General features: G+C 46.4%; 4 protein-coding genes, 2 long non-coding RNA genes and 1 other non-coding gene across 13 annotated transcripts in view; 3 read left to right on the forward strand and 4 right to left on the reverse strand.

Moving 5' to 3' along the window:
* Positions 1-29173: 29173 nt before the first annotated feature.
* LOC136478638 (small nucleolar RNA R71) lies at positions 29174-29282 on the reverse strand. Its single transcript, XR_010764358.1, has one exon. It is a non-coding gene; the product is annotated as a small nucleolar RNA R71 (small nucleolar RNA).
* Positions 29283-35728: 6446 nt separating this feature from the next.
* Positions 35729-37745, forward strand: LOC136476513 (uncharacterized). Its single transcript, XR_010763629.1, has 3 exons — positions 35729-35814; positions 37265-37366; positions 37526-37745. It is a non-coding gene; the product is annotated as an uncharacterized lncRNA (long non-coding RNA).
* Positions 37746-37860: 115 nt separating this feature from the next.
* LOC136476510 (uncharacterized) lies at positions 37861-43530 on the reverse strand. 2 transcript variants are annotated; one of them, XM_066474379.1, is made up of 7 exons: positions 43392-43530; positions 42935-43281; positions 41544-41756; positions 41182-41330; positions 41034-41102; positions 38104-40849; positions 37861-37988 (listed from the first exon to the last, which is right to left on the reverse strand). In XM_066474379.1, the coding sequence occupies exons 2-6, from the start codon at positions 43226-43228 to the stop codon at positions 39520-39522; spliced, it is 2055 nt and encodes a 684-aa protein (XP_066330476.1). In that variant the 5' UTR covers positions 43229-43281; positions 43392-43530; the 3' UTR covers positions 37861-37988; positions 38104-39519. The 2 variants fall into 2 exon arrangements, with proteins under 2 accessions (XP_066330476.1, XP_066330475.1); XM_066474378.1 differs by having other exon boundaries at positions 37929-38298; positions 38373-40849.
* Positions 43531-50074: 6544 nt separating this feature from the next.
* LOC136476512 (dihydroxy-acid dehydratase, chloroplastic-like) lies at positions 50075-53507 on the reverse strand. 6 transcript variants are annotated; one of them, XM_066474381.1, is made up of 9 exons: positions 52710-53506; positions 52436-52625; positions 52218-52337; positions 51663-52070; positions 51164-51201; positions 50952-51088; positions 50714-50855; positions 50569-50631; positions 50075-50480 (listed from the first exon to the last, which is right to left on the reverse strand). In XM_066474381.1, exons 4-6 carry the CDS (start codon positions 51948-51950, stop codon positions 50977-50979), a joined length of 438 nt encoding a protein of 145 aa, XP_066330478.1. In that variant the 5' UTR covers positions 51951-52070; positions 52218-52337; positions 52436-52625; positions 52710-53506; the 3' UTR covers positions 50075-50480; positions 50569-50631; positions 50714-50855; positions 50952-50976. The 6 variants fall into 6 exon arrangements, with proteins under 6 accessions (XP_066330478.1, XP_066330477.1, XP_066330482.1 ...); XM_066474380.1 differs by having other exon boundaries at positions 51663-52106; positions 52218-52625; positions 52710-53505; XM_066474385.1 differs by lacking the exon at positions 51164-51201 and having other exon boundaries at positions 50952-51042; positions 51663-52106; positions 52218-52625; positions 52710-53505.
* Positions 53508-57417: 3910 nt separating this feature from the next.
* Positions 57418-58306, forward strand: LOC136472298 (uncharacterized). Its single transcript, XR_010762312.1, has 2 exons — positions 57418-57525; positions 57604-58306. It is a non-coding gene; the product is annotated as an uncharacterized lncRNA (long non-coding RNA).
* A 232-nt stretch (positions 58307-58538) lies between these two features.
* Positions 58539-59823, reverse strand: LOC136469208 (uncharacterized). The gene is made up of 2 exons (XM_066467497.1): positions 59691-59823; positions 58539-58999 (listed from the first exon to the last, which is right to left on the reverse strand). The coding sequence occupies exons 1-2, from the start codon at positions 59821-59823 to the stop codon at positions 58539-58541; spliced, it is 594 nt and encodes a 197-aa protein (XP_066323594.1).
* Positions 59824-68910: 9087 nt separating this feature from the next.
* The window catches only part of LOC136472299 (uncharacterized), a 4900-nt gene continuing 3619 nt past the window's right edge, over positions 68911-70191 (forward strand). The window contains exons 1-2 of the mRNA XM_066470023.1: positions 68911-69231; positions 70182-70191. The exon at positions 70182-70191 is cut by the window's right edge and continues 138 nt beyond it. Of these exons, the coding sequence (XP_066326120.1) occupies positions 69033-69231; positions 70182-70191 (209 nt within the window). The 5' untranslated portion in view covers positions 68911-69032. The remainder of the gene's footprint in view (positions 69232-70181) is intronic.

Consider the following 70191-nt stretch of genomic DNA (forward strand, 5'->3'; position numbering starts at 1 on the left):
GGGCTACTACCGCCGCTTTATCAAGGATTACGGCACAATGGCTGCTCCCCTGACCACGCTGCTCAAGAAAGAAGGGTTCCTCTAGACGCCAGCAGCCACTGAAGCATTTGATGCCCTCAAGAAGGTGCTCTCGGTGGCGCCTGTGCTTCATCTCCCGGACTTTGACAAGACTTTCGTCGTCGACTGCGATGCATCCGGGACAGGTTTTGGTGCAGTTCTTCATCAAGGTGCCGGGGCCCTAGCATTTTTCAGCCATCCTTTTGCAGCTAGGCACCTCAAATTAGCGGCTTATGAGCGGGAGCTTATTGGTCTCGTCCAAGCCGTCTGACACTGGCGACCATATGTATGGGGACGGTAGTTTGTTGTGCGCATAGATCATTATGCCCTCAAATTCCTGCGTGATCAACGCCTCTCTACTGTGCCCCAACACCAATGGGTGAGCAAGTTGTTCGGATATGATTTTGCGGTGGAGTATCGACCAGGCAGTCTCAATGTGGTCGCAGATGCATTATCGCGACGTACTGATGGTGACCTGCAGCTTCAACTCGTGTCCAAGCCAACTTTTTAGCTGTTCAAGGACCTTCGTCACGAGCTTCAAGTCAATGATGAGCTCCGCGCCCTCCGGGACTCTGTGGTAGCCGCACGCGGCGAGCCCTGGCACGTCACTGGTGGCCTGATCAAGCATGGCGCCCGTGTCTTCATTGCAGCAGGGTCTGCACTCCTGCCCGAGGTCCTCCAGTTAGCCCACGGCGTGGGTCATGAAGGCTCAGAAAAGACCCTCCATCGTCTCCGCCGGGAGTTTGTGGTCGACCATGACCGCCGCCTTGTCAAAGAATTTGTCCGTTCTTGTTTCACTTGCTAGCGCAACAAAATGGAGCATCTGCACCCCATCGGCCTCCTTCAACCTTTGGAAGTTCCCTCCCAGGTCTGGTCCGATATCTCCATGGATTTTGTGGAGGGCCTTCCCCATGTTCATGGGAAGAGTGTCATCTTGACAGTGGTCGACTGGTTCTCGAAGCAGGCGCACTTCCTCCCTTTAAGTCACCCCTACACAGCAGCAATGGTGGCCAGGGTGTTCTTTGAAGGCATAGTCAGGCTGCATGGGTTCTCGGCCTCCATTGTGAGTGACCGTGACCCGGTTTTCATAGGCCACGTCTGGCGCGACCTGTTCAAGCTCGCCGGTGTCAAGTTGCGGATGAGTACTGCCTTCCACCCTCAAACCGATGGGCAGTCCGAGGTCGTCAATAGGACCATTGCAATGTACTTGAGGTGTCTCACTGGTGATCGCCCGAGGACTTGGTTGGAGTGGTTGCCGTGGGCTGAATATTGTTACAACACGAGTTACCACTCCGCGCTTCGAACGACTCCATTCGAAGTAGTTTATGGCCGTGCCCCACCGGTACTTCTTCCCTACACGACTGGTACAGCGCGGACTGACACCGTGGACAAGCTCCTGACCGACCGTGACACGTTCCTCGCAGAAGTTCGCGACCGGATACTCCAGGCACAGGAATACGCCAAGCGGCACTATGATGCCCGCCACCGGGCTCTGCAGTTCAAGGTCGACGATTGGGTTCTCCTGCGCCTTCTCAACCGACCAGCTCAGTCACTTCTGCCGAGTGTGCGTGGGAAGCTGAGTCCCCGCTATGCAGGTCCGTTTCAGATTGTGGAACGCGTGGGCGAGGTCGCCTATCGCCTGCGCCTGCCAGAAGGAGCCCGGATCCATGACGTTTTTCATGTCGGAGTTCTCAAGCCCTTCAAGGGCACCCCTCCTATGTCTACACCGGCGCTGCCCCCTCTCCATAATGGTCGTCTGCTTCATCGCCCAGAACGTGCTCTGCGTTCTCAGCTTCGCCGTGGCGTCTGGCACGTGTTGATCAAGTGGGACTCCTTACCTGAAGACGACGCCACGTGGGAGCCTGTGGACGAGTTCCGTGCTCGTTTCCCCTCGTTCCAGCTCGAGGACGAGCTGTTTCCCAAGGAGGGGAGAGATGTTATGATCGGTAAGACGTACGAGCGCAGGAACCGTGTCTAGAGTCCGAAGTTGCTACGATACTGCTGGTTCGCGATCACCAAACGAGCTGCACGTCAGGGGTCAGCCAAGTCTGTTAGCAAGTCCTAGAATCTAGGACTATTATCTTTAGTTTGTTATTTGTTTAAGTCAGTTTGTTATTTGCGTAAGTTAGAGTCTAGTCGGTTGAGGATTGCTTGTATAAGTACTACATAATTACGATTGAATGAATCAGCCTGGGATTGAGATTAATATCTTCCCTGGGCGCCCAGGCGCCTACTGTCCTTGTCGTGCTATTGCCGCCTAGCTCTGTTCGATCACGGCGCCTCCAACTCGACGCCGTGATTCAGGACCTCGCGCCGTAGCCTCGCCTCCCTACTACCTCCGTAGCAAAGCACGCCGTATCAGCAAAGAAGAGCACATGCGGCGCACCTACCCACAAAACTTTCAAAGAAAAATTTGAGTAGTGGTGCTTGCACGCAAGGGAGCGATTGAGAAGCAGAGAATATGAATTGTATACTGCTGCATCCCAAGTCCAACAGCAATATCTGATAAAAATATGATATAGATCCAAAGCGGCTGAAAGCGGCCGAAAGGCTAAACATCGAGGGCCATTCCTTCTCCATTGCCAAAACAATTCCTTCCTTCCTTTCCCTCTTAGGAATCCAATCAACTCGATCAATCAAGCTCAAAGTTTTATCATCATCACAATCTCCTTGCTTTTTATTTCATGTTCTACGGTCTATAGGTAGCGTAGCTACTCAATATTGCTAGGTACTTTGCTGAGTGTCAGATCAGGGCACTCGGCAAATTTATCTTTGCCGAGTGTCTAGGGTTTGGGGCTCTCAACAAATATATTAGTTATTTTTTTATTTTCTTATTTTTCATAACGTGTTTTTCCTTTTTTGTTCGATGTACTTTTAAAATACCTTGTCAAATTGACTCAACAATATATATATGATTTTTCTACGAATATGATTTCATTATTTTATGCAGTTACAGCTCAAATTTAATTTATATCAGTTAAAATTCTATAATTGCACTTAATAAATTAAAATTATCAAACGGATTCAAAAAATTACCAAAATTTCACATGAAACAATCTATGTTCTCTATTGCCTATACAAAAAGTTTTGAAGTCAAACCCCAATTCGACTTTCACTTTGACTCCAAATCTTACCGATTACTTCTCAACGCTATGATTCTTCTTCTGAGATGCTTCGGTTTGTAAACATCGTATGTGACAAATTATGCGAAACCTTCTCAATTTTTTTATCATAGCCTCCACGTATGATATCATCACATCATGACAAATCTCATGATTTTCAAACTTCGTTTGCTTTTTTTAGAATTTAAAAATCATTCGGCCACACATTCGTTGTCGTGTTTCCTGAACAAGATGTTCGAAATTTCTTTTCATTTTCCGGATAAGGCCTCACACTAGACTCAATAACATGAATATCATTTTTCTAGTCATTTTATTCTATTATTTGAATCACTTACGGTTCAAATTTGACTTATACTAAAAAATTCCTATAAATACAATAAATTAATTAAATATAGCAAACAGATCCACAAATATACCAAATTTTAACATGGAATACCACATGTTGCATGTTGAGAGTAGAAAAAGTTTCAAGGTCAGAAGAGAAAAAAAATGAAATTATTTGTCGAATGCCAAATAGTTACACTCGGCAAACATATTTCTTTGCCGAGTGCCAGACAATTACACTCGACAAACATATTTCTTTGCCGAGTGTTTTTTTTCTAGTTTATCGAGTGTCGAACTTTGCTGAGTGTTGAACTTTGCCGAGTGTTTTTTTCACAGCATTCGACAAAGGACTTGTTTGCCGAGTGCCCGAGAAAATGCACTCGACAAACATAAAAACACTCGGCAAAGAGTCGGTTTGCGGCAGTGAGGCCTTACCTTGAAACATCGATGCCTTACTTTGACAAATGAGTAGATAGACAAGCTATAGGTGCGCATCGAACAAGACTACAAGAGTATACAATACCTTGGGCGATGGAAGTTTCGGCTTTCAAGCATGTGAGACACGATCCCAACTGTAGAAATTGCGACTTGTTTCATGACATAAATGGGTATCTGTCTAGGAGAAAGCTACATTTTGATTAACGCGAGTGCTTTAAAATTACAGTTTAATTTGAAACAGAATCTAATTGTAGCTAGGCTCCTAAGTCTAGGTTGATGCATGCATGTGTTTCACATTTTTGAGAAAAAAAAAAGAGTGCGCGTGTGAGGACCTAAGTAGCTACGTACGGCTGATCTATCCAAATCTACCATATAATAATATATATACCCTTAATAAAGCTGTATACCAGCTCCCCTGACTCATTTTCCTGTACATTAACAGTTCTTTCACCACCACCGTCCGATCATTAGGCCCCTCCACGCCTTCCCATCCACTACCGTACAAGCGTCCACACTTCTAGAAACAACGCCGCCGCAGCCCATCGTAGCCCCTCGGCAGCCTCGCCTTCAGATAAAAAAAAAAAACCCAAAATCCCCCTCCGCACGGCCATCCTCACCTCGCCACTGCGCCGCCCCCTCCACGCGCGTTAATATGAAGGACGGTGAAGACGCAGAAGAACATTGCCACCGCCGCCCTTTTTTCCTCGCCGTTGCCACCGTCTAGGGCCTCTCTTCTTCTTCCTCGTTAACCAGGTTTGTTTGGATTAGATAGGGTTAGTTTTTAGATGAGGATAGCTAACAACCAGTTAATTTTTTTTTAAAAAAAATTAGCCTACCTATTAACTCTCTATTTGGATGAGCTAAGACTAAAAATTAGTTGGCTAGCACTTAGCACTATGTATATCCAACAGACCCGTAGAGTTAGTTCTATTAAAGGAAGAAAATCCCCCGACTTCATCAATCAAGAGATAGACTCTCCATGATAAATATGAAACCCGACTTGTAAAGGTATTGCCCGACTATAAACAGGTAAGTAGTTCTTAGGTGTAATCATTGAAACCTTAGATTGCAAACACCTGTAAACCTAATCCCTCATTTTATTAACCAAGATAATACAAGATCATCCAAACCGGCCAACCTTAATTAGCCGCCTGAACACTGGCGGAGCCTCGTGAAGGCGAAGCTGGGCTGCTGGCCCTTGCTGTGAAGAGATTTTTGAAGACCATGTATATACTCAGCTTATTTAGCACCAAGCATCAGTCTTAAACCAGAGAGCTCATCCATAATTCATCCCATTCCTGCCTCGACCTTCAGCCATTATCGATCTTCATGAGAAAAAAAATATATAATAGTACCCGTACGTGTTCAAAGCGCATCACACGATGGCATTTGGTGCCATGTGTAAAAAAAAATAAAAATCTACGTAAAGTAATGCAACTTTTTCTTGTGTGGCATCGAATAATCACTTTTTTTTTTGAAACTAATCATCACAATTCGACACAACTTATCCGCCGGAGAGCTTGTGTATTATATTTGGTTGATGGACTCATATTTTTTTATGAGGAAACTTCTAATTATATATGCTTGATTTTTTTCTGTGGATATATGTTGGATTTGATTCTCATATGAAAAAACAAAACTCAATTAGTGAAGTTCAGAATCAATTTTGGCATGAACTAGAATACCTTTTCATAGTTAGGTTCTCCAAGAGAAGCAAGATCAGCTGTAAACAATGGCAAAAAAGAGGAAAGGATGAGACCTGTTACGTGGCAAAGGTCACTTTACATTCAATCAAATATTCCCCCAGATCAGATCATCTTGTAGAAGATAAGTATATATATGTAAAAAAATGAAGAAAAAGAAGATCTTTTGCGTGGAAAAATAGCACAAAATAACATTATTTCTAGGAAGGATGAAAGATCTGTTACAAGTTGGAGAATATTTTCTCGGTACAACAAGATATGGAGAGACTTGATTAGAAGTTTGAAATTAGTGTTACACAACTGTAAAATGTTAGCAAACTAAAACTAGTGTCAATATAAGTTATAAGTCCTTCATAGCAAGTAGGTTCTACTACACAGATTATTTTTACAAATGCCTTTCATTTTCTTAGGGGTGGTTAATATAGTAAACCACCTCGATCTATAAATGTTATGATGCACAGCAGCATACAAACTGTCCCACATGGTCAATTAGCTTAATAAAATTAAACTACTCCTGAAAATCTACCTATTTTTAGGGGCAGCTGACATAATAAGAAGCCACCCCTAAAAATATAGTTTTTTTTGTGAGGAGGGGCAGAGGTTGTTTTATGTCGATCTACTGCCCCTAAAAATAAAACAGGTGTATAGGAACAAATAAATTCATAACTTTTTCAAATGACAGATGAAGACAAACTTTATATCAAAATTGTAGAGTTTAATGAGACCAAAAAACTTTGTAATTGATGACTTTTGTATTTGGGGTCATTTATGGGACCAACTTTACATTTTAAGTTCTCAGATTTTAAAATTCAAAATTTTGAATTTTTTCAACGACCTCGAGTGCTCGATGAGATTAGTTGAGACTTTGTTTTTTCATTTGAGATTGATTAGGTGCCAGAATATTTAATATACAATATATAGAAGTTTATATAAAAAGATATCATCATATACTTGACCATAAGTGACACACAGGGGTTCCCACGAGGCAAAAGATCATATATTTGAATCCTCGTGGATGCACTTGTGCAAAATCTATGGAAGATTGAGGCTCGTGACTATGCGATAGCCCCTTGGGCAACTGAAAATATTTTTTTTCTAATTTTTTTTATATATTTTAATATATATTTTTATGATCTTTTAAAAAATATTTCTAGGAGTGGTTGACTCAACCATCTCTAAAACTATTCCTAAAAATCTATGTTTACAACCAAATTCTGTTCAAAACAGGAAATCAAACCAGAACTACTTACCTCTGCTTCTTTTTTGTAAAAAATATTGTACAAAAGCAATGCTTACATGCATGCAGTCATACCGGCCACCCTTATTGATGTGTATATGTCACTACCGAAAACGTCAAATTTGCGGAGCGTTTTTATGTTTGCCGAGTGTATTCTATCGAGCACTCGGCAAACAAGTTCTTTGCCGAGTGCTTCCCTAAAAACACTCAGCAAAAAATAACACTCGGTAAAGAGGAGGTTTATCGAGTGTAAAAAAAACACTCGGTAAGGAGGGGGTTTGCCGAGTGTTTTTTTTTACACTCGGCAAAGAAATAAAATCTTTTTTTTTTGGGAAAGAAGAAGAAAAAAATGAAAAAAACTTTGCCGAGTGTCCAGATATAGGACACTCGGCAAAGGGAAAAAATCTTTTTTTTGGGAAAGAAGAAGAAGAAAAAAAATGAAAAAAAAACTTTGTCGAGTGCCTAGATCTAGGACACTCGGCAAAGGAATAAAATATCTTTTCTGGGAAAGAAGGAGAAGAAAAAAAACTTTGCCGAGTGCCCAGATCTAGGACACTCGACAAAGGAATAAAATATATTTTCTGGAAATAAAACACCGCCTCCCACCTCTCTCCCGCACTGCCTCCCTCCTCTTTCCCGCACACCGCGCGCCGCGCTGCCCCCTCCCCTTCTCCTTTCTCCCCGCACGTGCCGCGCCTCCCCTTCTCCCTTCTCCCCGCACGCGCCGCGCCTCCCCTTCTCCCCGCAGGCGCTGCGCCGCCCCCTCCCCTTCTCCCTTCTCCCTTCTCCCCGCAGGCACTGCGCCGCCCCCTCCCCTTCTCCCTTCTCCCCGCACGCGCCGCGCCGCCCCCTCCCCTTCTCCCTTCTCCCTGCACGCGCCACGCGGCCCCTCCCCTCCAGGCCGAATCCAGTGGCGGCCCCTCCCCTCCCGGCCACCCCTCCTTCCCCCGGCCGCCGCCCCCTCCCTAGATCAGGCATTGTCCCGTCCCCTCCCCAGATCTGGCGGTGTCCCCTCCCCTCCCCAGATCCGGCGGCGTCCCGGCGGCCGCCTCTCCCCTCTTCCGGATCCAGCGGGTGGCGTGCGGCGTGGCGGGCGGGTAGCGTGGGGCAGCAGCGGGCGTGGCGGCGTGGTGGCCGTGGTGGGTGGCGGCCGGTGGCAGCGTGGTGGCCGTGGCGGGTGGCGTCCGGCGTGGGGCAATTTGTTTTTTTTATTTCTTGCGAAAAATGTTTGCCGAGTGTTTTTTGGGCACTCGGCGACGTCTTTGCCGAGTGCTCAACGAAAAACACTCGGCAAACTGAGTTTGCCGATAAATTTTTGCCGTGTGCCCTTTGCCGAGTGTTACACTTGGCGAAGGGTTTGCCGAGTGTTTTAGTTTATTTGCCGTGTGCCGTAGGCACACGGCAAAGCTCCCGTTCCCCGTAGTGTGTGCACGTTGCCCAAATCATCATCTTGGCAGATCTTAAGGTTGACTCACTCAGCAATGCAAAAAGCACCCTTACGAATTCCCCTTTAAAAAAGCACTCTTACGAAGTCTAAATTAAACTGTAGTGGCTACCGGATTGACCATGATGCAAACTGAACATATATACTACTCACTCGTCCAAAATTATAAGTAATTCCAACTTTCATGGAGAACCAAAGCATCTTAAATTTAACTAAACTTATGTAATAAAATAATAATACTTATGATATCAAATAAGTATTATAGGATTCTTCATTAACTATATTTTCATAGTATACCTGTTTGATGTCATAAATGTTTGTAATTCTCTTTATAATTTTGGTCAAAGTTGAGATACTTTGACTCTCTAAGAAAATTAGAATGACTTATAATTTGGAATATAGATGCAGTGCGTGATTGTACGTTTGTTCAAATATCATCCGGTCAAAAAATGCAGGTGCTATATACCTATACGTAGGTACATCTGTTGGCCCAGTTGCAACATTATCGACGTGCTTAGCGACTCACATATGACTCATCGTCCTCGGCCACGAAACAGATGGAATATAATCTGTGTTCATGTGTACCAGAATACGTGTGCCGGCCGGACACTTGTGCGCATCAGATTCAGGTTCGTCATCGTACATGCGTGCGTGGATGCATGCATTGGTTAGTACTACAATTCCTCGCGGCCGGAGACGAATCAGGAGACAGTCAAAACTCATCCCTCTAGTAGTCTTGTGTGAATGCAGATAGATAATATTATATATACATATTCTTCAGTGTGACAGATATGATCGATCTCGACGGGTAGAAAGATGCATGTGTGGATCATATACATATACCGGCTACTGGTCATGGACTTCAGTTTATGTGCGTGTGAACCGAACATTCCGTCCCACATGCTAACATATAAGCCCTTCACTACTGGAGGTGCATGCTTTGCCGAGGGCCTCTAGCCCTCGGCAAAGGCCCAGAAACCCTCGGCAAAGGCTTTGCCGAGGACTGCCCTCGGCAAAGACCCCTCGGGGAATTTTTAGACGGCGAAGGGGTCTTTGCCGATGGCCCTTTATCGGGCACTCGGCAAAGCCTTTGCCGAGGGCCAGGACGGCCCTCGGCAAAGAAAAGAAGCCGTCAGGCGCCGGCGCCATTGGCGGTTTCTTTGCCGAGGGCCGACCCTCGGCAAAGAAATGGTTTTTTTTTTAATTTGTTTGCCGAGAGCCGACCCTCGGCAAATAAATTTTTTTATTTTTTTAAAAAAACCTTTGCCGAGGGCCTCCTCCCTGGCCCTCGGCAAAGAAATTTTCAGGATTTTTTAAAAATCCTTTGCCGAGGGCCGGCCCTCGGCAAAGAAATGGTTTTTTTGAATTTTTTTAACCCTTTGCCGAGGGCCTGCTCCCTGGCCCTCAGCAAAGAAATTGTCAGGATTTTTTTCCAAAAAAATCTTTGCCGAGGGCTATTGCTTGGGCCCTCGGCAAACGACCCTTCTTTGCCGAGGGCCTTGGTCATTGCCCTCGGCAAAGAGGCAGAAATTTAAATTTTTTTTTTGTTTTTTGCATTCCATCGACACAAGCATTTCATATATATACACATATATATATCACACAGAACCCATTTTCTCACAATATATCACAACCATAATTGTGAACCACAAATCACAATATATTACAACGACAAGTCACATGTTCATCATCATTCACATGTTTATTACGACAAGTTAATGAAATCAAGCACAAGTCACAACCATAAATCACAAATCACGCTAAAGTCCAACCACATCACCTAGCACGAGTCCTCATCAAGCTAGCCTATGAGACGATGGTGAAGGAAAAACAGGATCACCCGGTGACGCACTAGCGGGTTGATTGGAACCCGCGGACGGAAGCTGCACAAAGGAGCAGAGATTGCATGTGTGAGTAATCCGGGAAAACAGTTTTGGAACTTAGAGATTGCATCTAGTATTGTAGGAATACAAAAAGATTAGACTCAATTGAAAATTTTGGCAGCACCTCTCCTGCATGGGGAGGTTTCCAAAACCTGCAAGAAACGACGGCACGAACGCTGACATCCACAACGGCACGAACACCGACATCCACAACGGCACGAAGGCCGACATACATGCAAAGCACAAGCGAAAAGTGAACTTTCATACTTACAGGAGTAGCTGCAGGAGTAGGAGGTGGAGGAGCTGAAAACTGCACAGGTACACCCGATGCTTGCCCAAGACTTTGCATGATCACCATCATCTCCACCATCTGCTTCTGCGCGGCCTCGAACGCGACCTTCTGGGCCTGCAGCTGTGCGGTCAGCTCCGCGTTCTGCTCTTGACTTTGCCTTTTTGTTTCTTGCAGCTCGGCCTGCAATATTTCACTCCAATGTATCAGTAATGCAAATCTAATTTAGGTGTGTAAATATCTACGTACGATGAGTAAAACAGGAATTACCTGGAGTGCTTAGACCTGCTGCAGTGCTGGAGAAGGCCGTGGAAGTATGGGCTGGCTGGAGCTCGTGCTCCATGCTCGGATAGCGTCGAGGGAGAGAACAGTGGTGGAGTCGATGGCACCGTCTGCAATCCACAGCCGCCCGTGCTTCTTGCCTCCTCCGAGCCTCATGATCGCCTCTGCATCAATGGGCTCAGTGCGCACATTATAATCTTCCCCATAGATCTCCCTTACCGTTGACGTGTACTCTTGGACTTTAGTGTACACGTTCGGGTCGGAGTACACCTGGGGCGGGGCAGCCGGGTCGAAGGAGACAGAGGACGACGCCCTGCCCATGTGGGACATAGCCCACGCAGAGAACTCCGAGACCTCCTCGCCCGGGTGCGCAGCCTCCTGCGAGAAAGATGGGAAGATGGTGAGAAATCAAGCAGAATTGAGCGTCAAAATAAATGAAAGAAATCACTTACGTATGCTTGTTTGTATCCGGGGAGGCTACAGCTGCCTTGATGGTGAGTTGGACCTTGCCTCATCAGACGCTGTTCCCGCTGTCTCTCGTGCGTGTCAACAAAGTCCTGTGATAACCACTTGTCCACGATCATGGCCCAGCACTCGGGATACGATCGGCACCACCAGGGAATCACCTACAAGTCATCGAGTATTTGACATATAAGAAGATGAAATTGAACCTACTTAATATCAAAACGAATTATTATGAATGTTATTCGCCTACCTCAAGGTACTGGTCTCGGGTCAGCGTAATCCGTCTTGCTTAAGGCTTGGGGAGGGACTGCCTAAGTACCGACCTGTAGTAGTCTATGTGGGCCTGGACGCGCCCATGGTGGTGCATCTCGGTGACGTACTTCCTACAAGCTGCGGCAGCCGCCCGATCCGCCTGGGCCTCAAGTCCTTCTTCGGCTTTGAAATATTTCTGCATACAAAACCGATGTATCCATTCATTATTTCAATAAAAGATTTAACAAATGAATGCGATGTATTAAGCAATGTTGTGCGAGAGAGACTTACCCAAAACTCCGCCAATACTCGCTCCTGCTTGTTGCGGTAAGTGTCATCCGTGACCAGCACGTACCTGTCCCAGTTGGAGGCCGGCTCCCGCACCACCGGCTCTTCGGACAGTTACACAATGCCGGGGTACCATTTCCTGCACAAAACACCAAGGATGCTTGCGGGGGTGCGTGCTGGAGTACCCGACAAAACCAACCAGGCCCTGCACAAGTGATTAAGAAAATTTATCAGTTTCTCTTAAGATTTTCAACATATCTTATGAAGTAGTTGTGATAACATTCATAGTTACTTACCTCTTTGCCATAGGCCGAATCACTGAGCGGTTGTGAGGAAGCGGAACCGGAGGGAGGCTCGCGGGACCTCGCTCGTAGAGAGTCCGGGTAGCGGTACCCTCTCCCTCGCCCTCGAGCGCCTCGCCTCCCTTGCCCTCGAGCGCCTCGCCTCCCTCGCCCTCGAGCGCCTCGTCTCCCTCGCCCGTCTGCTGACCCCTCTCGTCCTCCGACGAGGACGAGGCCGTGGCCGTCACGTGCTCCTCCTCCAGCACCTCGTCACGTGTCGAGGGAGGAGACCGCTGCCTCCTGCGGCGGTTGCCCCTGGTCCTCCTCTCGTCACCTCCTGCGGATGCTACCCCGGACGACGACCCCTCACCTCGAAGGAGAGGGCGGTCTCTCCCATAAACCGAGGGCGTGATCACATGTGGAGATGTCTGGGTTTCAGGCATCCGACGTCGCAACTCGCTCGAAGCCTTCTCAATTTTTTACCATAGCCTACACATGCGATAACATGACATCTCGCCAAGTTTCATGATTTTCGGACTTCGTATGGATTTTATATAATTTTAAAACACTTTTCCGGCAAGTCGGTCGTCATGTTACGCGAACAAGATGCGTGAAAATTTGATGCGAGTTCATGGATAGGGACTCAACATGCACCAATTAACATAAATAACATTTTTCGAAACACTACATTGCAATATTCCATGCACCTGCAGTTCAAATTTGACATATTCGAAAAAAATCAAAGAATCGAAATAAATTAAGGAAATATACAAAACAAAATCAAAATTGGCCTAAATTTTAAAATTGAGTTCAAAACAATGTATTGTAGCACAACAAAAAAACTGGGCTAAAAAACCAAAAAAAATTGCCGAGGGCCTGGCCCGTGGCCCTCGGCAAAGAATTTAAAAAATAAAAATAAAAAATCTTTGCCGAGGGCCTATCCTAGCCCTCGGCAAAGGGCTTCTTTGCCGAGGGCCTAGCCTTGGGCCCTCGGCAAAGGCGATTTATAAAAAAAAATTTGGTCGAAAAACTGGTTTTAAAAAAATCTTTGCCGAGGGCCTGGTCTAGGGCCCTCGGCAAAGACTTAAAAAAATGCCGAATAACCTGGTTTCACAGAAAAAAAAAAAAAACCTTTGCCGAGGGCCTAACGGGTGGCCCTCGGCAAAGCTTGACGGGAAATGGCCGCTATGACCCAACGGGCCTAATTTGCCGAGGGCATCTTTGCCGAGGGCCGCGGCCCTCGGCAAAGATTTGATTTGCCGTGGGCCTGTCTTTGCCGAGGGTCGTACCCTCGGCAAAGGCCTCTTTGCCGAGGGCCGTTCTTTGCCGAGGGCTCCTGTGGCTGGCCCTCGGCAAAGAGTGTCTTTGCCGAGTGCCCGAGATTTGGCCCTCGGCAAAGCACGCGTTTCCAGTAGTGCTTCCTTGCTGGTAGCCACCAATCTAACAATATGTTAGTTGGAGTTGGCTATAGATATCAATCAAATTTGAACCTAAGTTTCTAAAATGTTGAGATGCAGTGATTATAAATACCAGCAAACATGCCCTAGCATTGCAACAAATCATACATCTTGTTACGCGTCATTGGACGGTTGTCTAGATAATGAGCTAGATATCTTTGTTAGACTTATTAGGCTTGGCCAAATTTTATTTCATATAAATCATATTCCAAGATATATAATACACGCTAGGTGGAATAGAGAATTATCCCTGCACATGGAAAATTGGCTTAACTTAAATGTGCGGCTCTTCTATGTACCTCTTATGCGGTTAAAGAAAGGTGGAAGGCGAGCCATACATCCACACAGGCCAAGTCATGCCCAAGTCGAGTTGTGCATGGTCTCAGGCTTGGCCAACCAAGTCACGATAAGAGTGGTGTAGCACTAGCAAAGGTTTTGCAGCTCCAATTTGAAACCAACATCGTATTGGAGGAGGATACAATCTACCTTTATTGGGCCTCAGAGTCTTGTCATGAGTCTATGTTTGACATCCGCCCAACCGTGAAAGCAAGATGGATAGGGCCTTGTTTAGATTGGGGTTAGAAATCAGTATTTAGCACTGTAGCACTTTTGTTTGTATTTGACAATTATTGTCCAATCATGGCCTAACTAGGCTCAAAAGATTCGTCTCGTAATTTATAATCAAACTGTGTAATTAGTTATTTGTTTTTATCTACATTTAATACTCTATGCATGTGTCCAAAGATTTAATGTGATGGAAAGAGAGTGAAAAAACTTGCAATCTAAACAAGGCCTAGGAATGAGAGACCTGTTCATGAAAGCAAGAGGGGTGGGAGTGAGGGATGACGAACTGAAGGACGCAAGCAGAGAGGTAGGAGTGAGCCAGTGAGGGATGACTCACTAATAATGGGCCCAGCTCAGACTCTTGTCATGGGTCTACATGCGTCATCCATGAAAGAAGCAAGGGTGGGAGTGAGAGATGACGACAGAAGTAGGATGAGAGTGAGGCACGAATGGATTGGGAAGAGAGTAAACGGACCAAAATGATATGTGCTCCCTCTATTCTAAATTGTAAGTCGTTTTGACTTTCCTAGATTGATAGTGTTTATTATGTATCTAGACAAAATGTATATCTAGATATATAGCAAAAGCTATGTATCTAGAAAAGCCTAAACGACTTACAATTCGGAAGTGAGGGAGTACACCTTATTGGGTGATTACTAGAGCTAGCTATCTTTCTTGGATTTAGTTGGGCTTGGCCCACCTTATTTTATTTAAATCATTTAAAACGCAAGGCCAATAATAAATGCTATGTGTAACACCCCTGGTGTTACGAGCTTATTTAGCATTACGATTTAGGCCTAAGAAAAAAATTTCCGAAACAATTTTCTCGGATTTTAAAATTTAAAAACCAACTTTCGCGTCAACGGTAAAAATTCGGAAAGTATACTTTAAAGCGTGTTGTGGCGATTTGTTTTGCGCAAAAGAATTACATTATGCTTTAATATTTTGTTCCATGGCTTGCTACGAGTAGGAGTTATCGCGTCCGATATTTTATGTGAGCGGCAGTCGCACCGAGCGTCGAGCAACAGCAGGCCCTTTTTCTTTTCCCCGCTCTATCTCGCGCGCCTGTTTTTCAATACCTCTCGTTGTCTCTTTGCCTGTCTTGCGCGGTCTCATCCTTGCCTGCCTCCGTTGTTGACGTGCTGCCCTCGCTAGCACTGCCCTGCGCACGCCTTGGCCGGCCGCCCGCATGCGTTTGTTTCCTCGTCGGCCCCGCTCTCGTCAATCCAGACCTTGGCCGCACTCGCTGCTGTTGCTGCCCTCGTGGGTCCTAATCCAAAGCCGAGCCGCGCTAGCTGCCTGCTCATTGCGTCACCTCGCCTGCACGTGGTTCTGTCCCGCATCGCGCCGATGAAAGTGATGTCTCCCACTCTCACGTCTGCCTTCCGTGTCTCTGTTGATTGTCGTGTCTGCCTTGGTTGTCTGTCATGCGTTCGCGTACGACGTTGCCTCCTTTGCATTGCTTTTTTCCTTCCTTTTCTTCTCTGCTGTCGAAGGGCGTCCCAGCTCCAGTCCGCCGTAGCCGCCCTTTCCACCTTCGCGAGCAGGCGCAAGCACTCTGCACTGGCGCCCTCCCTTTCCTCCTCGCGTCGAGCGATCCCACGCTGCTGCCGCGCTGCCCCATGCCATGTAACCACGGCAGCCCGCAGTGCCCCGCCATCGCCGGTTTCCCTCGCATATGCGCGTGAAGCCCACAACCGCACTGGACCGAGCCGCCGTGGCCAGCCGCGCCCGTGCCCACAGCCACCCAGAAGCGCCCGTGGTCACGCCGTTTCGCCCGCTCCGCAGCAGCTGTTCTCCAGGCGCCATCGCCGCCCGCCGTCGTCCGCGCGGCCCTCCTGCTGACCGTGCCGGTGATGCGCCCCATCGCCGCAACAGCCCGCATCCGCGGCCGTGACGGCCATAGTGCCTGCCCACCTCCATGATCCGCGCTGGCTGGACGTCGCCGGTGGCGTTTCCCCCGCGGCTTCCCGGTGCCCGCGTGCCCGCGCATCTGCCGCCGTGGGGCTCTGCTCCGCAGCACCGCCTCAGCCGGGGGCACGTCTGTTCCGCCTGGTGCCGTAGCTACGCCCTCACGCGCCGCCATGGCCTTGCGCCGGACCCGCAGCAGCCGCAGTGCCCCACCACCGCCCCGGCCAAATGCTCACCTTGCCGTTGGTGCCGAGGTTCCGCGCGCCTGCAGCGCCTCTGCGCCGTGCCGAACCTCGCGTTGTTCCCTTCCGTGCGCCTCCTCCAAGGTCCACGCGCTGCGGCCATGCCGGTGGTCCGCCGTTGCGCGCGTGTGTGCCAAGTCCGTGCATCTCCCCGCGCTGCTCCACCTCCGGCCACAGCCCCACGTGTTGCCACGCCATGTCTGCCGAGCGGACTTCCTCTGCTCCGTGCTCTGCTCCTGGGAAGGAAGGTAAGGAGGGTATGAATCCAAGAAGAAATGTAATACGGGGTCTTGACTGCAAAATACATGACTCGAATGAATAGTGTAGTTAGGACTGTGGATCAATTTCATAAAACTACAGGGACCTTTTTGCATAATTTTGCGTCCTCTCTAGATCCTGGCCGCATGGGCCGGCTGTTGGGCCGCGGCCTGCGCACCTGGCCCGACCGCGCTAGCTATCGGCATGCTCCCGCGCGTGGGCCGGCTGCTCACCAGCGCCTGGGCTAGCTTGTCGAGCCACGCTCGCGCCCGCGCTGCTTGGGCCGAACTCAACCGCGCGGGACCGGCCATTGGCCGCCGCGCCAGGGCCACGCGCTGTGCGTCTACGTGGGCCGACGGCTCGCTCTAGGCCGCACGCGTGCCGTCTCCGCCTAGGCTGCTTGGCTCGCTGGGCTAGGCCGAGCTGGGCCGCTTCGGGCGCAAGGAACCTTTTACTTTTTTTGGTGTTTTGTTAATTTCAGCAATTGTCTAAATGCTTAGAAATTCAAAATAAATCGTAGAAAAATCATAAAAATGTCAAACCAGTTTTGTTGAGTTTCTAAAATCATGATCTACCTGTTAGTATAGTTTGTTCACATAGTTTGATAATATTCGTGGAAGCTATATAATTAATTTAAGGTACTTAATATTGTAAAATATAAACTTGTAGGAGTTTCCATGATAAATTGGTAATATTGTTGAATCTAAAATTTGTACAGTAGGCTCTTAGCAATATTAGGTACTCGTGGTAATTTTTGTAGCTCCAGAATAATCAGTTTACTAGATAGCTGATGATGCTCTATTGTGAATAATGATTAAATCGATAGAATAAAATAAAGAAACACCTTGGTTTATATAACTAAAATTATTGTTGGGAAATAACGTCTTATTCGACAACATGGATATGTAGCCTAAGTACGGTCGTCGTTAGAACTAGCTCGTTAACTCGAGAGGCGTACGTCGCATTTTACAAGTCACCGTTGCAGTCGATTAATTATATCTTTGCATTGCATCGCATTGCATATCATATAAGTACGATGATGGACCAATGGATCAATTGGAGGATGATTGAGAATCCGAAGATGGCGTACTGGTATTCTCTCTAGGAGATGATGCAATGGGCTTGTTATTCAGCTGATGGTGGATGATCTGAAGATGCAGATACTAACTTTTTAATATATCTTACCCAGGCAAGCCCCGGTGCATAACCCCTACTTTTCTGCAGTTTAAATTATATTTTTGCATTAAGTTTTAAGGAGTTGAATGAAACCCACATGCATATATATTTCTTTATCCTATGAGTCTTACTAGTATGACAGGATCATGTAGAATGATATGCTACAGGACTCCGGTAGAAGTCGAGTGATTGCCTGTCACTCACGAGATATAGAAAATATATTACTGCATTATTATCACTTGGAAAATATAAATGGTGGAAAGGAAAATGATGACCGGGCAGGGATATGGTTTGGGTATTGGTGGATGTAAGAGGTTGTGTCGCCATGGATGCGGGGCATGGCTTGGTTACACTGTTTTTCCCTGTCTGGTCGGTTAAGGACCGATCGTTGCATAAGGCTCTAGGTAGGTCACAGACTTATTATCCCGGGCACATACTTGTGTATGGACGCTGGGAAGACTTATTGCTCTCTTGTCATGGATCCAGCTCTTTCCGGACTGACTGTTAGGGTTTTATTTTGGTGGAGGAGGTCCTTGCACCGCACTGAGTCCGGGACTCAGGGGCGGGGGCTTGGAGTCCTAGTTTGGACGGGACCTAGACACCCAGGACAGTAGAGTGATGGGTTGGTCTTGCTTATGCCTGGGGGACAAGCGGGGCGTGTGTTTTTGGGGTACCTAGCTGGGGCATTGATTCGTGAATCGCCGAAAAATTCGGTACGGCTTGTCTACGGTTTAGCATCGTAGTAAGAACTGAAAGATGAAAGATGAAAGATGGAAAAAGGAAATCTGATTGCTTACCACTTGCTTAAAAGTAGCCCAGGTGCTTACATAGAATGGGTAGTTAATGAACCAATGTGGCTATTAATAAAAATCAAATATAAGGACGCACGCTTAGTAGTGCTTCCTGCAATTGCAATAAACCCGCAAGCCAGATAGCCTTGCATATCCTTGGAGTCTTTTCTTTCCTCCTGTCGGGTAAGTCTTGCTGAATACAATTGAGTACTCAGGGTTTTATTCCCCCTGTTGCAGGTGACAGGTGGATGCTAGAGCTGACCCTTATGTGTGGATACCTCCTGGTGGGCTCAGCGAGGATTCCTTTACGCTGCGATCGTAGTTATTATTTATAACTCTCACCAAATGCTTTTATGATTGAAAGTTTCATAATCTGTTGTCATAGTTCATATATCAACACTTCATCATGTCATGATTAGATATTCATTATTTTTGATGTAATTCTAATCACATGTTTATATTCCGCTGTTACATTAACTTGTTTCATAACTCTGATAATATGATTATATTCCGCTGCTACAATAATAAATATTATACTCTGCTGTTGTATTAAAAGTGAGGTAAGAAATGGTTAAGAATGATGTAAGCTTTAATCTCTCATTTGTGATCTTGATGGCAAAAATGTGGATTTTCGGGTTCTCCCCTGGGGTGTGCCCGACGGAACCGAGTAATTTAGTGTTCTCCCTCGAGTGCTTAGCGTCTAATGGAAGACAAGTACTCCTGTGAGGCATTAGATTAGGCGGTTCTGCCATATATGGTATCAAAGCGCAAATGAGGAAATAAGGCTTTGAAAACCTTTTCTAAACTAAAATTTGACAACCCCTTTTTGCAAAAGGTTAGGATATTTTTATGCGAAGTTATATAAGTAAGCCTTATTACTATGGTTATGTATCCAGGATAGATGGCACTCTGCTGACATAGATAGGCTTAATCAAGTTTTCTGCAGGTACACTGATTCGAGCATAGTTCGATAGTATCGACTAGCTACAGAGAGATAACGATGTGCCAAAAATCTGAGAACGGTTGCCCTATATGTTGTCAATAGTGGAAGGACACATAGGACGTGCATTCATGCATATCTTCTTTGTGCATTGTAGCGCTAGTATTGCTTGTAGATACGCCATCCATAGGTGTCATGCGTGTTGTATTGTGCACGAATGACTCATTCCTGTCCTAGAGTTAGGTCTGCATTGTGGCTTCGTGCTCCGCGTTTGCCATGTTTCACGCCTGTCGTGACCCACGTCTCCTCGTGCTCCTTTTCTACGCTCTTGTCAGACCCTTATCCTACAGTCATACTAGTCAGTAATGGCCTCGCACATCGCTCGCCTCGAACGTGCGGAATTTGGTTGACTCGTCGTAGTGATCTCGCGCGGGAACTCTGGTGAACCGCGCTAGGACCACTGAACGCTCTGCCTTTATAAGCAGAGCCTGACTTAGCTATTGGTATCACCACTCGGCGTACTTAGCTCGCTTAGCTTTTCCTTTGAGCCAGCTTTTTGCTCAGCCTTCCTTACCACTACCGTCAGAAATGGCAGGAGCCTGGGTTAGTACCTACTGCCTAAACGTTGAGGGTTTTCCCAAAATCCTGCATGCCACCCTACAAAAGCTCGGAGTCAAAGATCGTCCCGAGTATGAGGGCCGTGAGTATAAGATGCATGGCACCGATCGGTGTGAGGTTATCGTCTACATCAGGAAGAGTTAAGAGTTCCCCAACCTCACTAAAGCCTGGAGTGTGACCGCAACCGGGTGTAGCTTCATCAACACCTACCAGGTTGTGGCCCGCAAAGCCTTGCGGCACCTCTGCCAGATCTATGAAGAGCCCATTGCCCGTACCCCCATGCGGTTCTTTCCACCTTTGGTAGGAATCGGTGGGCATGGAGGGCTCGCATGGAGGTTTTGCAAGGGCAGGATGCGCAAAAGGACAGCCCAACCGTGGTGCACTTAACCACATACTTGCTCGCTCTGGATGAGCAGTTTGACCGGCAAGCCTTGGAGCTGAGGGCGTGTCTTCGGCGCGCCGAGGAAGCCGAGGTCTTCAATCGGATGCTCCAGGTGTAGCTCGCCGAAGCGCATGCCAGCGCTGTAGCTGCTGAGAGCCTGGAGGCTGCCATGGAGGAAGCTCTAAAGGAGGCTGGGGATCGGCATATCCCTCAGCTGGGTGAGGCCTATCTGTTCACTAGGTCCAAGCGAAGGTCGCTGGTTGATGGAAGGATGGATGCCCCGATCTTGGAGGGGATCCCTATCAACCCACCTGAAAGAACGAGAACTGGTGATGCAGAACCGTCAGCACTTCATCCTTCAGAAGTGTTAGAAGCAGAACCCTTGCTTCCTCTCACTCAACCACTGCCCCGAGAAGATGCAGATCCATAGCCAGCGCAGTAGAAGAATCCACCAAGCCCAGAATGAAGATGCATGGCTAGAGTAGCTTAGTTGCCTTGGAATGTTGTACCTGTAGTAGTAGGGTTTTTCGTCGCTGTCCTCCGTATTGTACTCTTGCCGTTGTTGTCATCTGTAGTTGTTGCGATCGTCCGACCGTAGGCGAATGCTGTGTCATGAATGGGAGCCTGAATGCCTGTACGTTGTACCCGTGTAAGACCATTCAGAATATGCATTTTATTTATTTCACTATGTTTATTGCGTTCATCTACCTTAAGTTTCGTTAGATGTGCTTAAAGTTTTCAAGGGCGATGTTAGGTGGATTACAAGAGAAGTTGCCATTTAGATATCAGCAAACCAGTTGTGATTAGAACATTGGACACTATATCGACTAATTGTGGATGTCCCAACAGAACACTTGAATCTCTTTAAACCAAATCCGCCGTTGGATTTGAATTCCTTGTCCCTTGTTGTGAAGGGAACCCTTGTTGTTTGAATTTTCTCTTGCAATACTCCTCTTATTCTGTGGTTTATGACCCCACTGCTTTCATGGTGTGTAAGTTGGTAATAGTTGCCTAGTTAAAAGCTTATGGTGCCACGACGAAATCGAGGGCTCCCTGTGGAACAGCTGCCACATGTGACGCTGCTCAGCATGCGCTGGTATCGAGGTTATTAACCAAGTACCTTTACCAAGTTACCCCGCCGTACTATTTTGTTTTAAAAATTTTCTCTTTGGAAATGTTCAGGTGTTCAAACAGGGAATCCACAACGGGTTGATGCAGAAGCGTTCTCTCAAGGTAAGCAAGAGGAGGTGGTTTTGGAGGAAGAAGTATGACATGGTCTCAGTCTACTGGAAAGACGGATGTGGTCGAGTAAAGGAAAGAAAAAGAAGAGTAGTAAGGAAAGTTAGCCTCGGGTAGTCGGGAGTAATAGAAAAGCCTGAGTGGACGTCATGTCCCAAGCCCTGTGTTTAGTTGACCGCGCTACGCATGTTGGGTCATTTCGCTGCGTGCCCTACGAACGTTGTCTGTATCGGGTCCTTAGCTCCCTGTTTTTGCGTGGCCGCAGCATCGTGCCGCACTCACCGACCTTGGGCACTGTGTGTTTTTCCTTTTCCTGGCGTCCGGTCAGCTCTCTACCCCGCACCATCATTCCTCATACCAGACCCCCCCCCATTTCCCCTTCCCTCTCCTTTCTTTCTTCTTTTGGTGACACGACCGCCTGTACGCCTGCCTCGTCGAGCGGATCCCCTCTCCTCTCCTTTATTTTCCCCCTGCTGTTCGGACAGGAAGCGCACCATGTCTCCGACCTTATCTCCACAGCATGCACCGTCTGTGTATCCCATCCCCGCCGCACCCACTTCTGGTGTGTTGCGCCCCACCTCCGTTCACCTCTATAAAATACCCTTGGTCCTTGTTTTTCTTCTTCATCCCCATTCCTCTCACATTCACAGTAGAGCTATGAAATCCAGTCGACGTTGTGAAGCTAGGTTCGTCAGTCTGAGGTGATAGTGTGATCTAAGAAGAAGGAAGGATCCGGTTCATCGAAGAAGTTCAAGTTCCCTTTTGGGTAGTTAATCTTAGGGTTCACGATGTTTTACTTCTCAGTCGATTGTTTCTGGATCTGTTGGTGCTACACCATGTTTTGGATACTCATTATCCTATTGTTTCTTCATTGCCCTCGTCTATCTCGACTTCTAGAGTAGGTCTCGGTTGTACCAGGTTGCTCTTTACCATGTATCCTTAGATCCCCGTGTGGTTTAGTATTTGAAGTCGTGTAATCTTTCGTGTAATCCCTGATCTATGGAATGTAATCGCGTTTTCCCCTCTGCTGGTTCTTCTTTCAAATCTCGGGACGAGATTCTTTTTAAGGGGGGTTGGTTGTAACACCCCTGGTGTTACGAGCTTATTTAGCACCGCGATTGAGGCCTAAGAAAAAAATTTCCGAAACGATTTTCTCGGATTTTAAAATTTAAAACCAACTTTCACGTCAACGGTAAAAATTCAGAAAGTATACTTTAAAGCGTGTTGCGGTGATTTGTTTTGCGCAAAAGAATTACAAGATGCTTTAATATTTTGTTCCATGGCTTGCTACGAGTAGGAATTATCACGTCCGATATTTTATGTGAGCGGCAGTCGCACCTAGCGTCGAGCAATAGCAGGCCCTTTTTCTTTTCCCCGCTCTATCTCGCGCGCCTGTTTTTCAATACCTCTCGTTGTCTCTTTGCCTGTCTTACGCGGTCTCATCCTTGCCTGCCTCCGTTGTTGACGTGCTGCCCTCGCTGGCACTGCCCTACGCACGCCTTGGCCGGCCGGCCGCGTGCATTTGTTTCCTCATCGGCCCCGCTCTCGTCCTTCTAGACCTTGGCCGCACTCGCTGCTGTTGCTGCCCTCGTATGTCCTAATCCAAAGCCAAGCCGCGCTGGCTGCCTGCTCGTTGCGTCACCTCGCCTACATGTGGTTCTGTCCCACATCGCGCCGATGAAAGTGATGTCTCCCTCTCTCATGTCTGCCTTCCGTGTCTCTGTTGATTGTCGTGTCTGCCTTGCTTGTCTGTCATGCGTTCACGTATGATGTTGCCTCCTTTGCGTTGCTTTTTACTTCCTTTTCTTCTCTACTACCGAAGGGCGTCCTAGCTCCAGTCCACCGTAGCCACCCTTTCCACCTTCATGAGCAGGCGCAAGCACTCTGCACTGGTGCCCTCCCTTTCCTCCACGCGTCGAGCGATCCCACGCTGCTGCCGCGCTGCCCCATGCCACGTAATCGCGGCAGCCTTCAGTGCCCCGCCATCACTGGTTTGCCTCGCATATGCATGTGAAGCCCACGACCGCACTGGACCAAGCCACCGTGGCCAGCCACGCCCGTGCCCACAGCCACCCAGAAGCGCCCGTGGTCACGTCGTTTCGCCCGTGCCACAGCAGCTGTTCTCTAGGCACCATCGCCGCCCACTGTCGTCCGTGTGGCCCGCTTGCTAACCGTGCTGGTGATGCGCCCCATCGCCGCAACAGCCCATATTCGTGGCCGTGATGGCCACAGTGCCTGCCTGCCTCCATGATCCATGCCGGCTGGACGTCGCCGGTGGCGTTTCCCCCGCGGCTTCCCGGTGCCCGTGTGCCGGTGCATCCGCCGCCGTGGGGCTCTGCTCTACAGCACCACCTCAACTGGGGGCACATCTATTCTGCCTGGTGCCATAGCTACACCCTCACACGCCGCCATGGCCTCACGCCGAACCCGCAGCAGCCGCAGTGCCCCACCACCGCCTCGGCCAGATGCTCGCCTTACCGTTGGTGCCGAGGTTCCGCGCGCCTGCAGCGCCTCTGTGGCCGCACCGGACCTCGCGATGTTCCCTTCTGTATGCCTCCTCCATGGTCCACGCGTCGTGGCCATGCCGGTGGTCCACCATTACGCGCGTGTGTGCCGAGTCTGTGCATCTCCCCGCGCTGCTCCACCTCTGGCCGTAGCCCCACGCGTTGTCGCGCCATGTCCGTCGAGCGGACCTCCTCTGCTCCGTGCTCTGCTCCTAGGAAGGAAGGTAAGGAGGGTATGAATCCAAGAAGAAACGTAATACGGGGTCTTTACTGCAAAATACATGACTCGAATGAATAGTGTAGTTAGGACTGTGGATCGATTTTGTAAAACTAAAGGGCCCTTTTGCATAATTTCGTGTTCTCTCTGGATCCTGGCCGCATGGGCCGGCTGTTGGGCCGCGGCCTGTGCACCTGGCCCGACCGCGCCAGCTACCGGCCTGCTCCTGCGCATGGGCCGGCTGCTCACCTACGCCTGGGCCGGCTTGTCGGGCCATGCTCGCGCCCACGCTGCATGGGCCAAACTCGCCTGCCTGGGCCGCACGCTGTGCATCTGCTTGGGCCGTCGGCTTGCTCTGGGCCGCATGCGTGCCGTCTCCGCCTAGGCTGCTTGGCTCGCTGGGCCAGGCCGAGCTGGGCCGCTTCGGGCCTAAGGAACCTTTTACTTTTTTTCGGTGTTTTGTTAATTTCAGCAGTTGTCTAAATGCTTGCAATTCAAAATAAATGGTAGAAAAATCATAAAAATGCCAAACCAGTTTTGTTGAGTTTCTAAAATCATGATCTACCTGTTAGTATAGTTTGTTCATATAGTTTGATAATATTCGTGGAAGCTATATAATTAATTTAAGGTACTTAATATTGTAAAATATAAACTTATAGGAGTTTCCATGATAAATTGGTAATATTGTTGAATCTAAAATTTGTACAGTAGGCTCTTAGCAATATTAGGTACTCGTGGTAATTTTTATAGCTCTAGAATAATCAGTTTACTAGGTAGCTGATGATGCTCTATTGCAAATAATGATTAAATCGATAGAATAAAATAAAGAAACACCTTGGTTTATATAACTAAAATTATTGTTGGGAAATAACGTCTTATTCGACAACATGGATATGTAGCCTAAGTACGGTCGTCGTTAGAACTAGCTCGTTAACTCGAGTGGCGTACGTCGCATTTTACAAGTCACCGTTGCAGTCAATTAATTATGTCTTCGCATTGCATCGCATTGCATATCATATAGGTACGATGATGGACCAATGGATCAATTGGAGGATGATTGAGAATCCGAAGATGGTGTACTGGTATTCTCTCCAGGAGATGATGCAATGGGCTTGTTATTCAGTTGATGGTGGATGATCTGAAGATGTAGATACTAATTTTTTAATATATCTTACCCAGGCAAGCCCCGGTGCATAACACCTACTTTTCTGCAGTTTAAATTATATTTGTGCATTATGTTTTAAGGAGTTGAATGAAACCCACTTACATATATATTTCTTTATCCTATGAGTCTTACTAGTATGACAGGATCGTGTAGAATGCTATACTATAGGACTCTGGTAGAAGTCGAGTGATTGCCTATCACTCGCGAGATATAGGAAATATATTAATGTATTATTATCACTTGGAAAATATAAATGGTGGAAAGGAAAATGATGACCGGGCAGGGATATGATTTGGGTATTGGTGGATGTAAGAGGTTGTGTCGTCGTGGATGCGGGGCATGGCTTGGTTACGCTGTTTTTCCCTGTCTGGTCGGTTAAGGACCGATCATTGCATAAGGCTCTAGGCAGGTCACAGACTTATTATCCTGAGCACATACTTGTGTATGAGTGCTGGGAAGACTTGTTGCTCGCTTGTCGTGGATCTGGCTCTTTCTGGACTGACTGTTAGGGTTTTATTTTGGTGGAGGAGGACCTTGCACCGCACTGAGTCCGAGACTCAGGGGCGGGGGCTTGGAGTCCTAGTTTGGACGAGGACCTAGACACCCAGGATAGGAGAGTGATGGGTTGGTCCTGCTTGTGCCTGGGGCACAAGTGGGGCGTGTGTTTTTGGGGTACCCAGCTGGGGGCATTGATTCGTAAATCACCGAAATATCTGGTACGACTTGTCTACGGTTTAGCATCGTAGTAAGAACTGAAAGATGAAAGATGGAAGATGGAAAAAGGAAATTTGATTGCTTACCACCTGCTTGAAAGTAGCCTAGGTGCTTACATAGAATGGTTAGTTAATGAACCAATGCGGCTATTAATAAAAATCGAATATAAGGATGCACGCTTAGTAATGCTTCCTGCAATTGCAATAAACCCGCAAGCCAGATAGCCTTGCATATCCTTGGAGTCTTTTCTTTCCTCCTGTCGGGTAAGTCTTGCTGAGTACAATTGAGTACTAAGGGTTTTATTCCCCCTGTTGCAGGTGACAGGTGGATGCTAGAGCTGACCCTTGTGTGTGGATACCTCCTGGTGGGCTCAGCGAGGATTCCTTTACATTGCGATCATAGTTGTTATTTATAACTCTCACCAAATGCTTTTATGAATGAAAGTTTCATAATCTGTTGTCGTAGTTCATATATCAACACTTCATCATGTCATGATTAGATATTCATTATTTCCGATGTAATTCCGATCACATGTTTATATTCCGCTGTTACATTAACTTGTTTCATAACTCTAATAATATGATTATATTCTATTGCTACAATAATAAATATTATACTCTGCTGTTGTATTAAAAGTGAGGTAAGAAATGGTTAAGAATGATGTAAGCTTTATTCTCTCGTTTGTGATCCTGATGGCAAAAATATGGATTTTGGGTTCTCCCCTGGGGTGTACCTAATGAAACTGAGTAATTTAGTGTTCTCCCTCGAGTGCTTAGCGTCTAATGGAAGACAAGCACTCCTATGAGGCATTAGATTAGGTGGTTCTACCACACTATGTGCAATATTAATCCTACTTGAAAAAATAACTAGAGATTAACTCAGCTTAAATATGTTGCTATTGTGTGCCCAGATTGTGAGGTTGACAAAAGGTAAAATGTGAGCTACATGCATGTGCATGGTTGAGTAATGATAGTGCATAGGCTTGAGCTCAGTCAAATAGGACATGACATGAGTGGTATGGCAACAGGTAAGGTTTTGTGTAGCTCCAAACTATAACCAATGTTTTGTTCGAGGAGGCCTTTCACCCAATGACTATTTGGTTGGTTTTGGACTATATATACCCCCTTGGCTGGCCATTTGGAGAGTGTTAAAGCTCAAGGAAGCTTTAGTTGAGTAGATGAAAGGCCAAGTTTGGTTTTGGATAATTGATGAAACTTTAGTGTACTAACCTTTGGCTCTAACTAAAATTGAGATAGGTTGATACACACCAAGTGTGGAGCTAGATGATGGCACTCATGGTGATAGAGGTGGCCAAAAGATGGATCAAGTGCCCCAACTTGGAAAAGAGAAAAACAAAAATGGGCTCAAGGCAAAGGTATATTTAATAAGGCCATTTTTGTTTCACCAATCAAGACACCATAGAAGGTGTGATTGGGTTTAGGATAGATAGCCGTAATATGAAGAGGGAAAAATCATGGTTAAAGTGGTTATCAAGTGCCACTAGGTGATGTCATTCATGTATATGCATTAGGACCTAGTGTGCTAACTTAAAACCCTTGAAAATGCTTTGAAAATAAGCTAACACACGTGCACAAGTGGTGGAACACATTGGTGTTAGCACATGGGAACAAGGGTTGAAGATAGAAGTTGAAAAGGAGATGAGAAAGGGCTCTAGACCCTGGGGTTCAGGTGCATCGGACCATGGTTCATGGGTCTAGTACCTAACCCTAGCTCAGCACAGTGCCCGGGTAGGCTCCGAACCCTAGCACGCACGGTGTCTGGACCAAGGAGTGTGGGTCCGATTGGCCACATGGCGCGACAAGATTGAAGAACGAGCTCCGGACTCTGGCAGTGCTCGATCCGGAGGGATCCAGACCAAGGAGCATGGGTCTGAAGAATTATTTGTGGAAACAGAGAGGAGGCAAAATATATCGGACTCGGTGGAGATTGGTCCAGACCCTAGGACCGGACCTGGTCCGGAGGTGTTTTGGCGCTCGGGGAGCTCTCTGTGTACCTCCAAACTAGGGTAGCGCTTGGTCTAGATGGCAACAGTGCGCGTCTAGTCCGGAGTGTGTTAGTGATCGCTGCTATCTAGTCACATGAAATACTAAAGTACTTCTTAGTGTCATTCTAGAAGTGGCACTAGGTAGTACCAATAAACATTTCTGGCACCATCACTAGGGATGACAACTTAGTAAAAGTGATGCTAAGAAATGTCTACAACATTAGGTGACTACTTAAACAAGTGACAAGTTAATAAATACAAACAAGCATTTCTAGCACCGTTGCTAGGGAAGGTAGCTAGGAAGTAAGGAAATATTGATAAACTTATACTTATTGGTGTGATCGAGATAACCATTGACCTCTGCTCAAACAGGCCTACCCTTGTTCTGTCTACTTTTGTATCGTATGCAGGGTAATGTATGACCAGTTTTAACCTTCCAACAAACTATGTTGAAGATCTAGAAGCATTAATCAGGAGAACTAGAGCTAAACTCAAGAAAGTCTCAGCTTTAGAATCGGAAGACAACCAGACCAGGCAGAGCTTAACACTAGTTTTGAAGCCATGGCTGATAAGACCCTCCATGAGTTCTCTGCTCCAACTATGGCCAACATCTGTACTAGACCGGCGATCAATGTCGGAGATAATGGTTTTGAACTCAAGCCCGCTCTCATCAACATGGTGCAAGCCAGCCACTTTTGTGGAAAGGCACATGAAGATGCGAGTGCTCATCTCTAACATTTCCTGAAGATCTGCAGCACTTTCACCATCAAAGGAGTATCCAGAGACACCATACTACTTCGCCTCTTCCCATTCTCACTTTTGGGGAAGGCGAAGCAATGGTTCTATGCCAACAATGATAGAAATACTACATGGGATAACTGCTCCACTGCCTTCCTAGCCAAGTTCTTTCCCACAAGCAAGACCAATGCTCTGCGTGGGAGAATTTCAAGCTTTCAATAGTAGCATGATGACTCTATCCCTGAGGCATGGGAACGCTTTCAAGATTATATATCAGAATGTCCTCATCATGGGATGAAGAATTAGCTACTCATGCAGACTTTTTACCATGGGTTGACAAACAGTACCCGTGAGAACATGGATGCTGCTGCTAGAGGTGTTTTCCTGTCACTCACAGTCTCGGGTGCAACAGCTCTCATAGAGAATATGGCCTCCAACCAAGGTTGGAATGAAGAATGTGTTCAGACCCGCAAGAGAGGTGGAGGGATACATCAACTCAAGGAGGTAGACATGTTGTCTACCAAGATGGACCTGCTCATGAAGAAGCTCGAAGATCAAGCTAATGAGAAGCAAGAATTCATGCACATTAATGATTCCCGCATGACGTGTGAAGAGTGTGGAAACACTGGGCATTTAGGGAGCAATTGCCCTAAAATGCATGGGGATATGAACTTTGTCAATAACAACTACTCTCATCCTTAATAGAATCAAGGATGGAATCAGCAAAGGCCAAACTACCAAGGTAACTATCAAGGTAATAATTTCAATAATCAACCACCCTTGAGAGAATTGATTTTTGGCTAAGCTAAAATTATGGAGGGCCTATCTAGAAAGCTAGCCTCCAATGATAAGATCTTAGAAAATATAAATAATAGAATAGATAGCTTCTCCTATGCAATTAAGAACCAATATAGCTTTAATAAAATGATAGAATCACAAATAGCTCAGCTAGTGGCTGCTATTCCTCCGACCGACAAAGGTAAGATTCTAGGGCAACCAGAAGATCTAGAAACTGCAAATATTGTTGATATTCGCAATGCAGCATACTATTGTATACAACCATCGACTGGAAGGTGGATAGATTATTCCTTGCCTGAAAAGAAGAGCAATCCAGGATGACCTGTCATCCCCATCACCATTGGACCTCACATTTTCTAAGAAGTTGTCTGTGACTTCGGAGCAAGTGTCAACATTATGCCAAAGGTAAGTTATGATAAAATTAATGGAGATACTTAGTTGTACACAAATATGTGTTTGTAGCTTGTAGATCAGTCACTTTGCTACCCCAAGGGAGTTCTTTAAGATGCCATTGTTCGAGTGGGATAGTCATATGTTCCCGTAGACTTAGTGGTTTTGGAAACAGGTGGAGATGAAAGGGCACCCATTATCTTGGGCCAACCTTTCCTAAGCACCACAAAAGCCATCATCTATATGGACAATGCCAAAATTTGCTTCACAATCAAGGATAAAAAAGAGAAGTTTTCTTTTAAGAATCATATCTTGTAATCTCCTAGACATCCACAAACGTAGTACCTACTTGAAGAGACAACTGCGAGCAAGAAGAAGAAAGAACAAAGCTAGGCAGTCACTAGAAGAGTCAGTCAACATGATCAACACGCTTTGATCGGAGTACGACCACCTCCTCGCTTTACCATATCTTACCAAGAAGGATGATCCGGGCGTACCCATGATCGAGTGTACCATTGGACAAAGAATATTCCACAAGACCTTCTACGACATTGGATCGGGTGTCAATATAATGTCCAAGGTAACATATGAATACTTATTTGGTGATGAACCTTTGTTCCCTACGTATATGCAATTATAGATGGCGGATCAATCAATCTGATTTTTGGAGAGAATAGCCAAAGATGTCATAGTGAGAATACATGATCAGTATGCTCCTGTCGACTTCATGGTCCTAGACATGGGAGAAGAAGAATATGATACACCCATCATCCTTGGAAGACCGTTCCTCAACACTACTACTAATACAATCATCTACGGTGGATCTGGACAAGTCCACTTCCAATTCTCTAGAGAAAAGGTACGGTGTTATTTCAATAGTTATACCACTTATGAGCAGCCAAAGAAGACCAGCTCTAGGAGGAGATGTCGATCATTCCAATGCCAGAAGAATCAACCCCCAAAGAATGAATGGGAAGAAGATGAAGAACCTATGAAAAATGAACCTACTCCGCCAAAGTTAAATCTACAGTCCAAGCAAGTATGGAAGGAAAAGGTGGCATCATCAAAGTCATCATCACAAGAGGTGCAACCATCAAGGTCTCCATCTCTGAGACCGATACATGCACCCAAAGAATGAATAAGACTGGAGAAAAGTCCTGTCCAGAGGACTTAAAATTCTGAACCCTCGCCGGGAGGTAACATCGGTAGTTATCCATATTTACTTTTCTACATTGCATGAGTTATTTTCACTTTAGCATATTTACTTTTCTGCATCAATTTAGCATTTAGAAAATAAAATAAAAATTGTATCATTGCATTATAAAAATCCTAAGCCCCATATGAATAATTTCTCGGTGTGTAAAAACCCATAAGAATATTTACTGTGGTGGCATAAAAATAAAAATACCATGCATTCAATTATATCAGAAAATCCAAGAAAACTAGATAGACATCCTGTAGAATTCTACCACTTCAAAAATATTTTCAATCTCAAGAACAACTAATCTTTGGACGGCTGATCGCTAACCTTTTTATCCTAATCTGTTCCACGAGTTTTAGTGTTCTTGTTAGTACTTTGCAGGATGATATACACGATCAAGAGCAAGTTCACCCGGTCGTCTTCATCTCGCTCCACCCATGGACGAGAAGGACATCAGCTGGCAAAACCGCTCTGAGAAGGATCACTCAACTTCAACGTTCGACCATGACAACATTTAGCTTGGGGGAGGAGCATCTCCCATGTATCAAGCTAAGTATTACATTCCTTTCTGTTTTACCATTTCTCAGTTTGCTACATAGTTGCTAAAAAAAGATGCATAACAAACTAAAAGCAAAATAAAAGTTTCATTTTTATGATAATTATAATAAGGTGTGTTTAGTTTCCTTTAAATTTGATTTTTTAAGAGCTGAATAAAATAAAATAGACTCTTGAGGGTAATCTCTTGAATGGAAATGATGAATAGTTGCTCTGTTATAATTCTTTTCAAGTATCTAGTTTTCAGCCTTGAATTCTCTCGAGTTTTGGATAAAACTGTTTTGATATAAGAATTTACTCTGAACTTGAAACTCGTGGATAGCATATGCTTGATCTAAGTCTAGGTAATTGATGGATATAATATGAGAAGGTCTGAGCTGTTATTTATCTTGTTCCAAGTGATACTAAGGTTCTGGAGATTTATCTTGTGAAAAAACATAAAAATGCTTCATGATGAGTTCCTGTATGACAAAGCTTGAATTCCTACCAGAGCCATATATGTTATTTAGACTAGAAAAACTTCCACTTATATGCTGCTTGTTTTGCATTGAGTTTAGTCAATCTTTGTTGACCCTTATGAGAGGTTTGGCATGCTCTTAAAATCAAGATCGCGTACACACCATCCACATATGCACTACTCCTACACTGGGGGTAGACGCAAAAACATGCCATTCCATTTAGATCCATCCAAAAATGTTTTACTCCTACACTGGGAGTGAACATAAAAACATGCTTGATAGGTTTTTCATCCATCAAATAAATGCTCCAAGTCCTTGTTACTATCTCTCAAAAGTTTTGTTGCAGAAAAGAGGCATGAGCTATGCAAAAGTTATTCATAAAAAAGAGAAAAGAAAAAAAGAGTTGAAAAATAGACAAGTGTCCGAGATATTGAAAACAATTGGTACTCAGATGCCCGCCTGAAAAAAAAAGAAAAAAAGATGAATAAGATAGCCCATATTTTCTTGCAAAGTTATTTCCAAAAGAGAGATATGTTTTTAAGGAGCATAGTAGAATTAGGTTAGCCACCATATATACACCATACATCCATACATGTGCACATCTTGATTTGATTGTATGACTCAACTCTCTTTGGATCCAAGGTTTGACTTTACAATATATGTATTACAAGTATGCTCTTTCATGCTATTTCCACTCCTATGAGCTCCACATAAGCCTTAGTTGCAGGAAGAGAAAGGCATAATATCATTATTGCATTGGTGAGGATCCATAAATACCACATACATTGAGAGACTTGAGAGTGTCATATAATGGAAGCTCTGAGTTTTATTTTGAAAATCTATAAAAACTCTGGAATAATGGTTGAGCAAAGAACTTGAGACATAGTGCTTAACTTGATCGTTCTGTCTTTCAATTGTTCAAGACCTAAGTGAAGGCTAAGAAGCCCCATGGTTGAAGGTAATATGGGTAAGTTTGAAAATCAGATCGGTTTATTCTAATCCGGAGGAGAATTCTTGTTTGAACACATGTGTACTTTTAAGGAGTTGCTATAATGTTTTCAAAAATCTTAAAACTCCTGATCATTTTTCTAAGTTTAGCATTGCTCAGGGATGAGCAAAGGTTAAGCTTGGGGGAGTTTGTTGATGGTAGATAACAAACATTATAAACCATCAATATAACATGTATAAGGGCATGAATACAATCACCAACATAGGTTTAGGGGTTTAAACTAACAAATTCTATGAGTTTTGGTGAATCTGCATTTTCTACAGGGTTTATCTAGAAAACCATCAAGATGGATCTAGATGTCAGAATTAATTACGCTTAATCACAGCGCATACAACTCCAGAAGGTTTCAGAAGACTCGAGAGGACACCACACCGAAGCGGAGGGCGAGGGGCCGCCAGGTGGGATCGACCGATACCACCTACAGGCCGGCCGGTCTGGGGCCCCACCTGTCAGCCTCAGTCTCGTTATATCAGTTCTCCACCGCCTCCTAGATTGTATCTATGCTGTTTATTCAAGTAGGTTTGATCCGAGGGTATAGGATTGATGCTCCGGCCAATATATATCAGCCCCTGCCACCCCCCAGGAGATATCCCCAGTCATCAAGTCATCTGAGAAGACAGAAACCCTAATCATCCTCAGAGCTCCATCATATTCTAGGGCATTGCTAGCTAGGCTAGGTCTAGAGGGAGGCAAGCTTCGCTTGGATTCCTAATCATGTCAAGAGCGTGGCTTGGTATAGCATTTGTACCCCCTCTCTTTTGTATCTCTTATTACTTTTATATGTTTGCTACAATTGTTATGACATTGTTCTTCATATTAATCATGTTTCTAGTTATCATGTTCATCGTCTACTTTGATTATATGCTTAGTATAGTTAGATTATTATCATGTTCATGCATAAGTTCGTATAGCGCTCGCTCCAAGGATTTAGGGGTGAGTGGTCGATATTGTGTAAGCATGGTGCTTATACGTTGTTTACCTACATATGCACCCTATATTCCGGGCCATGTGGTAGATCGTGGATGTGACACTCCCGTTGAGTCCTTTGTAGTCCACTCCCCGAATATAGGATAAGTAGGATCTAGTTACGAAGGAAGACAAGCTATGTTCTTAATCTTCCTTAGTAATATCCCTTATGTGTAGATATGAAGTTGGTCTTAGCCATAATTACTAAGTGTAATTACACTAATCAATGTATGCTTTGACTTGTAATTAAGAATGACTTAGAAATTATTCCTCTAATATTCTACTTAGCCATGCTAATGCCATAGAAAGGAGTACACTGAGTGATTAATGATTAGTTATCACCTATCATTCATATACATTTATCTCTTGACTTACCCCCATTGTGAGTACAAGTTTGATTATGGTTTATTTCTCCATCATGTGTATAAGTTATCAATATATTTCCACTGCCCGTCCTTTCCTGTGGTAAAAATATAAATAACGATATTTGGAATACTCCTAGGTGAAGTGCTACAATGGTATAATTATCTGTGTGCTTGCAGATCCCTTTCATCTTATTATACATATTATATCTAGTCACATGAAATACTAAAGTACTTCTTAGTGTCATTCTAGAAATGGCACTAGGTAGTACCAATAAGCATTTCTGGCACCATCACTAGGGATGACAACTTAATAAAAGTGATGCTAAGAAATATCTACAACATTAGGTGACTACTTAAACAAGTGACAAGTTAATAAATACCAACACCCACCATGAGGTAACAGCTAGTTAGGCTTGGGGCCTCTATAAATAGAACTTGGATGGCTCTAGCTCTCTTCTCTTTGACATTTTGAACATCCATACATCCTTGTGAGCTAAGCCAAACCTCTTCCACGCAATCGCTTGCTTAATCGTGTGCAGTTGATGGTGTCCACCTTTAATTGAATAGGCCACAAAAATAAAGCGTTCAAGTCTATTTTAGGTATAGAATAATAAAATGAACCAAGATGTAAAAGATTTGTTTTTAGGTGTTAAGTTTGTGTCGAGTCGAGTCTTTGTTATAAGTTGGTTAGGTTGCAGCTCGAGGACGAGTTGCTTGTCCAGAAGGGGTGTAGTGTTAGAGGCATGTAATGGCATAAGTGGGCAAGGGAAGACCGTTCATGGCCTAAATTTAGGAGGAGAAAACCAGGCATGCGGTGGAGCGCGGTGGAGGACTGGGCAAAGGGGATGTGCCTAAATTTAGGAGGAGAAAACCAGGCATGCGGTGGAGCGCGGTGGAGGACTGGGCAAAGGGGATGTGCGGTGGACGACTAGGCAAAGGGGATGACCATGGGCAAGATGCCTATTTAATTCGGAGATAAGCAAAAATTAGAATGAAGAGTCTTCTCTCTTGCTCGGTGGTGGGCAAGGCCCCTGGTCGGCCCCCTCTCCCTCGCAACCTCAGTAGCCGCCATAACAGCATATCGAGGTAGAACTTGTGTAGTTTTTTTATAAGTGACTTTTAACATTTAGCATTAGTTTTAAGTAGCCTCTCCTCTTTGGTCTCACGGTCCCTTCTCTCTATATATAAACTCTCAAGAATTCTATGTATATACCACCTGCATTTTCCTACACAGGTTATCATTGAACTAAATATGTCGCGTTATCGTAACTTTAACGGAAGTAAATTGTCTATTATCACTGCTCTAGAAAATACCGGACTTGTATTATTCTATTAGAAAAAAAAAAAAGATGCTTAAAGGAGCTCGTTTTTCAGAGCAAGCTTGGTTCATGCATGCATGTTGCTTTGCGCAGAGCTAGCTTCTAGCACAACAGTGGTTCCCCCTCTTTTTACCAATGGTAAATACTGTGGCGCAGTTTTCGGTAGACCGTGAATTACTTCTCCATCGCCTCTCTGTAATTTTTTTTATAGCTTGTATGTCCGGAATCTCCCGTCCTACACATCACGGCCTATATAAGGGCCGGGCACCTCTACTTCCTCCCTTCATCACATCCATTCATACATGTCAGTCATCACCACTAAAACACTTGTGATAGAAACCATGCATCTTTCTGCATGGTGTGCAGCATGCATTGGGCAACAATGCCATGGCACATTTATATGAAGCTTTGAGATCGACCAGGATGTGGAAGGGCTGTAGATATTTCTATATAGAGAGAGAGATTCTAAATAGACAGTAAGCAAAGGTGATTTACATATGAAGGTTTGCATTGGGATGTGCCTGGCTCCCTGTATGCCACTCATCTAGAGCAACAACTTTTGATGCCTATGGTTGCCTATGATGGATGGCGTGCACGGTGCCAAGCATCTCTCTATTTCCGAGCTCATTTTCGAACCCTTTCTCTCACTCCTCTCGTTTATTTTTTAAGTTAGTTTACTTGTATTTATCGCCCATTTGTATGATTTTATATGTATGACTTCCTCTATGGCGTGTTTATTTGATCTCCTGCTTTGGTGATGTACAATGGTTGTTTTCATGGCATTTAGGAAGGCTGTTTTCTGCACATTGAAACAAATATTATTCATTAACCTTTACAAGTAATAAGTACTAATTAGTTTCAATTCTCCATGACTGTTTTCTGATATCCATGATTTAAACGAAATTTTCATTGGAAGATTTGCATGACTCCGATCAAATAAATGTCCGTGCAATTCATTTTCCAAGTAATTAATAGGGACTCTAATTTTTTTTATTGTTTATTACTGCACTGTTAGATATTGTTTTAATGCATTTTTCATTTTTTTATTTGTATTGAAGCCTTTGCATTGCAAGCATAAGCGGGGTAAGCGTCGTCTACAAGACATTAAGTGCATGAAACTAATAGCATTTGATTTGAAAATATTGGCAGTGTCATTATCTCATTACTATCATGCTTATTACTCTACAATGCCAATTATGTTATTAACTTGTCACAAGGAACGGAAGGATCTCTAAAGGGGGGAGGCCAATTGAAGGCTTGGTTCAAACCGTTTAGCAAGAAGCATGCATGATTCACATAACCACAGTAAGCGCCACCAAGTATGTCACAAGTGTCCTCAAAGGGTGGAACATAAACAAATCATGACTGCCTTGATTTACAGAGTTTGTCCAAGTTATGGGAGAATGAATCCAAATAATTTCATAAAACTGTTAAGGCTTGTATTCTGTATTTGAAACCCTGAGTGTTTCACTCTGCAGGCAGCAGGATACCAAATGAACACTGGCAGCAGCATTTGAGGAGTTGATCTGCTGTTCAAAGAGCACATGGCTGATGGTTTTGTATATCATCAATGATTAACGTGTCATTGCAATGTAATTATTTCATTCATTTTGTCGGCAAGAAATAATGTGTCCATTCAATCAATCATAAATGTACAGCGTATAACTGTGTACGCATGGAAATCTGGATTCAGTGCATATTTGTTCAGAATGAAGCCACCGATTTCTCTGAATGTCATCGATTACCACTCGACATGCATGAGATTCAGGCTTAACGACTGTAAAGTGCAAGTTGCCAATTACCTCTCCATCACAGTACCGGCACGTGAAAACGCACTGTACCGTGTCTTCTCTCTCTACCTGTCCAGGAAATAACTGAAGAAGATGACTGGCCGCACGGCATGATTGAGCTGGTAGAACAGTTCCCCATATAGTAGTCACCCTGGAAAAAGCCATCCACAGATGATTCAGGTAATGGTGCAGTCACCGAGGCCCGCCCGTCGGCCGGCTGCCACTTCTGACGGCCGCACAGTTTATATAGCAGTAATTGTGTGTACCTCAGATGAGTGCGACGAGAGATCTCACGTTCCCTGTGCAACCCGACCTCCAAATGCATGCATCCATTGCTGCAGCGGTCACTGCTCACACTGATGACTGACCACGCCGTGCACACATACTGATCAGTGTATGATTGATTGCATTCGTATCACATCACACAAGAGAAATGTGAAGCAATGCGACTAGCTTCGTATCTGAAAACCCGGGATAGATATGATTGCATTCATTCATTAACAGATGATCGAGAGGTTGAAGAAGAGTATCTTACAATTCATAGACAGCGCAGATCGATCACATATAGAGATGGTTGTGTATATAAACAAGCACCAGGACGAGGATTCAGCAGGTAGACAGCTTCTCCATATGTGAAGCCAACAATGGCCCTGTTCGGCTTACCCCATATTCGGCTTGTTTTTTCAGCCGGAAGAGTGTTTTTCTCTCGCAACAATTCAGCCAGAACACAGCCAGTTTCAGCCAAGATTCAGAACGGGGCCAATCATGCACTAGAATTATTAGAGGCCAAACCCTGGCGCCGGCAAGGCGAGGCTGCCTCGCCTGCAGCCTTGTCGCCCTCATCGAAGTGTCGACAAGGCGCTACACGTCATGACAACTGAGCTGGCAGCATCACCTCGGCCTTGGGGCCCAAGTCCAGAGGTTGCAGATGAAGCTCAAGGCTGCCGGCCAGCCAGCCAGCCATTGCTGCCCCTGAGGAAGGACAACCACCGTGTTAGGACACCCAGACCAGCTGCAGTAATGGAATCCGTCAGGCTCCAGTGTGTAGACAAGCTAGAAAATGCCACAGGAATGAGCACTATGCAGATGCAGGCGGCTGCTCAGTAGCTGCACCTGTGTCCATTTGCAAACTGCAGTGCTTTTCATTGCTTGTTCCTGTAGTGGACAAGAGGAGGGAGCACACTCAGATCTTGCAGCGCCCCATTATGAAGGAGATGTCCAGCCACAGATGGAACCATGTACTAGCATCTAAACAGTAGTGACAAGAGTCCAAGCAATTTCATGGTAAGCCACATTGCCGAGGTGATGTGAAATCAGGGAAGGAAAAGATTCTCAGTCACAAAATAGTGACCACTCTGAGAAATTGATTTTTTTTAGATAATGGATACTCTGAGAAATTGATAGACAGACCACCAGTTTTTATAGATACTTGGGCACACTAGTGATAAAGAAAATATATACAGATATCATGATCCATCGACGTGCAGGAGTATGAATGGTGGTGGGCTGTGAAGATATTCGCAGAGTTTTTCTGTAGCTATGCTGAATCTCAAAAACAGAACCAATTGAAGCGAAAAACTGTGTACAAGGAACTATTTCACAGATCCCGTCTGTACTTTGAGTGCAAACAACATGTTGCGGGAAAGGAAAACTTCCATCAACAGCAAGGAACAAGGACATAGTTACACAACATTTTGGTTGATCTCATTTGTGATTTCCTGGAAGACCCGCAGACGGTTCTGTGGCCTCCATGACCCTGTACTTGCCTCGTTATTAGGCCAGTGACGAGTGGCCTCATTGTGACTGGAACACTGAGTGTGTTCGTTATCATCAAACAGAACACAACCATGGCCATATCCTTCACCCTTTGATTTCCAGTCAGGAAAAAGAGCGCGCTGAGACGTGTTGCTTCTCCGCGGTACTTGCTTCGTGCCTGAGGCTCTCTCATGGGGATGAACTGTGTCAAGCCTTTGCCAAACTCGATTGTTGTGGTCCTGTACTTTATGTTTGCTCCATGTCGGAGCAGTCCTCACAAGATCCCGGTTCACATTCTTATCCATGGAGATTTTGGAGTCATTCTGTCTCCATGAACCTGCTGAAGAACCTTGCAGTTGACCACCCATGACTGGTCTTTGATGGGCCCTGCTTTCTTGACAAGACAATGGTGTTCTGTACTCCAGCTTAATTGCATGCCTACTGCTCTCATTTTGTTCAGTAGTTCCCATAGCAAGTGTTGACTTGCCATCACCCAATTGATGTTCATCCTTCGCCACCATGTCAGCCCATGGTTTGTCATCACCCAATTGTTGTTCCTCTTCATCCACCATGTCAGCCCATGTTTTTCTAACACCTTTGGTCAATAGCTTCCCTTCTTGCATGGGAGTCTCACTAGCATCTAGGTTTCTTTCAGAGTTTGGCAAGCATTCAGTTGGAGGAGTCTGAATCTGATCATGAATACTGATTTTTGGTGCCTCTTTAACTAGCCTCTTTCGTAGTTTCTCAAGTATTGAATGAGGTGTAGCAGCATCATTGAACAGTCGAGAAAGATCTTGGAACTCTGCAAAGCCTTCATTCTTTTCTGCACCAGCAGTAACCATAATGTGTGGTTCTTCACGTCTCAACTGAGTAATGGGAGATTGAAGCCCTGAATTGCAATTCTCATGCTTCTCTGCATTTTGTGAAACTGAAATATGTGGTTCTTTATATTTCAGTTCACTCAAAGGAGTTGATAGTGTTTGTGGCTGTAGATCTACAAGCATCTCCACATCATCAGCAACAAAAATATGTGATTCTTTGGACTTCACCTGAGTTATGGGAGAGGGGAGTGATTGCAAGTCAAGTTCCCTAAGCATTTCAGTAGCCCGGGAGAGAGACTTAACATGACTTTCATCATCACAGTTGTAAGGTATAGCTTGAATCAGGTATTTAGCTTCAGCCAACTTTCCAGTCTTCATCAAACAGATGACCAAGTTACACTCTTTGTTGTAGTCAGCTTCTATAGCAAGAGCTTGCCTGTGCCAAGTCAATAGTAGCCAGAGTTAGTTTGTTTCCCTTTCGAGATAAAGGGTAGGTGCACACAGCACACCACATGCAAGTATGCCATTCACACACTTAAGTTTATAGGTCCATCTGCAACATGTCATTTGAGAAAACTCGTGACATTTAGAAATGAGAGAAGGATGAACTCAAAATGTACCTGTAGAGCATCTCTGCTTCCTCATAATTTTCAGACTGCATATAGGCCCAAGCAAGGTTCCCCAATAACCTTTGCAAGAAACAAGGAACTTAGTTTGAATAGTGTTTAAAAGTCAAATCTCAAATGGGGATATAAAGATTTCCAGTACCTTGCTTTTTCATCTCTAAGAGAAAGGTAGACTACTCTTCCATGAGATTTAGACAGTTTTGTTTTCCACCGACCAGAAGCTAGCTCCTCATCAACAATTCGCAGCTTTATTGTCAGCATTTCGATCTGCTCATCTGTCCTACCACATTTCTGGTTTGACATGAAAATTATTAGTTTCAGAAGAAATGTATTAGTGGCATTTTCTTCCAAAAATCATGTGATAACTAATTAGTTTAAGATGACTCATTCGCAATGGACAATGTGATAACTAATAAAATGTGTTCAATATGTATCTGCATAACCAAAGAGAAACTCTTAGCTTATAAAAATGAACCCCTTTCTTTGAAAGGATAAACAATATACCTTGTATAGGTCTAGAAGAATATTGTCAAGGGACTCCTGAGCTTCATAGGGACACCGATCACGAAAGGATCTTATTGCCTCAATGGCTTCTTCAGCCCGATTTGCTTGTTTCAGTACATTGGCCATATCCTTTAATGCACTCTCAGTCCGGTCACCACTGTTTATAGCTGCCCAAAACAATGGAACAGCCTTGTTTGGATCCTTTTCAACTATCTGGAATAACAGAGACAACATATGGAAACATAAAAATCTGCATATTCAGCTTATGGTACTTCCTATGTTCAGGATGGCAAATGCAATTTTTTAAATGAACATCCACAGTTTTAAAAAAAACAGCTGATGCCAATACACATAAAAATCTTGACTTAATAGTGTCAATCCAATCTCTTGGTACAACAGGTTTCTGGTAATAAGATACATAATCAGAAGGTACAGTATTTTGGTTTCAATTCCTCGCTTCCTGGTAATGCTTACTCAATCTACAATTTTGTTTGTGCAGAGCAATTTCCTGGTATTTTGTTACAGCTACATGGTAATATGGTATCCTAAAACAATAATGGGGCTTTCCTTAAAGGATAATACATCTTTCTCCCCCCAATGTGTTACCCTCGAGTCTGCAAACACATATGAGAACGAGCCTGCAGTATAGTGCATACACAGAGGACCAAATATCAAATGCCATCATAATGCAGCTTGCAGGGTATGTGTTAACTGAGTATTACAAATGTTTGAGTAATTAATTAGGTCAACATCACATATATATTGATACTTTAACTAGATAACTAGATGATAAGGACTTTCACAGTCTGCAGAGGACCATTGCATTGCCAGTCCCAACTCCCAACAATTGAGTAAACCTAGTAGACTTTGGCACGTAATCCTCCTAATAAATTGTACGGCTGTAAGGTTTTTGGGCCTAGCTTCCCTTATAAACCGGGTCAATTCTTTTCTTCTTAAGTGAATTGCAGGACCTTCGTGCCCTCTTCGAAGAGGTTTCTTTGGAAAAAAAAAACTTTGGCGCTTAAGTCAAGGAAGCCACATTTCCTCCTGAGTTTAAACTGGGAGTACATGCATGTTAGAAACTTGGAGAAAATCTAATCCATTCTTCAGAAATTAGGCACATATGCATGCGAAAAATGAAAATCGTTGCTACAGACAGGGCAGAAGGCTTAACATAATTGAAGTGTTAAAGGCCTGAATGTGGCAGGAATCGATCGAACATTGTGTATGAGAAATGCCTAAACCATTTTAATGGTAACAATCGCTAATCCCATGCGTGAGCTGAAGGGCAGGCTACGACTAATTGCTGACAAGCTACATGTCGTTGTGTAGTTCTCGAATTCTGTGCCTAAAAATGACCTAAATGCATGGTACCGCCGATGATCAATTACCTGCGCCTGCTTGGCCCGCACGTAGGGCGAATCCAGGGAAGGTGGCGGCCTGGGCGGCCGCGACGAGCATCCCCCGGTCGACGGCGGCGTGGCGCGCGCGCCCCCGCTCGTCGGCGGCGTGACGCGCGTGCCGAACCAACCCGCGCTCACGGGCGGCGTCCCGTAGCCCGGGCCCGGGTGCGGTCCACCCGCGGCCGCGGGCGTACCAGCAGGGCCCCACCTCGCAGCCCCCGCCCCCGCCCCCGCGCTCCGCGGCGACGTCCACGGCGGCAGCCGCCTCCCGCCGCTCGGCATGGGTCGCGGGGCCCGACTTCCGTCGAACACCTGGCGTGCGCGCGAGGCCGGGGCTGCACCAGTACGGTCAGGAGGCGGCGATTAGCATGCCTCGTGATGATTATTTCCCTCAGGATGAGCGCGGTGTCCTGGAGGGGATCAGATCAGAGGATGGAGTGCTCACCTCGGCGAACTTGAAGGCGCGCGGGCGCCGCAAAACCCTAGCGGCCTCGCCTGCTTGGCCTGCGCCCTGCGCCGACGCCGCGAGGTGGCCAACGGAAGCGCGCGCGTGGAAGGAGGGAGGGAGGCAAAGGCAACCAGCCGACGCAGCAACCGCCTCGAGTTTATATGCCACGCGTTAAGAGGAGGCGGCTTTTGAATTTGGAACGGGCAGGAAGCTGACGTGGACGGAGCTGTGGGGCCCGCGTGCACACGTGGACGTTGCGTCACGGGGAACCCGTCCGGCACGCGTGAATGCGAATGATGACTTGGCGTAGTAAGAGCAGGTCATGTGTTTCCTGTGAGAGAATTGCTAGTAACCATGAGTTGATTTCATTCACCATTCTGGAACAGTGACAAGGTCAAAAGGGAATATTTAACCCGTCGTCATTTTCTTCGTGACTGTGTCTAAGCATGTTTTCCATTATTAAGAATAGAAAGTTACAACGTATGGTCTTAGTAAGCGGACTTATCAAGAACCGCACAAATCATTACGTGATTAGTCTCTCGAAGATCAACCATATCTCACAATTAAATGATTATACATACAAATAATCCGCGACTAGAACTAAAAAAACTGGACCTGCGAGGATATGATCATCTCCAGGCATTGCATTAAGAAGAAGACATTCTCACACAGGCCCAGAAAACCCTCGAACACCTGCCCTACCCTTACACAGCGGCACCGTCGCCCTGTGAGACCGGGCCAGTCCTTAGACCTGTGCTTTGACGTGGGACAAACGAGGGGATTTTTTTAACCCCAGCCTAAAATTCGCTCCTACAGGAAGTCGAACCCGGTGACTAGAACTAACATATATGAATCCTTATTCATTAGGACACCAATAAGAGCGGCTAGCGATATACACTGGGGTCTAGACCGGCTTCAGTGCCCCTGATGGCCTCCTCTAGGAAAGAGTTCCCTCAAGGCCACCCTTTTCGAAGATGATATTGATGATGCAAAAGCCTCCGTGGAGTTTGGCGTACAAGGAATCATCCACCTCCTAAGACTTCTTACCGAGACCCCACTTCTTGAGAAGCACCTTCCTTACCCACAGATCTGATTTGCCTAGGCGTCGATCCGACTTTGCGACAAGCCTACTGCTATGTTTGGGAATAAGCTCTAAGGCACTGGATAACCGGTCGCAACTGATAGTAGGAAGTGAGGAATAATTTGCCACTTTGTTAGACAGGTGAGCGGGAGTGGCAAGAAGTTAAATTTATGAACGTGGCAATCCCAACGAATAATCCCCCTTTGCACTAATTTCATGCCACATTCATAAATTTCTAAGTTCCAAATGTATCTTCTGTTGCACACGGAATACGATAGAACATATCTTCGATCAGAACATTTTCTCCTAAGCAAGTGGGAGAATCACTATCCCACAACCTGCATTCAGTTCCAATCGGCGGTGATAATTACCTATCGTTGTCGGTTGGTCAACCGATAGTGATATCCTATCACTATTGATTTTCATAAATTGTCCGGTAGTATGGGTCAACAGGATTATGGTTTCTGCCTATATTTATATTTAAAACTCAAGCTACAAGGGTAGACACGCCCGAGCTATTTAATTAGCTTAAGGTAGATGACTTTTCATCCAGCCCGAGAAAACCCCGAACCCTACGACGACATACAGGGACCCGTAACCCGGTGAGAGGGCCTGTACATTTTACCTGTACTTTGGGAACGAGGGACAGACGAGGGGTTTTTTCACACCGCCGACCAGAAATTTGTCTGACCAAGGATTAAATTCTAGTCACGGGGGTTATATTAAGAAGAAAAAAGTCTACATACCCCCCAACTATTTAGGGTGGACTACTTCACCCCAAACTATAAAACCGGATTTTTAAATGAACATCCACAATTCAAAAAAAAACAGCTGATGCCAGTACACATAAAAATCTTCACTTAATAGTGTCAATCCAATCTCTTGGTACAACAGGTCTCTGGTAATAAGATGCATAATCAGAAGGTACAGTATTTTGGTTTCAGTTCCTCGCTTCCTGGGAATGCTTACTCAATCTACAATTTTGTTAGTGCAGAGCAATTTCCTGGTATTTTGTTACAGCTACATGGTAATATGATATCCTAAAACAATAATGGGGCTTTCCTTAAAGGATAATACACCCTTCTCTCCCAATGTGTTACCCTCGAGTCTGCAAACACATAAGAGAACGAGCCTGCAGTATAGTGCATACACAGAGGACCAAATACCAAATGCCATCATAATGCAGCTTGCAGGGTATGTGCTAACTGAGGATTAGATATGTTTGAGTAATTAATTAGGTCAGCATCACATATATATGTTGATACTTCAACTAGATAACTAGATGTTAAGGACTTTCACACTGTTTGCAGAGGACCATTGCATTGCCAGTCTCAACAATTGAGTAAACCTAGTAGACTTTGTTACGTAATCCTCCTATAAATAACCGTGCGGTTGTAAGGTTTTTGAGCCTAGTTTTCCTTGTATTCCTAAGTGAATCGTTGGGGCTCCATGCCCTGTTCGAAAAGATCTCTTAGGAAAAAAAACTTTGGCACGTAAGTCAAGGAAGCCACATTTCCTCCTGGGTTTAAACTGGGAATACATGCATTTTTAGAAACTTGGAGCAAATCTAATTCATTCTTCTGAAGTTTTTTTTTGAAACGAATCAGGAGGCTGCCGATTATATTAAAAAGAAGATAAGTCCAAAATGGGCACAACGAAATAACAATGGCCATCAACCACGTCGCAAAACAAACTCAACAAAAGGAAAAGAAAAATAACTCTAGTCGGTCGGATTGGGACATCGACACGAGCCACACTCACAACTGCCAGTTGGATTAAGACATTAACACGGGCACACCAAATCCACTCGCCGCACCCCCACAAACCAAGAGTAGAGCCGACAAGTAGCCCTCACCGCAAGCGCCATCGTTACCAACGATGTCCCACGCCAACCAGTCGCTGCCATGCAGAACTAGCCACCGCAGTCCGCTGCAAGCCGTGTAGCTACCACGACTCCCCCACCATGCCATCATCGTCTTCAGGTCACGCACACACGATCGTCGATCTCCCAACCACGGCCATGTTGGCAGAAGTCAGAAGAGAAGCCCACCGCACCACACCGAAGAGGCCACCGCCATGCAGGACCCCTCGCTGAAGTACCGCTACTGCACCTTACACACCAAAACAATCGAAACACCGCACCAGATCCTAGATCTCCAAGGCAACTCAAGCGTGGGAGCCTCGCCACATCCACCGCCGCACACCACTCCTCGGACACACCACCTTAAAGTGTACGGGGGCCTCGCCACTACCGCCGCTGGACTCGTCGAGGATCCGGGCTTGCTTCGCCGTCGGGGTGACTTGGTACCACCGAGCCGCTCCATTAACTTCACCTTCGTCTAGCCGCCACCAGAATCTCAGCTGCACTACGTGCACGGACACAAAGCTTCCAGAGACACAGCTCACCTCCGCTCGGTCGGATTGGGTCATCGACACGAGCCTCACCGCGCCGCGCTGCCCACTCGTCGCCACCGTACGAACACCTCCACAGCCCCCTTGCTGCCTTCCTCGCACCGCGCCGAGCCAGAGCCTCTTGGCCTTCAAGAAGCAGCTAGGTTCCTCCAGCCACGCCACCATGGCGCCACTGGTGCCCCTGGTTGGCTACTGCCAGCCACACCACCATGGCGTCACTGGCACGCATCCAAGCAAGCCGCTGTCGGCCACGCCACCACGGCACAGCCAACGCACCTCTACAGTCGGCCGGAGTGAGAAAACACCATGACAACGCCTCCAAGGAGGAAGACGACGCCCGAAGGCGTCGCCGTCGTCTTGCCGGCAGATCCGACATGGCTTTCGTCGGTGCTCGCCCACATCCAGCACAATCAAAACAGAGAGCCTTGAAGTCACGCCACCCCTACCCTCCACCGCCGCCCGCACCGGCGAGTTCCGGCCGGATCCGCATGGACGGCAGCTGCTGCAGCCGCGGAATGGCCGGATCCGGAGGAAGGGGAGCTGGAGCAGCCTTGCCACCACGCCCGTGCAGGCGCACGGGCCCCTGCCGCAGCCACAACCGCGCCCGCATCGACGCCCTGGCCTTCGTCGCCGCCGTAGCCGCGCCGCCATAGATCCACGGCGGGGGGCACCATATCCGCGCAGAGCTCGGCCCGCGGATGCCAGAACCACCGGAGGGCGGAGGCGGCGGCAGCAGCGACGCCACCACCCCGCCATAGTAACCCGCGCAGCCAGAAAAAAAACGCCCCGCCACCGCCCTCCTCGTGGCCACCGGTCATCGGTGGCGCGCTCCGGCGGCGGCGAGGGGAAGGGGGTGGGGAGGGGGAGGCCCGGCGGTGGGGGGCGAGGGGCTCCGCCCGAGCCGCCCAGGCACCGACTCGCCAAATCCACCCCCTGCCTCGCCGGATCCGGGCGACGAGGCCGCGGATCTGCGCTCCAGCGGCCAAGAGGAAGCCACCGTCACTGCCATTCGCCGGCGGCCATGGCCCCATGGCTGCCATCCTCAGAGAAAGAGAGAGGAGGAGGAGAAAGGCCCGGCCGCCGCCATCCTAGCAGCTGCACGGGCATCCGGCAGCCTGCTTTGGCGGCGGCGAGAGCGAGAGGCCGGGGAGGGCGGTCCCTGCGGCTGGGGATGGGAGGCGCCACCCGAGTCGCTCGGGAGAGCGATGCGGGGGCCGGGTGATAGATGAGAAGTACAAGCGGTGGATTATTCTTCTGAAGTTAGGCACACATGCATGCGAAAAATGAAAATCTTTGCTACAGACAAGGCAGAAGGCTTGACATAACTGAAGTGTTAAAGGCCTGAATGTGGCAGGTATCGATCGAACATTGTGTATGAGAAATGCCTAAACCATTTTAATGGCAACAGTCGCCAGTCCCATGCGTGAGCTGAAGGGTAGGCTTGCTTGACCAGCTACATGTAGTTCTGTAGTGCTCGAATTCTGAGCCTAAACATGACCGAAATGGTACCGCCGATGATCAATTACCTGCGCCTGCTTGGCCCGCACGTAGGGGGAATCCAGGGAAGGCGGCGGCCTAGGTGGCCGGGACGAGCATCCCCCGGTCGACGGCGGAGTGACGCGCGTGCCGAAGCAACCCGCGCTCACGGGCGGCGTCCCGTAGCCCGGGCCCGGGCGCGGTCCACCCGCGGCCGCGGGCGTACCAGCAGGGCCCCACCTCGCCGCCCCCGCCCCCGCGCTCCGCGGCGACGTCCACGGCGGCAGCCGCCTCCCGCCGCTCGGCATGGGTCGCGGGGCCCGACTTCCGTCGAACACCTGGCGTGCGCGCGAGGCCGGGGCTGCACCAGTACGGTCAGGAGACGGCGATTAGCATGCCTCGTGATGATTATTTCCCGCAGGATGAGCGCGGTGTCCTGGAGGGGATCGGATCAGAGGATGGAGTGGTCACCTCGGTGAACTTGAAGCCGCGCGGGCGCCGCAAAACCCTAGCGGCCTCGCCTTCTTGGCCTGCGCGGCCGCGAGGTGGCCAACGGAAGCGCGCGCGTGGAAGGAGGGAGGGAGGCAAAGGCAACCCAGCCGACGCAGCAACCGCCTCGAGTGTTACATGCCACGCGTCATACGTGTAGTAAAGTTAATTCATGTTCATCTTCATACGTGTAGTAAGAGAAAATTGGTTATTTGCCATTGCAAATAATGGGCTTCGCAAAATTGCCATTCAAAAAATTGACTTGGCAAAATTGCCGGTCTAAATATGTACACTTTGTTTTTGTTGCCATAATCCCTATTTAGCTCCTTTGTTTTTGTTTTTTGGGATTGTCCTCTACGCGAAAAGTCATTGTTGTCCTTGGCTTGGCTACTGGGAGACGTCGTTTGCATCTTGGCTGCATCAGCCGGAAAGATAGTTTAAATCCGTTTCCACGTGCAAACTGCATCGGACGTCGGAAAGATAGTTCAAATCTGTTTCCACTCGCAAACTGCATCGGACGTCCTTGCAAACGAAGAACGCGTGCCCTAGACGCTGATCTTTCTGACGTCTGACGCAGCAAAGGTGCCAACGATGATCCGCCCGGCGTCTCGCAGCAGCCAAGGGCAGAAATGTCTTTTCGTGTAGAGGACAATTCCAAAATACAGAAACAAAAGAGCTAAATAGGGATTATGGCAACAAAAACAAATGTGCATGTTTAGACTGGCAATTTTACGAAGTCAATTTTTTGAATGGTAATTTTGCAAAGCCCATTGTTTGCAATGGCAAATAGCCCATTTTCTCGTGTAGTAAAGTCCATCATATGTTTCTTGGTTAAATGACATTAGCTCTAGACTCAGTCTCCTCTTGTTGAATCAGAGGACAGCCATCTGCTTGACAATGCCATGTGATTTTATTTGATTGTTGATGGACAAAGAAGTCCATGGCTATTGAAACTTGTAGTTTGCTTAACAAAGTTTGATGTTCCCATCTGCCGACTATGATCATGTCAATTTTTGTGTAAATGTCGAAGTTTTGTATTTACCAGAGCCATATAACTCATGAAGTTTTCATGTAGGTCTGCATAGTAGTAACTAGGGATGAAAACAGATCGGATACGGACGGATATCACCGATACTACATTTGTTTTCATATTTCTATCCGGATTCGAATTTGAATACGGATAGTGTCAACTATGTCGGATATGATACGATTGGATATCGACATCATAAATATGCGATTTGAGTATTCGGATACAGATACGGTATCGGATGTTGGATATCCGGACTCGGATACAGACAGATCTCAACCCCTCTAAACGGATTCGGTTTCGAATACGGTCGGAAAATATCCGTACCGTTTTCATCCCTAGTAGTAACCCTTAAGCTAGCACGGTTTAAGCTGGACCTTGTAAACAATAGCCCTATAATATAACGAAATACAACTTCGAATAAGAATTATTCATACAAACATAAGCCAACCAAAATGTCATTTGGCTACATGTTTACAATTGTTAAGAGCAAATCGAAGGAAATATTGTTATCCCCTATAGAAAATCAAAATTATTGCCAAAATTCCATTCCAAAAACTGTGCTTAGTGGGGACTCTCTGATCCTTTTCAGCCCTGAAACCTAATGAAATCAAAGCATAAACATTTTTTTCTAGTCAAATAAGGGAAGCACCTTAAAGATAGAGAGCACATGTAGAAATCCTTCTCACCTCCACGCTTAGGTTCAGAGCAGCTCGAACGGAGATGTTTGAGGGTCTCCTAAGGATATATAGCTGCGACAATTCATGAAAAAATGTTAAAGCAAAATCCATCACATGTGCTGATGTGCAATTACATCTGATGGTATGGAATTACCTGTTGCTCAAACTCAGCCTCTGATCTTGAACTCTTGGTAACGAAAACCTGCCCAATGATTGGCTCAGTCTCAAGTGCAGATTCACCCAAGTCTGAGTTGTCAGTCGGAACCGAGTACTACATGTACCAGTGATGCAGCGACCTGCGAGGACAAGATTATTAATTAGAGAAATGAGCTTAACATGCAAATCCTGCATTGCTCATAGGCTACCAAATTTATTAGCAGTGTTACACCAACCTTCTTAAACTCAGCTTTGCCCTTCTCACGACAACATAAAAATCATTCCAACAGCATACTCGGCTGGTGGTGGTAGCTCAAACCCAGCATCCTTCGCGACCTCCAGGAACACCTCCGCACCATGAAGTAGGGCCTTGCTAGAAACAAAGCCTGGCATATGAAACTATTGCATTACAAATGAATCACCATGAAGAGCAGAGCAATTTGCATACCTCCGCACCATGAAGTAGGGCCTTGCTAGAAACAAAGCCTGGCATATGAAACTATTGCATTACAAATGAATCACCACATGTGGGATTTGAATCATAAAACACAAAATAAGAATTGTCATATGTCTCTTCAATCATTATTATTGACTGTTGTAAAGCTTCAGTTATGTAAGGAGAGAATAGCTCATGGAGATTAGATGGACGAACTCCTAATCTGAAGCATGATGGTGGCAGTGTTGTAACTGGAACATACAACCAAGTTAATCAAAGAAAAACTAATAGATTACTTACTACCTTAAAAGTTTTAGCGATGCCAGTATCTGTTGCTGGTAAAATCGGTGACACATATCATGTAATAATTCAGGGCTTTTATGCGCAAATTATGAGGGTAGCAACCTTTGACTCCACTCCCAGTCCCATTGAACTAACTGGTGCATGAACACATTTCAGAACACCCAATCCATTATATCTGCAACAGCAGAGACAGCGGGAAGGAACTCACGTTTTTGTCGCACCCAGGTATGGAGATGTTGGCGTCGTAGTGTTGCGCGCCCATGACGGTCTCGATGCTGTCGGCGACGAGGTCGTGGGACTGGAGGCTGTAGCACATGCCCCGGGTGCCCATGGCGATGGCGTCGCTGACACTGTCAGTGTTGAATCGGAAGCCGACCATGCCGGCCTCGCGCACGCCGTCGTGGACGGTCTCGGCGAGGTGGAGCAGGTGCATGTTACAGGTGTTCCCCTCATACCACACCAAGGAGACGCCGCCCTGCAGCTTGCGGAGGTCCATGTCGGTGAGGCCGACCTCGTAGAGCACGGCCTGCGAGGCGCCCTGCGACTTGGGCTCCGTGATGCGCGCGCTGTACTTGTTGAGCTTGGGCTTGTCGGAGACCGCGGTGGCGCGGACGCGCTGGATGTGAAATAAACCAAGTGATGCAGATTTTACCTAGCAGCAAGGCAGCCGAATCAAACCAATTTGTATATCCTACAGTAAAGCTTGCTCTGCTGCTAGAGGCCTCCTATATTTCTGATATTTACCAAGTGATGCGGATCTTACCTAGCGGCAAGGCAGTCGAATCAATCCAATTTACATATCCTAAAGTAACATTTGCTCTGCTGCTGGAGGCCTCCTATATTTCTGATATTTTTCCCCATCCTTCTTCACATAAGCTCCCCTCTGGTCACAACTTATACAGCTTACATTAAAAAAATCTACCATGAACCATGAAGTATCAAATAATGCAAAAAAAGAGAACTGAACAATGAAAATTTCACCTCTCAGTTCCAGCTAATCAAGAGCCGGGCATGCTGGCCACTGATGCTGTCAGAATTGTCGAGTAGGTGAAATCATTCAGAGCAACACCATCTTCTCTCATTCTGCTAAAAATAGGAGCAGCAAGAGGTGTGTCACCGTTCTGAATGCACCCATTAATCATAGCAGTCCATGAAACAACATTCTGAGATCCTGGCATCAACAAGCCAACGAATAACTGAACTAAAGCATTTTTTGAAAAATAAAATGACATAAGCAAAACTGAAACCTACTTACAGAGTTTCAAGCAATGAACAACCACCAATCTCATCAAGGACATGTCTTGAGTCCATTTGGACTTCAAATTGCTAAACACAACCCAACATACGGTGAAAAAAAGTTGAGCACAATTCAGCATCTGAAGTTCATATGAGGAAACAATGCATTGCAGACTGCCGAATTGCCAATGACTGCGACAAGATGAATCGTCCTGTCATCAAGCCGCGTCTCACTCTCGCTCGAGAGGTAGGCAGAGATTACCAAAGCATTGCAGCCTTTACCTTCTCCATTCTCACGCTCTTGAACGCCCTCCGACACTGCGCGAGCAAGCCGAGAGGAGAGGGTGCCGCCGCCGCCGCTTTGCTGACCCCCCCCCCCCCCCCCCCCCAACGATTCGACTATTACGCGCACGTCTTCGGGTCGGTGGAGCGCGCAGCGTGGGAGTGGGAGAGCGCCGTGCGGGTAGGAGCGGAGGAGGCGCCGTACGGGAGGGAGTGGAGGCGGCGCGGATTGGATCTCCAACAGACGGCAACGAGGGATGAGATGGAGAACATCTGCAGCGTTGGCAGGGGCCGAGAGTCCTGGTACGGACGTCGTCAGCGGCCGTGGTGGAGGCCCGGAGCTGCAGGTGAATCCGACATCGGCGGTGGCGGCGACAGCTGCGAAGATCGAAGAGAGCAGGCTGCGCACCACGGATCGAAGCGGGTTAAAAAAAAGGAAACAAGACGACATTAACGGTGGGTGGGTAGCGTGGGCGGGTATCCGGCGCATGGGTGAAAAAAAATTGCGAATGAGGCGTCGCCCGTCGTTCTAAGGGCAACTCCAGCCCTCATCTCATTCTGAGGCTTCAAAACGAAAAAAACATTCTCCAACTCATCTCCTATCCGGCCCCGGCGGATTATGAGAAAATTGGCTATTTACCATCCCAAACAATGGGCTTCGCAAAATTGTCATTCAAAAAATTGACTTTGCAAAATTGCCAGTGTAAACATATACACTTTATTTTTGTTGCTATAATTCCTATTTAGCTCCTTTGTTTTTGTTTTTTGGGATTGTCCTCCATACGAAAAGACATTGCTGCCCTTGGCTGCTCGGAGACGTCCGTTTGCATCACCATTCGCGCCTTGGCTGCGTCGGACGTCAGAAAGATCAGCGTCATGTTTCTGGAAGGGAACAAAAATACGGAGCAATATATTTTATAATGTAATTGTACTACAGGAACGCGAAATTTTCTTCGTATGTTCAGCAACAGTGACGCTGACAACAATAAGCGTGTCATTTTCGGCGCATAGGAGGGAAGCCATCAGCCATCGGATGATCAGGTACGCCTAGCCTACTGCCTACCCTATAGCACGTACTATACATGAAATCGCTCGCTTATCTGCTCTGCAGGACAGCAGGAGCAGGAGGCGTACCTCATTCTCTGAAACGCATGGCAGCCACCGAAAGAAAGCCCTCCAACAATCAAGGCCACGGCACTCCACCTGCATGTACGACGTTCCCGAACAAGCTACCAAGTACCAACTGCATGCACTCCACCTCCGTTCACGCATATTCTGTCACACCAATTCATAAATTAAAAATAAAATGAGTTCACATTCGAATCCATAAGCCGAGTATAAATGAGTTCATCTCACACATACATAAATTGAGCCTAAATAAGTTCATCTTGCAAATCTATAATTTAACTCTAAACGAGTTCATCCAATATGTAGCTTTCTTTTTGGCGTCAACTTCTTTGGTGCAGCTGTAGTAGGCATTCTCTCTGGAGTAGTGGTCATAGATTGTGCTGGACCGCCCTCTCCCAGCAAGTAAGCAAGACGGCTACACACAGATAGTACTACACTTAGATAAATATTTTTGGACCAGATTTGTACATCAAAATGACATAGATTATTTGTGTGACTGTTTTTTACCTTCTAGTCACCCTTCCAGGACTATCCCGTAGTATTTGCTCTCTAGTTGATTTCTGTGGGGTGCTAACCTCACCTGACTTAGCCTTTGTGACATTCTTTCTAGGCTGTCTCTTTCTACAAGAAAAAGGGAATTAAATTTTATAATGACATTATAATTATATGATCCTGCCATCCTGAACTCTTTCATAGATGGGTAGATAGTGCCAAGGTCCATCTTGGGGTGGTCCTTATCATATGAAATTATCAACTCACTTGGTATAACATCACTAGTAGGAATTGCAGCATCATTATCATTATCATTATCGACACTCTGCATATCCATTGATCGATCATTTGGTGCAGCCACGTGTGCACTCTCCTCATCTCTAAGCCCTAAAAGCACATATATTTGATTTTCACTCAAAAGTTCAATTCTTCCTTCCTCATCGTGTGACTCTACTATCTGCAAGTTGTCCCAGTCAACTTGTGGTATAGGATCATCAACCTCCATATCAAACCTAAACCAAATATCGTTTGCAGTTTACGGTTTACACAAAAAAAATTTGAAAAAAAAAGAAACAAAAAAGCGTAAAGGCTACATCACCACACCTCGGAGGCAGTGCACGTTGCACCATGTCAGGCAGCGTCGAGGGCGCAGAGTCTCCGTTGAGCGCAGGTGCCAGCGAAGCCGCGTCAACGCCGGTCAGCGAGGGCGCGTCCACCACGAGGGACGAACTAGGATCCGGCAGGGCACGTGACGACGTTGGGGCTGCATCTAGCCTGCCGAGCGCGTCGGCCGCTTGCAGCAAGCTGAGCGCGCCTGCTGTCGGGGCCACGACGAGGGGCGGCGAGGTCACTCCGAGTTCCACCGTGGTCGTGCTAACGGCTGCCGAGGTCGCTGCGAGTTCCTCCATGGTCATGCCGATGGCCATCGTGGCCGCTGCAAGCGCGGGTGACGACGTGGCGGCGCTGAGCATGGGTGGTTGTGTGGCGGCGGCGAGCGCGCCCACCGGCGGTGCCGCGTCACGGCCGCCCTGCATCGTGGACGTCTAGGGCATGCGAGCGTTCTTCGTTTGCGAGTGGATACGGAATTGAACTATCTTTCTGATGTCGTCGTCCGATGCAGTTTGCGAGTGGATACGGATTTGATCTATCCTTCCGACGTCTGACGCCTGCCCTCCTCTCCCGAGCGGGTCCTCGGAAAGCGCGCAGCTGCGAGCCGGAACGGGGCCAAGGCCGCAACAAATGCTTCCCCAGGCCAATGTACACACGCACCCCGGGCCCCGCTCGAGAAAATACGCCCGCAGGCCGCAACTGCACCGCAGCACGCACCGGATCACCGACCCGCAGATCGCGTCGCGTCAGATAAGCGAGCGATTTCATGTATAGTACGTGCTATAGGGTAGGCAGTAGGCTAGGCGTACCTGATCATCCGATGGCTAATGGCTTCCCTCCTATGCGCCGAAAATGACACGCTTATTGTTGTCAGCGTCACTGTTGCTGAACATATGAAGAAAATTTCGCGTTCCTGTAGTACAATTACATTATAAAATATATTGCTCCGTAATCTCGTTCCCTTCTAGAAACATGACGCTGATCTTTTTGACGTCCGATGCAGCCAAGGCGCGAACGGTGATGCAAACGGACGTCTCCCAGCAGCCAAGGGCAGCAATGTCTTTTCGTGTGGAGGACAATCCCAAAAAACAGAAACAAAGGAGCTAAATAGGGATTATGGCAACAAAAACAAAGTGTATATATTTACACTGGCAATTTTGCGAAGTCAATTTTTTGAATGGCAATTTTGCGAAGCCCATTGTTTGCAATGGCAAATAGCCAATTTTCTCGCGGATGAGGATGTCTCATTCATCTCTCCTTGTCCCCCACATCTGAGGGAGTCCTATCCGAAGCCTCATCTGGCGGAGGGGAGCAACGACCATCTTCCCGCGCCGCCCCGGAGTTCTCCATGGCGGTATGTCCCCATCCTTCTGTTCTCGTTTTGGTGTCGCCCACGGCCGTCGCTGCTCCCGTGCGGAGGTCGCCCCCTGCTGATGCGCCTGCCAAATCTGCTTCCTTCTCGCCCATGGCCGTCGCTACTCCCATGCGGAGGTCGCCCCCCTACTGCTACCGTTCGTCCTGCTGGAGCTCGTGACCTGCGCAACCTACCGGAGCGGCCTCCTGCTCACGTCCCAAATCTCGACGAGACAATTTTATTTTTTTGAATTTGTTTAATAGGTGAAGAACGACCGGTTGCAGCTTGTCCATTGATGTGTTGGAGGTGTCAATAAGGCCATTTCATTTTTTTTGATTTATTCAATAGGTGAAGAAGGTTCTGAAGCTTATGCGATTCTGAGATGGCCAAAATTGCCAGTAGAGCTTTTCTGACTTTCATGAGATTGTTTAGACCTATTGAATATTATCTGCTGGTTATAGACAGATTAAGGTCTTATTATTTAGTAGTTTAAGTTGATTTTTGTGTTCTTAGAATTATTGAAGACAATTTCTATATGCAGGAAGAAAAAATGCAGAGTTGGGTTGATTTGGTCTCAGCCAATAGGGACACCAATGATCTATTTTTTGATGACTTTCAAGTTGAAACACATGTTAAACAAGTTGCTGAACAATCAACTCCCCCTTGAAACCAAGTAAGAAGAGCACTAGAAATTTCAAACCCCCCCCCCCCCCCAGGAAGACAATATGTTGGTGACAGCATGGCTAGAAATTAGCTTGGATCTAGTTCAGGGCACTGATCAAACTCGTAGTACCTATTGGAAGTGAATTCATGATTACTATCATGAGCACAAGACTTTTGAGTCAGAGCGTAATGTTAGTTCTCTCTCTCTCACCGTTGGGGTATCATCCACAAAAGTGTTAATAGATTTTGTGGATGGTATACTCAGGTTCAGAATAGAAAAGAAAGCGGGCTGACACAGCAAGATAGGGTAAGTTATTTAATTGTGTTAATTGATTGAAAATGTATATGTTTTGTGTATCGTAGCCAACACATGTTTCTTGTGCAGATAGAACGGGCAAAGGAAATGTATCAGGCAAAAGATCCGGAGGGGAAATCATTTACTTTCATGCAGTGCTGGAATAAGTTGAAGCATGAGCAAAAATGGGCTGATCTAGGTTGTGAAACCTCTCAAAGCTCTCAGAAAAAACACAAGACGTCCTCAACTGCAAGTCCAGGGTCATGTACATCTGGAACTCATGAAAGTAAGCATGCTGATGAAGAGGAGGGACCAAGTCATACATCACCAAGGAAAGGAAGGCCAGATGGTAAGAAGGAGAAAGCACGCAGATTTGGAAAATCTTAACTCTCAAGGAGAAGGCCTTTACATGGAGGCAATGGAAAAATTGTGGGCAAAGAGAGAAAAGGCCGAAGAGATGAGGGGGATCAAGAAAAAAAGAACGTAATGATGAGAGGCTTGCGGTAGAGACTAGAAGGCTTGAAATCAAGCAACAAGTAGAGAATAGGAGGCTAGATTTAATGCAACAAGAAATAGAGTTGAAACGGAGAGAAGATGATGAGAAAGTTATGAATATGGACCTTACTAGTATGAATGAGCAACGAAAGGTATTCTATAAGACATTGCAGGATGAGATCATTGTTCGACGTTGTGGTGCTGGCAACTAGAGGCATCGTGTTTTTATTTGTGTTGTGTGTGCACTATGGACTATGTTTATTTAAATTATATATCAGTATGTTTGTTATCCAAGGAACTCTGTATGCATAATTTGTGGCTCGATGATGGACCTCTATGTGTAGTGATTGTTAAATTGTGTGCGCAAATGACTAATGAATTTTTGACTGATACATGACTGAAAATAGAGAGTACAAGACTTATACATGACTGATAAAATAGAGGGTACATGACTGATACATGACTCATAAAATAGAGGATACATGACTGATAAAATAGAGGGTACATGACTACATGGATATGACGGTACACTACTGATACATGTCCGGGTGCTGTTGCCAGAGGTGCTCGATAAAATCATGCTGAAGTTGGGTGTGGATTTGCCTGTTTGTGATATTGTGATGAGCTTGTATGAATTCATGGAACTCCTGTGTACGATTACGAGCTTCACGTGGAGTAGGCCTCACAAGCTGGCCGACACCCTTGTAATGGCCGTCTTCGTCTTCGTCTTCACTGTGATCGTCTTCAACGATCATGTTGTGCATGATGACACAAGCTGTCATTATTTGTCTAAGTGTTGCTTTATCCCATATACGAGCTGGTCTGCGAACAATGGCAAATTGAGCTTGAAGAACCACAAAAGCTCTTTTGACATCCTTCCTAACCGCTTCTTGTGCCTTAGCAAAGTATTTCTTCTTATCCCCTTGGGGATTTGATATGGTCTTCATAAATGTCGCCCATTGAGGGTAGATGCCATCTACAAGGTAGTACCCTATTGTATAATTATTACCGTTAACGCTAAAATTAACTTCCGGGGCATCTCCTTCGGCTAGCTTTGCAAATAGATGGGAACGATGAAGAATATTGATATCATTGTGTGACCCTGGTAAACCAAAAAAGGCATGCCAAATCCAAAGATCATGTGATGCAACTGCTTCAAGTATTATTATAGGCTCGTGCTCATGCCCAGTATATTGTCCGCGCCATGGGTTAGGACAATTCTTCCACCTCCAATGCATGCAATCCAAACTCCCAAGCATTCCTGGAAAACCCCTCCGCTGCCCGATTGCAAGCAATCTAGCGGTGTCATTCTCATTAGGGGATCTCAGATACTCCTCTCCAAACACTTCAACAACAGCTTTGACAAACCTTCTAAGGCTTTGTGCCTTTGTATGACAGTACTTTCACCAATACAAATGTATTGATCCATGAAATCAGCTGGTACTCCATAACTAATCAAAAAAAAAAGCTACAGTAATATTTTGCAAAGATGATAACCCGGGTCATCCAACTCTATCTCTTTTTTGCTCGAAGTAATTATCATGTTGCTCTATAGCTTGCACTATGCGAAGGTATAGCGTACGAGACATCCTAAACCTGAGGGACAAATCCAAACTAAGCAAACATGTACATAGGAATATGGATAAAGAAAGTAGACAAAAATTTACAGGCTATTAACAAACCTGCGCCGGAAGAAAGGTGGCCCGTAGGTTGGATTTTCGGAGAAATAGTCATTGTACAACCTCCGGTGTCCACTTTATCTGTCCCAATGAATGTACTGACGCCCAGGTACAGAACCACCGCATCGTGGAGCATGGAGAGCTTGATATTGAGTGTGTGCTTGGTGTAATGCAGTAAGGGTGTCCTCAAGATCATCATCACCGTCATCAGACGAGGAAGATGAATCTAGTCGAGAGAGACGACTCATTTTCAGTGGAGAAGAAGCAACATAATGTCGGAATTGGTTTAGGAAATGGAATGGCCATACATATATATAGATCGAAAACATATAACAGTTGGAGATAGACCGCTTGAAATATAGCCGTTGGAAGGGCGACCGTTTGATTTGTAGCCATTGGAAGAGTGACGGTTCAAATATATAGCCATTCGCTGACAAACCAAAAAATAATAGTTGCAAACTATCTGAAAAATAATTTCTCCAATATTTAGCCATACAAAAATATTGTTAACAAATATCCATTCCAATAATACCAATTTGAAATAACACGGTTTAGCTATAAAATGCTGGAATTGGTAGTTAGAAGTTATGTATAAAATATATGTGAGAGAAATATAGGGAGGCTGAAATGAGGGTTCAGTTGGAGTGCAGAGATAAATGAGGGATGGAATCTGGACGAGGGACTCCTATTTCTGGGTGTAGGGGGTCAAATTTTGAGGGATTGGTTGGAGTTGCCCTAAAGGGTAGGAACGTGTAACTAAGCCTGGGCAAAATACCCGATACCCATTACCCGTACCCGAATTACCCGAACCCGGACCTGAATTACCCGAACCCGAGGTACCCGATCCCAAATTCGGATAGCGATTTTGATTACCCGAAATTAGTTTGGGTAATTCGGGTAATATCCCCCGGTACCCAAACTACCCGAACTACCCAAAGATTTGTTTTATCTTTGTATTCATCATGTGTTGTTAGCTGAACCATTTAACTTATCACTTTATTAGAATATAATTCTCTCTATTTGAATGAGTGACTGTAATATATTATTCTCTACAAATTGCTATTGAAATTCTATACAAATTGCTGCTAAAATTATGTATAGATCGCTACTGAAATTTAGTGTAGTTTGTTGTTTTCTGTAAATTTGGGTATATCGGGTAATACCCGAACCCGAACCCAAATTATCGGGTACCCGAATTTGCGGGTAGTGTTTTTTCGGGGGTAATATCGGGTAGCAATTTTTATTACCCGAATTTTGAATTACCCGACCCGAAAAAATCGGGTAACCCGAACGCCCAGGCTTACGTGTAACATCTTACGCCTATGCATACGACTTTAACGGGTCCGCCATTATATTGATTGTGCACCGTTAGATCTAAAGACAAAATAAATCCTATGGTCATAATATGAGGTGGGTAAAAAAATAGGTGAAACGCTATTCTCAATTCCTTCGCTTTTTATAGTATAGATAAGAAGAACAACAAGTTTACAACGTAACGCATGGTTTTAGTAAACCTAGTGTTACCGAGAAGTGCATAATCATTGCATGACTAGTCTCACGAGGATCAACCAGAGTTCACAATTAAAGCTTGGTTTGGATGTAGATATTAGAGACCATGGAATTGAATTGGCACCAACACCAAATCAGACTTATATTGGAAATGGATATCAATATCAAAGTGGTTGTTTGGAAGTAGATAGAATTGCTAGCTGAAATCAAATGCAGTGCCAAATACAAATTCATGTTTGAATGTGCATACCATGAAATTGGGAATTGACACATCTTCTTCCCCGGTCACCCACCACCTAGGCCCTACCGGTGGCAGCAAGAGGTGCAGAGGGGCGCTGCAAGAACATGCGCTGGAGGTCACTGTCGTTCCAGCGCTGCAGGAACAGACGCTGGAGGTCGCCGTCGTCCAGCAGTGGTCACCCCGACTTCCGGCTAGATTGGGATGGCGTCCTCATCATCGGGGAGTGGGCAGAGGCGATGGAGGGCATGGAGCCGCCCCTTGCCTAAGCGGGAGAGGACAGACGCCTCCGACAAGGGGGCGGAATGAGCTGGCACATGAGGGGGCGGGAGGCCTCTGGCGAGGTGGGCGGTGTCGACAAAAGATGCTCGGCAGTCCACTGAGGGGTATCCCACGATGGTAGATTTGTTGGTGGGGATGCGCGTAATCAGGAACCGGATGGTGACACAAGGCGCAGAGATAGCGATTTAGACAGGTTCGGGCCATCTGATCGACGTAATACCCTACGTCCTGTGTCTTTGGTGTATTGTATTGAATACATGATGTCGAGTAGAGGACCCCTGCCTCTCCTTATATACTCTGGAGGGGCAGGGTTACAAGTAAAGTATCCTATTTGGTACTATACAGTGTCTTGCGATGCACGCCGAGCAGCGCCGTGCATGCCTTGATCTTGTGGGCCGGGCCACCTCCGATGGTGCGGCCCATGTCTTGGGGGTCATACCCCCACAGTTAGTCCCTGAGCCTGACAGTAGGTGACGTAGTCACGTGGTGCCAGGGTCATAAAGTAGAAGACCAGCCGAGCAGGCAGCCAGTCCCTGGGCATAGCCTCGAGATGAGAACAAGCACATTCACCGTAAGGTGAAGTGTGCCCACTTAGTCCCCAAGCTTGCTGGAAGATGAAGAATGAATCTTGTAGCAGGGTCAAAGAAAAAGAAGTCTGAAAGCTTACCGACGTCGTCCGACATGTGCATATCAAGACCCTAGACGTGCTGCCCAAGATCAGCACCCTGATCCGAACAGCATGGAGCAACTTGATAGCACACCGACGAGACGTAACAAGATCCAAGCACCGAGGAGTCCCCGACGTAGCCGGCGATGTCCGACCAACCATGGAGTTCCCGGCGTAACTGGCGATGACCGAGAACCAGGAGTGAGGAGTCCCTAGTGTTGGCGGCGATGACCGAGCACCGAGGAGCGAGGAGCGAGGAGTCCCCGGTGTAGGCGGCGATGACCGAGCATCGAGGAGCGAGGAGTCCCCGACGTCGCTGGCGATGACCGAGCATCGAGGAGCGAGGAGTCCCAGCGTCGGCGGCGATGACTGAGCACCGAGGAGCGAGGAGTCCCAGCATAGACCGAGCACCGAGGAGCGAGGAGTCCCCGACATCGCTGGCGATGACCGAGCACTGAGGAGCGAGGAGTCCCCGGCGTCGGCGGCGATGACCAAGCACCGAAGAGCGAGGAGCGAGGAGTCCCCGGCGTAGACCGAGCACCGAGGAGTGAGGAGTCCCCGGTGTCGCTGGCGATGACCGAGCACCGAGGAGCGAGGAGTCCCCGGTGTCGGTGGCGATGACCGAGCACCGAGGAGCGAGGAGCGAGGAGTCCCCGGCATAGGCGGCGATGACCAAGCACCGAGGAGCGAGGAGTCCCCGGCGCAGGCGGCGATGTCCGAGCACCGAGGAGTCCCTGGTGTCGCTGGCGATGACCAAGCACCGAGGAGTACCCGGCGAGGTCCGAGCATCGAGGAGTCCTCGGCGTAGGCGGCGATGTCCGAGCACCGAGGAGTCCTCGGTGTAGGCGGCGATGTCCGAGCACCGAGGAGCGAGGAGTCCCGGCATCGCTGGCGATGACCGAGCACCGAGGAATGAGGAGTCCCCGGCGTAGGCGGCGAGGTCCAAGCACCGAGGAGTCCCCGATGTAGGTGGCGATGTCCAAGCACCGATGAGTACTCGGGGTAGGCGGTGAGGTCCGAGCACCGAGGAGTCCCCGGCATAGGCGGCAAGGTCCGAGCACTAATGTAACTGACGACGTCCGTGCGGTGAAGTGTGCCCACTTAGTCCTCGAGCACGAAGATTCCGAGGGCCGAGGAGTAACCGACGTAACTAGCGATGAAGCACGAGCGACGAACATTCTGGTCGATTGGTCGGCGGCGAAGTGAACATTGAGTAGAAGCGACCGGCGACCAGTCCGATCAACTGGTAGTACATGATGTACAAATAAAGAAACTCCGGAGAAAAATCAGCAATGGTGATGAAACGGCGTATGCAGTTCGGCGATCAGTTGACGTGAAAATATATTTATGTTTAATATAAACCGCCCGACCAGTTAGCGTGTAGCTGAGTCTCTAGCCCTAGCTAGCCCATAGTCCATAACGTCGAGCGCGGAGCCCGTGCACGTGTAGGAGGAACAAGGAGCCGCTGCCGACCACCCATAACGCAGAGGGCAGACGCTCGTGCACGTGTAGGGAGGAGCCGGAGACAGGGCCGTCTCTGGAGGCGTCCGAGCATCAACATGACTGTTCGAGGGTTCGAAAAATCGTTTGGAGAGCAAATATGAAGAAAACAGCTCGGAGAAACATTATAACGATATACGGAGATTGGATAATATTTAGAAGAATATTAAAGCGTGACTTAGCTTTAGACGGAATGTCTGGTCGACGGCGTATGGCATTATCTGGTCGGCGTTGACGACGAGCACCTGGCGGGTGGTGAGTTGTTGGTGAAGACGACCTCGGAGATGGTTCCAAGATCGAATCTGCTGTCGCGAATTTGCGATAAGTTGCACCAAGACGTTGTGTCGCCATGGAAGCTGTAGATAATCATGAAAGCAGATGTAGAAGCGTACATGCAATAGAATGCTTAATCTAAAAATAGAAAAACGACTTAGCTTGTTAAGCAGCTTGGCGCGTATGGGCTTACATCCTTCGTATATGCATATGTTGTATATGTGCATACGCCCGTACATGCAAGTTAGCCTTGCATGTTGCTGTAGATCACGGGCCTGGCCAGCAAACGTATCCGTGTCGATCTCTTGGAATCGGATCCCAAAGCCATGCATGTTTGCTTGCCGTGCAGATGCGTACATACTGGAGCCCTGCGTGCCCGTCGTGAGCCCGATGGGATCTCGACGAAGCGCCGCCATGTAGTTCAGCCGAGGAGAGGATCAGATGGACGTCGGTATGCAACGGAGGTCGTTGAGTTGTAGCCGTAGTAGATTGATTCCGTCGCCGAGTTGTCGCCGTACGGTGGAATCGAGGTCTGCCATCTAGTTCACCATGGATCAGCGCACACAACCCCTACCTGGCACGCCAACTGTCGACAAAAGATGCTCGGCAGTCCACCGAGGGGTATCCCATGATGGTAGATTTGTCGGTGGGGATGCGTGTAATCAGGAACCGGATGGTGACACAAGGCGCAGAGACAGCGATTTAGACAGGTTCGGGCCATCTGATCGACGTAATACCCTACATCCTGTGTCTTTGGTGTATTGTATTGAATACATGATGTCGAGTAGAGGACCCCTGCCTCTCCTTATATACTCTGGAGGGGCAGGGTTACAAGTAAAGTATCCTATTTGGTACTATACAGTATCTTACGATGCACGCCGAGCAGCGCCGTGCACGCCTTAATCATGTGGGCTGGGCCACCTCTGATGGTGCGGCCCATGTCTTGGGGGCCATACCCCCCACAGGCGGGGACGGAGGTGCTGGCGCACGAGGAGGGTGGAGGTGCTCCGGCAAGGTTGGCAGAGAGTCGCGCGAGGATATCTCGAGGCCGCGGGGGGCGGGGGAGGTGCGTGAAGGCATGATGCGATTCTAGCCAATACAGAGGGTCTTGGCTCGGTATGGTCTTTGGGCTGCGCTAGGTGAAGTGAATGCCCGGAGGAAACGAGCCCAGATTCCATACTACAGTACCATGACCATCCAAACATGTGGAATTCGGGCCTACCATTTCCAATTCCAAATCCTGGGCCTCAATATAGACATCTAAACATGGTATAAACGATTACACTCAAACAATTTACTGCTTGAGACTCCTCGCTGAGACCCCTCTTCTTGAGAAGCGCCTTCCTTGCCTGAAGCTCCGGCTTGCCTAGCAGGCGACTACCGCTACATCTAGGAATAAGCTCTCCCCACCGAGACCCCACTTCTTGAGAAGCACCTTGTCTAACGCGCTCTGTCTTGCCTAGGTGTTGACCCGACTTCACGGCAAGCCTAGCGCTACTTTTGGGGTAGGCCTCGTTCGCTGGTCTGAAACTTGGCTGAAACTAGCTGAAAAACACTGTTCTGGCTGAATTGTTGTGAGAGAAAAACACTGTTCCGGCTAAAAAAAAAGCCGAACAAGCCATTTTTAAGACAAGCGAACGGAGCCGATAAGCTCAATCTTCAACACACACAGTCTAAGACGTGGGGTAACCCGTAGCCCACTGTTAGTAGGAGGTGACAAATAATTTGCCACTTTGTTAGACAGGTGAACCGTGAACGTGAGGACGAGGGAGGTTAGGCGGGACATGCTAGTAGTGGCAAGAAGTTAAATGCCCCGTCAATCGAATTGTTCATTGGGATTGCTACAGTGATAAATTTCTTGTTCATTGGGATTGCTACGTCATAAATTTCTAATATGTTCCAAATCTGTCTTCCGCTGCACACGGATATATACAATAGAATATATCTCCTACCAGAACATTTTCTCCTAGGCACGTAGGAGAGAATCACAACCCAACGGCCTGCATTCAATTCCAACTAGCAGTGATACTTATCTATCACTTTCAGTGGTTTTAAAATTCGATAGTAATAGGTTTTTTTCTTATGAACGGACAGTGATTATTCCATCACTCAGGACTGCCATCACTGTTGGTTTTAATAAATTGTTCGGGAGTGATAGTGATGGGCCAATAGGGATTAAGGTTTCTGCATATTTTTATTAAGAAGAAAAGACATGCATACACAGAACACAAACACCAGCATAAGAGGAGCAAACGTGAGCTGGACCAAACTGGGTGTGAAGAAAAAGAAAATTCCTTTTCATAAAACAAAATTTATTAGGTTAGGGGAGCCGGGCTGTGGCAAACTGGCAATGTAGGTTCTGAAAAACGCTTGAGGCATGAAGGCATTGAATTTTCAGTGCTGTGCGCACGCGCGCATGCGGAGCAGACTGCACGTTCAGTGGGTGAGCAGCAGGGAGCAGAGCAAACAAGAGCACGGGCAAGGATAATGGAAGGGCACACGCAGAGGCTGTGATCTCTGGAGGCAGAGGAACATGAGCAGATGCAACAGCTTCACCAGACTGACAATACATGCAGATGCAGAGGATGAAGAGTTCTGAAAAACGCCTGTGGCGTGAAGGAATTCAATTCAGTCCGAGAATGCATGTGAATTGAGTGTGCTGCATCACGCTCTTGGCATGCCATTTCCATCGCCGGCTTGCGCAGCTCCTGCTCCAAAACCCACAGGCCACAACTACGGGACAGACAGGACACGACAGGAGCTGGCTGGTTGAAGTTTTAGTACAGCAGTACTCGACTAGAAACAAGAGCAGGCACAATGCATACATGTATATATAGTCTTCTACACATCTTTTTTTTCCTTTGCAAAAAAAAGAGTGAACTTTATTGAGTTTTTGTTTTCAAAAGGACAAAAAGTTTAGCCCATAATAAAAGTACAAGATCAATCAGCTCAACTCTGGCTTCAGAGATACTCTCCAATCCCATTATAAGACGTTTTGACCTTTTTTAGGTTTTTCATATGCACTTGGATACAGGGGCAAACCTCGTGGAGGCCAAACTGGGCCGTTTAGTTCTGATGCCTAGTCTATGTTTGCATCATGCTTGTAGGGACATCTGCATTACACCATGCAAAAACTATTTTTTACCAAGCGACATATTATCTTTTGCCTCTTCAAATTAACCTACAGTTCTATTCTTATTCTCTGTTACCTCTAGTTGCTTCTATTAATAGATGCTCTTTGTGAAGCTTTAATTAGTGATCGCTTTACACCTGAGTTAGTACAACACTAAATCCCCCCCCCCCCCCCCCCCCCCCCCCCCCCCCCCGGATTTCACCTAATCCTTCGCCACTGCTTACATATACACTGTGTCAATGGTGAAGCTAGAACAAATTAAAGGTGTTGTGTTTCTCTTATAGGTGTGAAAATATAAGCAGCAACCATAGTGAAACTTTGATTCTAGCGGTGCTCTCTCAAATTTTTATGGCTGCATCCGCACCACAAGCTACAACGTAGCACTGTGTCTATATAGTAAAAGCAATTTATGTATAAAAAAACCAAGATGTCTTATAGCCAGGGTCGTACACGACCTAGATACACAGTGAAGGGAGGTCCCAATGTCAAGGTCGACCAGCAGTCGACAAAGCCAGTTCGATGCTTGTTCTTCCCTCGAAAAAACCTACGAACGCCTCCCGAAAAGACCTGTCAGGAAGATGCACAGAGATGGAGTCCTAAGATTGGCAAGAACACCAAGAACATGGGCAAATCTCATCGAGAGAAGTACTGAACAGCAAGGAATTGTTAAAGATAGAGGTTAGAGGTAAAAAGTTAAGGTATTCAATCGGCCATTGTGGGATTGTCCTTCGACCTCATGATCCTCGATCATTTTGACCAGAGGAAGGTAATAGTAAAATTCATTCTTCAATATGAGGAAGTTGGTTTTGAAACCGACTAAGTTAATTTTTGCTAGATAATTATCTCAAAGTTGCATTTTCTTTATTTGGATTTTAATTGGACGTTCTATATATATATATATATATATATATATATATATATATATATATATATATATATATATATATATATATATATATATATATATATATATATATGTGTGTGTGTGTGTGTGTGTGTGTGTGTTTATCATCTCCGAGAGAAACGCAATGGTAGAATCCGTTACACATTTTGATATAGTTCTAAAAACCGGTTTGACCAGTTTTTTTTTATATAGAAATCTAAAATCGGCTGCTTCTCATCTATACATGTGATCTTCTGTATCCATCTTATACTCTCCAATCACTTTTTTGGCTGTCAAAACAGATAACAATAGTGGGAATAGTCGGTGATCTTCTCTATCCATCTTCGTCCTGTTCGTTTGGGCTGATTTGACTTATAAGTTATGACTGAAAGTACTGTTGACTGGTTTGGTATGAGAAAAAATTTATTTGTTCGCTAATAAGCCAAAGCTTATAAGTCAAATACGACCAAGCGAACAAACTGCTCTCCAATCACTTTTTTGGCTGTCAAAATAGATAACAATAGTAGGAATAGTCTTAGGCCAGGAACGGGAAGATATTAAGCCTGTTCGGTTGGCTGGTTTGTTTTATTGCTGGTTCGTGAAGAAGTACTGTTAGTGGGTTTATGCGAGAGAAAAACACTGTTTTAACTAAAAATTTACGATCGTTTACTATTAGCCACAGCCGAACGAAAAGTCTGATTATTGTATACTACGCATGCTAACAACAATGGATTAGCGCCTCAGGAGAAGAGACAGGAGGAACCGATGCCTCACTCCAAAACGAGTAAAAAATCTTCCACACATCAGACTGACTCGCTTCTATCTCGCGCAACCCGAGAAGAGAGGAGTCGACGCGAGAGATGGGCGGCTACGAGAACGGGGACTCGACGGCGGCCGCGGCGCTTGCTGACGGCGGCGTGATCCTGGGCGTGGACGGCGGCACCACCAACACCGTTTGCGTCTGCCTGCCGGCTGCAATGTCGCCGCCGGAGTCCCCGGCCGCCGTCCCCGTGCTTGCCCGCGTCGTCGCCGGGTGCTCAAACCGCAATTCCGTCGGAGGTAATCGCCAGAGATCTTCCCATTTAGAGGATGCCTGATGCGCGACTCGTGTTAAAAATTCGATCTTGGTGATTGACGAGTGGTCTCCCTGTCGAATTTTTGGGGGATTTTGTGTCCTTGAAAGGTCTTGCCTAATCGCCGTTGATTTTGTCATACATAGTTGCGGGTGCTGTAAGGATTATAGGAAATACTGGATCTTCGCAATTGGGGGAGAGTTTCAGGGGAATAGATGAATTGTTTGCATAATAGTGCTCGTGTATGTTCATTTTTCCTTTTTTTTTTCTTAAAAAAACTTAGCTTTTGTTCTATAGAATGTTAAAAGGCTATGCCATTTTGTTGTCCATCCTGCTTATTTTCCGATTCTTTGGGTTCCTAGTTGTCAAGCATTTAATGAAGTTGCTGAACAGATAGTACCATTTCTTGTGCTAAGCAGGGTGTTTTATAAAGTAGTCTGGTAACTTCCACTGATGGGGAAAAACAGCACAACATTTACCCCTGTGTTGATACTTGATACCACTGTGGTTTGCACTTCCTTTGCGATTGTAAAGGAATACTGTGCCCAATGTGCGACTAGAGTCCATAGTTCTGTACACAAACCATGTATGTTTCTGTAAGCTGTAACACAGTATACAATTGGAACATGGGAATGTTTTCTGAGTGATATCTATCTCTTTTTTCCACCTTGCCATGTTTTAATGTGGGAACAATAGCATCTGGCAGAATTCTGAAACATGGTATACAGTTGGAACATGGGAATGTTTTCTGAGTGATATCTATCTCATTTTTCCACCTTTCCATGTTGTAATGTGGGAACAACAGAATCTGGCAGAATTCTGTAACACAGTATACAATTGGAACATGGGAATGTTTTCTGGGTGATATTTATCTCTTTTTCCCCCTTTACATGTTCAGTCAAAGAAATACTGACCACTTTGTCCTCTATTCATCAGAAAGCACCGC

The sequence above is a fragment of the Miscanthus floridulus genome, chromosome 8 (genome assembly GCF_019320115.1).
Source record: "Miscanthus floridulus cultivar M001 chromosome 8, ASM1932011v1, whole genome shotgun sequence".
Lineage (NCBI taxonomy): Eukaryota > Viridiplantae > Streptophyta > Magnoliopsida > Poales > Poaceae > Miscanthus > Miscanthus floridulus.

What these genes read in the sequence shown, in the direction of transcription:
- LOC136476510 (XM_066474379.1), bottom strand. Translation starts at nt 43,228, where the DNA reads ATGCCGAGCGGCGGGAGGCGGCTGCCGCCGTGGACGTCGCCGCGGAGC. An exon ending in TTCTTCTAGACCTATACAAG is followed by an intron (nt 41,331 to 41,543) that starts GTATATTGTTTA and finishes ATGTCAAACCAG; the next exon opens with AAATGTGGTAGGACAGATGA. An exon ending in CTTAGAGATGAAAAAGCAAG is followed by an intron (nt 41,103 to 41,181) that starts GTACTGGAAATC and finishes TTTCTTGCAAAG; the next exon opens with GTTATTGGGGAACCTTGCTT.
- LOC136476512 (XM_066474381.1), bottom strand. Translation starts at nt 51,950, where the DNA reads ATGGACCTCCGCAAGCTGCAGGGCGGCGTCTCCTTGGTGTGGTATGAG. An exon ending in TACCTGGGTGCGACAAAAAC is followed by an intron (nt 51,202 to 51,662) that starts GTGAGTTCCTTC and finishes TTCATATGCCAG; the next exon opens with GCTTTGTTTCTAGCAAGGCC. An exon ending in CCCTACTTCATGGTGCGGAG is followed by an intron (nt 51,089 to 51,163) that starts GTATGCAAATTG and finishes CTTTGTTTCTAG; the next exon opens with CAAGGCCCTACTTCATGGTG.
- LOC136469208 (XM_066467497.1), bottom strand. Translation starts at nt 59,823, where the DNA reads ATGCTCCACGATGCGGTGGTTCTGTACCTGGGCGTCAGTACATTCATT. An exon ending in CCACCTTTCTTCCGGCGCAG is followed by an intron (nt 59,000 to 59,690) that starts GTTTGTTAATAG and finishes ATTATACAATAG; the next exon opens with GGTACTACCTTGTAGATGGC.